The sequence below is a fragment of the Lithobates pipiens genome, unplaced genomic scaffold (assembly GCF_037356315.1).
Source record: "Lithobates pipiens isolate NorthernLeopardFrog02 unplaced genomic scaffold, aLitPip1_a1.2 Scaffold_8, whole genome shotgun sequence".
Classification (NCBI taxonomy): domain Eukaryota; kingdom Metazoa; phylum Chordata; class Amphibia; order Anura; family Ranidae; genus Lithobates; species Lithobates pipiens.
In genome coordinates this window covers 385584768-385656856 of record NW_027507903.1, presented here as the reverse complement: position 1 = coordinate 385656856, position 72089 = coordinate 385584768, and positions in this window count along the sequence as shown.

The window sequence follows — 72089 nt, the reverse complement described above, 5'->3', positions numbered from 1 at the left end:
CAACTTTGTGTAAAAAAAAAAAAAAAATTTTTTTTTTGTCATTATTCAATCGCTTGAGGCAAAAAAATAAAATATTCAATGGGCTCAACATGCCTCTTATCAATTTCCTTAGGGGGTCTACTTTCCAAAATGGGGTCATTTGGGGGGGGTTTTGTACTGCCCTGCCATTTTAGCACCTCAAGAAATGAGATAGGCAGTCGTAAACTAAAAGCTGCGTAAATTCCAGAAAACGTACCTTAGTTTGTAGATGTGACAACTTTTGCGCAAACCAATAAATATACAATTATTGACTTTTTTTTTACCAAAGACATGTGGCTGAATACATTTTGGCCTAAATGTATGACTAAAATTGAGTTTATTGGATTTTTCTAATAACAAAAAGTAGAAAATATCATTTTTTTTCAAAATTTGCGGTCTTTTTACGTTTATATCGCAAAAAATAAAAATCGCAGAGGCAATCAAATACCATCAAAAGAAAGCTCTATTTGTGGGAAGAAAAGGACGCAAATTTTGTTTGGGTACAACATTGCATGACCGCGCAATTACCAGTTAAAGCAGCGCAGTGCCAAAGTGTAAAAAGACCTCTGGTCATTTACCAGCAAAATGGTCCGGTCTGAAAGTGGTTAAGGGGGCAGAGAAGAAGGGGATGCAGGGCACTTGAAAAAGAGGGTGGAGCTCCACTTTAAGACAAACCTAGGATAGAAAAAAATTACAGAAGAAAAAAAGAGACATAAGATGTTACATTACCTAGACAGCCCTTATGTGACCATCTTTCATCTAGACAGTGAGCCGAAGAGAGCGGGGGTAGCTCTCTCGACTGCATTATACCACCCCCTGCCCCCTATTCCCACCAATCCAGGTTCTACCCCCCTGGCACCTTCTCATTGGTCTAGAGTAGCTTACATAAACATTGGCTACCTCTGAAGCCTCCTATATGTTCATTGGTTCATAGTTGCCTCAAGTTCTTCTGGCTGCACCTCAAACCTGTTTGTCTACCATCAGGGCAGTCTTTAATATTGACTGGACCCTGAGCAAACATTTTCTTGGGCCCCTCTTCCATGCAATTTCGCTCTTTGCATGCATTGAGACATAAAATAAATAGCAGCCAGACTCAAAATCAGTTTACTGAATCAGATTAGTCAGCGATTGCAATTGGTTGGCAGAGGTTACAGTGTATCATTACCACTCACTGACTGTCTGCTAGAGATTACAGCACACATTATGGCTCTCCGTTATTTTCTAGAGGTTACAGAACATGACTTCTGCTTGTTGATTGGTTGCTAGAGATTACTGTACATCAATACTGCTCACTGATTGAATTCTAGAGGTTATTGAACATCTATACCACTCACTAATTGGTTGTTAGAGGTTACTGCACATTATTACTGTTCACTAATTGGTTGCAAGAGGTGGATGCATAGCATTACTGCTCACTGGTTGCTAAAGTTTACATCACATCATCTCCTCCCTGCCTGCATATTCACATGCATCAAAATTCAGGGTGCCGTGGCACCATGTTATTTGGAAGAATCCACCTCCAATGTGCTTACTTTTGCAAAACATGATGTTAAGCTTAATTACCACAATTGTAGGCAAGACTTTCAAGCATGCTCCCAGTGGGCAGCATTTAGCAGAAGTGAGCAGTATTGATGTACAGTAATCTCTAGCAACCAATCAACAAGCAGAAGTAGCCAATGTTTATGTAAGCTACTCTAGACCAATGAGAAGGTGCCAGGGGGGTAGAACCTGGATTGGTGGGAATAGGGGGCAGGGGGTGGTATAATGCAGTCGAGAGAGCTACCCCCGCTCTCTTCGGCTCACTGTCTAGATGAAAGATGGTCACATAAGGGCTGTCTAGGTAATGTAACATCTTATGTCTCTTTTTTTCTTCTGTAATTTTTTTCTATCCTAGGTTTGTCTTAAAGTGGAGCTCCACCCTCTTTTTCAAGTGCCCTGCATCCCCTTCTTCTCTGCCCCCTTAAACACATTTGGCATATAATTTTTTTTTTTTTTTAACTCACAGTTTTATCTTCAATAGTTTTCTTGCTTCCTGTTTCCGGCCGCGGCCTGAATGCATCATCCCCTGTCTGCTATGCCTCCTGGGAGATGTTTTTTATCAATCCCAGAAGGCACTAGGGGCCGCTGGGCTGTAGTATCGCGTGATTTCCAAACCGGAAATGACGCAATACAAGGCGGCGCCATTTTAAGTAAGGGCAACGTGGCCTTTGTTGCCAGTGTTCATCCAGCATCCATAGAGAACAAGTGCCTGGAAGATCAAGAAAAAAGCTACTGCTCATCGGTAAGTGTGTGCTGTGTTATGTGCTGGGGACATGTGCTTTGCTGTGAGATTAGATTTTTTTTTGTCTGTGCTGTGCGGTGGGGAGGGGAGGGGACATGTAATGTGAGATGTTTTTTTTTTGTACTGTGAGATCAGATGGCTTTTTGTCCTGTGAGCTGTGCTATGAGGTGAGGTGAGATGAGATGGCTTTTTGTCCTGTGAGCTGTGCTATGAGGTGAGGTGAGATGAGATGGCTTTTTGTCCTGTGAGATGTACTGTACTCTGTACTGCTGTGAGATGGTTTGTTGTTCATGAGTACTCTATATATAAAATGAACATATTTTATTACAGATATATATTAAACATTCACATATGTATGGTACAACAATTATTTACATCAAAAATTGATATTACTGTAACCCATACTGCCTGATCATTACTATTATCCAGTGAAGCTTATAGTATAACATGTAATACAACAATCAGTAATACAAAGCCAATAATTTGATATCCGGTAGCAGGGAAATATTCAAAATCCCAGAGAAATGATGTCAAGCGTGTGGGTCCAGATTTTTAATTGGAGAGATAGCTCGACATGTTCCGCGCTCAATTAGCGCTTCTTCAGGAGCAGTTCATACTAAAGAAATATACATATATAAATCAAAAACCACATAGTAACAATCATTTTAATACATAATAAATCATTTTAAACAAAAACAAAAAGAGACAAGACACGGCCTAGATGTCTGTCACATATAACCCATGTTAGTACCCAGAGAGTACTAAACCACCAGGATCCATACGCGAAAGAAAACAGAAAAGCAGAAGGGACACATCCCCAAAACGACAACCGGGGGGTAAGGAGCAAAGTAAAGAATGGGAGTCTGCAAGTAGGTGCACATGCAGGCTCAGTACAATCAACACTGAAAATAACGTTAAGCATGTGCTGCCTATCAGGCTACCAAGCAATGTATGGAAGGTCAAATATATGAGTAGTGTATCCATATAAAAAGCAATTCATTGTCAATGAATACTTAAGTGTATATAGATAATTATGTAAAAATAGGGATATTAATATCCCCATAGGTAGATTTCCAAAGAAAAAAATTATACAAAATATACACTATATTCACCATATAGTGTATATTTTGTATAATTTTATAATATTATAGTATTATAGTGATGTAAAAAAGGCTTATCCACAATGTATGTTATAACACACAACCTTACCGTAGGATTGAAAGCAGCTGTATAAAAATGTTCTTCAGCTTACTGGTAAGCAAGCAGAAGTGCTGTAGAAAAATTGATAGCAGGAGACCAATTTGCCAATGCCCATCATAGTTGAACTCCTCATAACCAGAAAGTGAGATATCAAGGGTAATCTAAAATTGTCCTTTGATCAGGTGTCTGGACGATAAAATCGCCACATACATTTCGATCTATAACAAAGAGCAGATGGGAATGACCTAAATATGGCAAGTAAACAGCAACATTACAGTGCCTAAGTAATCAGACTAATCTGAAGAAGTATAGCACTCAAGGTCCAAGAATATTTTACCTATTACAGCAAAGCAAGGATGACCAGCGTGGCCAGTTCCTTCTGTATAAGTCACAGCGTTGTACCTACGGCGTGTTGGCAATGACGTCAGACGCTTAAATCGCAGACTCTGGCCGCGCCTCTCTGGGAGGAATCACGTAACCATGGCCCGGCCGAAGGCTGCAGCAGAGGCGGGGACTGACTGAGGAACCAAATCAAGTGACCCCCAAGCCCCGTCAATCACCGCAAATCCGGTCAGAGAAGCAAACGGATGTGCAGCGCTGCACGGCCACATCCCACTACTGAATGCCCCAAAAACACCGGACATCAAAAAGGGACATGTGACCAACATACACCATCAGTAGCAATCGCGGCCAGATCCCAGTAGCGGCAATCAAGGAAAAAAAATCAAGGGAAAAACAAAAAAAGGGGGATAAAAACAGCAAAAAAATGAAATAAAAAGAAAAGAGAAAAAACCTCTCTTCACTTTTATTTAATTAAAAAAACAAAACAAAAACAGCAATATAGTACAGGTTTGCAAAAAAAAAATTGCGAATCATAAAAGCATAAATATAAATAACATAATAAAGATACCATGTCAGGGAGACTTAAAAGATATAACAGTCATTTCATCGATTTGTATAGTATGTAAGAAATAGTGGGACCTAGTTGAGGGGACCTTGGGGAGGATATTGTATGTACATGAAGAGGAAAACAAAAGAGGAATAATAGTTTTCTAAGTAAGTATCAGCTACCCATAGAAACAGAATGTATGATTGGGTTTCATTAAGGCCTGGCAGCTGTGTTGCATTGAGGCATTCTATCCAAAGAGTTTCTCTTTGGAGAATAAATTTGTCCCACTCACCGCTTCTTGGATTTTTGGGGATGACGGCCAGGACAGTAAAGGATACCACAGAAGTGTCAAACCGATGGTATAGCTCTAGATGATGACTCACTGGGGTTAGCATCTTGCCATTTCCCGAATAGTAAATGTGGTCATTGATTCTTTGTCTTAACTGCCTGGTCATCTTCCTCACATAAAACGAGCCACATTGGCACGTCATAAGATAAATGAAGCCTTGTGTAAAACAAGTGGTGGCAAATTTCGGGCAGTAGGTCTCTCCATTAGGAAGTACAATTTTTGAACTGGTTGATACCCAGTGACAAAAAGTGCAGGCCCCACATGGGGATTTTCCAAGCGGTAAATGAGACTTGTCACTCACTCACAAAAGGGGTATACTGACAAGGGCTTTGTTATAGGCCTTACGCAAGTGTGTTTTCCCATAACCTCTTGCCTTTCGCAAGAGTGTTTTCGCATAACCTCTTGCCGGTCGTCGTTTTGGGGATCTGTCCCTTCTGCTTTTCTGCTTTCTTTCGCGTATGGATCCTGGTGGTTTGGCACTCTCTGCGTGCTAACATGGGTTATATGTGACAGACACCTAGGCTGTGTCTTGTCTCTTTTTTGTTTTTGTTTTAAATGATTTATTATGTATTAAAATGATTGTTACTATGTGGTTTTTTGATTTTATATATGTATATTTCTTTAGTATGAACTTCTCCTGAAGAAGTGCTAATTGAGCGCGGAACATGTCGAACTATCTCTCCAATTAAAAATCTGGACCCACACGCCTAACATAATTTCTCTGGGATTTTGAATATTTCCCTGCTAGCGGATATCAAATTATTGGCTTTGTATTACTGATTGTTGTATTACATGTTATACTATAAGCCTAACTGGATAATAGTAATGATCAGGCAGTATGGGTTACAGTAATATCAATTTTTGATGTAAATAATTGTTGTAGCATACATATGTGAATGTTTAATATATATCTGTAATAAAATATTTTAATTGTTTTATAGATAGAGTACTCATGTCCCTTATAAAGTCCATTTAATATTAGTTTCTTCCTCCTATAATCTATATCGGGATGATGGCACATTAATCTAGGTGTGTTCGCAGTGTCACCCTGCGATACATACTTTTTTTTTTTTTTACACATCTCTTTTCTTCTCATTTGTGTTTGGTGACACTTATTCATTTCTATTTTTATAAAAACTACAGTCTGCTAGTGAAACACTCTTGAACCAAGCATTATTTCCCAAAAAATGGCAAGAGGCAAAAGACTACATTACTAAAATCAATAGAGAAATTATAATAAAGAAGCAAAACAAATTGAACAAAGATAGGCATAACCTTCAATGAAGGCGGTTCTATCGATGGCAAATGCCCTTTCAGGGCCATGGTCCACCTAAAAAGTCTCATGACCGGTATCATAGATCCGATAATAGAGCAGGGACCACTGACGACAATACGGAAACAATTTGAATCTGACTCCTCTGTTTCTGTTCTTTCTTTGCAGTTACCATTGGGAAGAGGACTAAGCACATCTCACGGGGACACGTAAGCATCAACATGGTGGTGGGTACTTCACACCCTATTCCAAGAAAAAACCTGAAAACAGGAATAAGAAATTAATTGACAGTGCATGTAAACAGGGTAACAATTTAGGTAATGGTGGTGGGAATAGTTCACAAGGTAAATATATGCGACCTACTGCCCATAAAGCACTGCAGATCTTAAATGCCCACAATCAGACACAAAATACAATACCTGCATCATACCCAATGGAAGGTGCAGGTGTTAGCACACAAGGTGCTCATGGTTACACCGAATCTCACAGCCTAACTTCACAAATCCACCAGGTACATTAAATGTTTTCCCACTGGTCCAATCGCAAGGCGCTAAAAAACAAAGCACACTTGATTCACACATCAATCACTTAAATACGTCAATTCTAAATTTTCAGACACTAGGGATTCCCCCGCCCCAAACATAGCTGTGGATGTTATTAACTTAACCCCCTACTTGTTCTCTGATGAGGAATTACAAGTATTGAAATTAGGCCTCAGTTTTTGCCCCTCCCAATCACTGGACAAATATGAAATAATCAAGGATATTTACATGTTTACGAGAAATCTTACTCACAAATAGATTTTTGATAAGGAGCGATTGCGGGTCAGAGACGAACGTAACCTATCTGAGAGCATTAAGCACTTCAGAATGGAGGACTTTCAAATGCCTCCATGATTTAATGCTATTGCTTGATGAAGGGAATGACATTCCGGCGACTAATGACATATCCATAGCACCTCCGGCACCTATTCCTAAATTTAAACCAAAATCTAAACCTTTTCCGGATCTCTGCACAAGCCCTCAGATTTGGGCATTTCTCCAAAGTGTTATTGTTGATATTAAATGATTAAATATCTGTCAGACAAAAACTAACCTAACTAAACAACAAAGAGTCACTATTTGCAAACTGCAAAACCACCCAGACGTGGTCATTAAGGCCGCGGACAAGGGTGGCAATGTAGTAATTATGACCAGAACTTTTTACAAAAACAATGTGTCTCAATATCTTGTTCAACAGTGAATGGTATAAACCCCTTCCTGCAGCACTCTCGGCCTCCTATAGAGACGACTACCTTACGATTATCAATGGGGCCTTCTCTGAGGGCTTCATTGATAAGGATCGATATGACTGAACATTATGTCTCCCAGGACGGCGACATTTTATGCGCTTCCTAAAGTGCATAAGGATCCTGTGTCACCGCCTGGTAGACCGATAGTCTCAGGCATTGGAAGTCTTACCAAGAATGCTAGCAGGATGGTTGATGCAACGTTAATGCCCCATCTGAAAGCATTACCTTCCTACACACGAGACACATTGGACAGTGGAGGGATTACCCATTCCTCCCAACTCCCTGCTCATGACTTTGGATGTCGAGGCTCTTTACTCGAGCATCCCACACGAGCGGGGAGTTGAGACGATACGTGGATTCCTCCACGAGGAGGATCATCAGTAATGGAATTACAATGATTTCATACAAAGATTGTTGGAATTTGTCCTCACACACACAATTGGTTTTGTTTTATGTGTTCCCACTACCTCCAGATGCAGGGGGTGGCTATGGGCACTTGCTGTGCGTCGTCCTATGCCAACCTGTATCTGGGGGGGGGTGGGAAAGACGTGTTTTTTTGAGTGAGGCCTTTGCGGAATATACTGGAAATGTCCTATTATGGCGTTGTTACATTGACGACATTTTTATTGTATGGACTGGCAGTCAGACACAGCTTGAAAAATTCATAGACACTTTGGGCATCAATGAATTTAATTTAAAATTCACTAGCACTAGTGATAAAAGACAGATCAATTTTTTGGATCTAGTCATTTTCAATGATCACAACAATGTCCTTGCTACTAATCTCTATCGCAAGGACACAGCTGGTAATACTTTATTGCATGCCACTAGTGCGTTCACCGTCTTTGAATCGGAGCATTCCATATGCTCAATATATTAGACTACGCCGGAATTGCTAAACTATTGAGGGCACGACTCTTGGCAAGAGGTTATGGGAAAACACTCTTGCGTAAGGCCTATAACAAAGCCCTTGGGAAACAACGTACCGATTTATTATTTAAAACTCCAAAACCACTAACGTCTCAAACTACCAAGGTAATTACCAAATTTTCTTCGCAACATAAAGATCTTGATGTATCTTGGAGGCACATTGGCCATTACTAAAAGAGGATCCAATCCTCAGTAAATATGTTAAGGATCAGTCAGAGATTGTTTTCAGACGTGCCCATTCCCTTAGGGACAAACTAGTAAAGAGTCACTATACCCCTTTTAAGAGTGACAAGTGTCATTTACCGCTTGGAACATCCCCATGTGGGGCCTGCACTTTTTGTCCCTGGGTATCAACCAGTTCAAAAGTTGAATTTCCTAATGGAGAGACCTACTGCCCGCAATTTGCCATCACTTGTTTTACACAAAGCCTCATTTATTTTATAATGTGCCAATGTGGCTCGTTTTATGTGGGGAAGACGGCCAGGCAGTTAAGACAAAGAATCAATGACCACATTTACTATTTGGGAAATGGCAAGATGCTTACCCCAGTGAGTCATCATCTAGATCTATACCATCGGTTTGACACTTCTGTGGTATCCTTTACTGTCCTGGCCGTCATCCCCAAAAATCCAAGAGGCGGTGAGTGGGACAAATTTATTCTCCAAAGAGAAACTCTTTGGATAGAATGCCTCAATGCAACATGGCTACCAGGCCTTAATGAAACCCAATCATATAGACCAGGGATATGCAATTAGTGGACCTCCAGCTGTTGCAGAACTACAAGTCCCATGAGGCATAGCAAGACTCTGACTACCACAAGCATGACACCCAGAGGTAGAGGTATGATGGGACTTGTAGTTTTGCAACAGTTGGAGGTCCGCTAATTGCATATCCTTGATATAGACCATTTCTATAGGTAGCTGATACTTAGAAAACTATTATTCCTCTTTTGTTTTCCTCTTCATGTACAAATAATATCCTCCCCAAGGTCCCCTCAACTAGGTCCCACTATTTCTTACATACTATACAAATTGATTAAATGACTGTTATATCTTTTAAGTCTCCCTGACATGGTATCTTTTTTTTTTTTATTAAATATTTTTATTTTATAAACATATAAAATGTACATACCGTTAAGAATAAAGTAACTACCAAGAGATAATCTTACACAATTCCAACAGTGTCACGATTAATAGCTCCCTACATACATTATTCTTTCTATAACCCTTTAATCAATTAAGCCCCGGACCAATTGTCAGCCTAAGGACCAGTGGTCTTTTTACAATTTGGCACTGCACTGCACTGCTTTAAACTAGTAATTGCGCGGTCATGCAATGTTGTACCCAAACAAAATTTGCGTCCTTTTCTGCCCACAAATAGAGCTTTCTTTTAATGGTATTTGATTGCCTCTGCGATTTTAATTTTTTACGATATAAATGAAAAAAGACTGAAAATTTAGAAAAAAAAAAAAGATATTTTCTACTTTTTGTTATAAGAAAAATCAAATAAACTCAATTTTAGTCATACATTTAGGCCAAAATGTATTCAACCACATGTCTTTAGTAAAAAAATGTAAATAAGCTTACATTTATTGGTTTGCGCAAAAGTTATAGCGTCTACAATCTAGAGTACATTTTCTGGAATTTACACAGCTTTTAATTTATGACTGCCTTTCTAATTTCTTGAGGTGCTAAAATGGCAGGGCAGTACAAACCTCCTCAAATTAACCCATTTTGGAAAGTAGACACCCCAAGGAAACTGCTGAGAGGCATGTTGAGCCCATTGAATATTTTTTTTTTGTCCCAAGCGATTGAATAGTGACAAAAAAAAAAAAAGTTTACAAAAAGTTGTCACTAAATGATATATTGCTCACACATGCCATAGTTATATGTGGAATTGCACCCCAAAATATATTCTGCTGCTTCTCCTGAGTACGGGGATAGCACAAGTGTGGGACTTTTTGGGAGTCTAGCCACGTACGGCACCCCGAAAACCAATCACCGCCTTCAGGATTTCTAAGGGTGCAAATTTTTGATTTCACTCCTCACTACCTATCAGTTTGAAGGCCATAAAATAACACAAACCCCCCCAAATGACCCCATTTTGGAAAGTAGATACCCCAAGCTATTTACTGAGAGGCATGTTGAGTCCGTGGAATATTTTAGATTTTGCCACAAGTTGCGGGAATATTACAAACTTTTTTTTTTCACAAAGTTGTCACTAAATTATATATTGCTCACACATGCTATGGGCATATGTGAAATTATACCCCAAAATACATTCTGCTGCTTCTCCTGAGTACGGGGATATCACAGGTGGGGGACTTTTTGGGAGCCTAGCCGCGTACGGGACCCCGAAACCCAAGCACCGCCTTTAGGATTTAAATATAAAACGCTACCAAAAAAAACTGTTAGCAATCGCAGGGATCAGGCCTGACTCTACGAACGCTGCAGTTATGTGTTTAGTGTTTTGTAAGTGACAGTGATCGATCGATACTGCACTTGGGTGGGCTGGGCGGAGGGGCAAAATGCTGGGGCTAGCAGGTATCTGAGCTAACAATGCATTTTTTTGGAACCCTAAACTGCTGGGGACGCTAGTATAGATCTGATCAGATCAGATATTGATCTGTTCAGATACTATACCACTACGGGAGTTGTATGCTTTGCGCGTGGGTGTTAGTGGTACTGGCACTAACCTAGTGCTGCCTGGAGTGACGCAGGCCCTATCTGACCCTAAAACCTAATTGATATCACCCGCCGGGTGATCAGGGGGTTAAACCTTTATTGGGTAATAAATGGCGGGTGCCCCGATGCTATAAAAAGCAAACTAACCAGCGTCACCCATAACACTTATACGGTGATCACTGGTGAAAGGGTTAACTAGGGGCAATCAGGGGGTTAAAACCTTTATTAGGTAGTATATGGGGGTCCCTGACGCTATATAAAAACCTGACGGGGAACCTAAATAACTAACTGGCTAACCATCGTCACCAGTGACACTTATACGGTGATCGCTGGTGAAAGGGTTAACTCTAGGGGCAATCAGGGGGTTAAAACCTTTATTAGGTAGTATATGGGGGTACCTAACGCTATAAAAACCTGGTGGTGAACCTACCTCTGCCAACCTAAATAATACCTCCATTTTAAAGGGTGGTGGGATATAAATGTTTACCAGAAAATAGGGCTTATTTTGTATTTGGCAGTGTAGAAACACATAGCGTCCCTCCGTGTCTATTATAACTTTCTGAGGAACAAAGCGCATCCCGGTTCTAACCATTATGCTCACCCCCCTTGCATATGAGGAGTAAACCGAATGGTAGTGGAACCAGAATTGCTTGCTGTAGAGTCCCCCCATAGTGTCTTGTCAAATGTGTCTCCTGTAGACATACTAAATCCGCTTGGTTTTCCTCCATAATTGAGAAGACAGACATTTTCTTAACTGGGTTCCCAAGCCCCCTGATATTCCAGGAGGCTATATTCAAACTACTAAATTGTGTAGACAGAGCTTCTATTATGTTCATGGCCTACCAGACTATAGGCACCAGAACTTGGGAGGCAACCCATTTCCATTAATAACAAATTATGTTCGCTTAAGACCCTTTCTCCAAAAAACTGAACATCTTGCACGCATAAATAACCAACCAATTGAATTATTATACCAATCCCATTTTGTAATGCATAAGAAAAAACTATTTTTACCCTATCCACGTGACAATCCTGTGTACTGATTTTAATGTGGTTAAAGTACCTTCCCTGCTCCCCGCCCCCATTACCCACTCCCCCCATCCCTATCTCCCCCATCCCATTGCCTACCTTGGCTCCCCAAAGGTTTTATGCGTGACCTTTCTCCAAACTAACCCCTCATCCAACTCCTTAGACCCCCCCCCCAGTGTATTACATACCATTCTTAAATTATACTTGTTCTCCCCTTTCCCACCCCCCCCCCCCCCATCCCCACAAATACAACCAAAACAACAACTTGGCTGGCACATTGCCTGCCCCATACATTATAATATCCCCACATATATGTCTCCCCCCTTCCCTTTTATATTAAACCTAAAGTCCAATCATATCATTTCTAGAGTTCTTCATCCTGTAGATTCTTCTTATTCTCCTCAAGCCATCTTGTCGCCTCAGCTACTGTATCAAAAATTTGTGTCCCTCCCAAAGCCCTTATCCTCAGATGGGCTGGGTACAGTAGGACATACATGATTTTCTGCTTCTGCAGAGAGCGTTTGATCCCTGTAAACTCTGCTCTCCATTTTTGTAGCATTGGGGAGTAGTCTGAATAAAATGAGATCCTGACACTTTTGAAAAAAATATTCCACTTCTCCCTGGCTTTTCTCAGAAGAATTTCTTTATCCTTATAATTAAACTGTAAGAGCATTGACCGGGGGTGTCGATCAGTTAACGGAGCTCTAGCTGGAACTCTATGAGCTTTCTCTATAGCGAACAGAGGCGAAAAACTGGTCTCCCCAAACTCCTCTTTAATCCATTTCTCCAGAAACTCCACAGGGTGAGGTCCTTCACTTCCCTCAGGTAGTCTCACCACCCCAACATTGCTCCTACTTGCCCTATTTTCCATTTCATCCAATTTTAAAGTCTGGAGAGAAATTTGTTCTCGTATTAGTCTGTTCCTCTCAAACAGGAAATTAAAGTCATCTTCCATTGAACTCAAGCTTTCCTCTAGGGCCGTAGTCCTTTCCGTGGTTTTCTGCAATTTTTGACCAAGCGAAAGTAATTCCTCCTTAATTCCCCCAATTTGTTCACATAAATCGTTCAATGAGCTCTTACATTCATTAATGGTGGTAAATATATCCTTTAGTGACGGTTCCTTTTATTCTACTACAGGGGTATGAGAGTTAAGTTCAGCCATAGGCTCTGAGCTCCCATCTACTGTCTTATCATTGCCTGTCAATTTTGTCCCCATTAGTGACAAACTTTTCTGGCCCTGCACTTTGCCTTGACTCTCCGTCTTGAGCTGATTGAGCTTTTACTGTTGGTTGCTGCTGAGGCAAATTTAGGGGAATTTTCCGGGGGAAGGGGCAAACCTTTCAAGTTTAGCTGCTGCGGCTGCTGCCGTCTGTCCTCCCCTTTCCTTCTCTTTTACCGGACCTGCTGTTTGTAACCCGGCATATTCCTGATGTGACTGCTCTCCTCTTTCTGGTCATATTGCTTACACTTAGTAAACGGGTGCTGAACCAGCACCATTTCTCCAGTGAGGGGCAGAGCAAAAAACAGATGGGGGGGGGGGGGGTATTATGCAACCGGCTGCACTCTCTGCGACCTTTTTTTTTTTTGCAGTACAAAAATGCGACAGTTACGCAAAAAATAGTTCAATATTATCAGTTAACAGCGTACCTGTATATTTTCCAAACTGTAACCATCCAGGAGGGGGAGAAAGAAAAAAAAAGTTTTTTCCCCTCTGCGATTTACTGCTTATACTAATCCTGCCAGCTGTTCAGGAGCTTCAAATAGCCCAATGAGTATCCACTTGCAGTTATATCTATTTTGTTATAGTCCTGAAGTGGGCAAGGTTTTCCAAACCAGGTGTATTTACACCACCTTCCCCTAATATTTCCTTCAGCTTATGTTAAACAGTAAATCAATGTAGAACAATCTGTGATAATAGTTACAGGCAGATTCTACTTTTTCCCACAGCTCCTGCTCATTACTTTGTCTGCAGCTTGATATTTTTCTTTCTTAAATACAAAAGTCACTCACCAGTCCGATTGAGCCTGGTTTGTACCTCTCACATATCCCTTGTATTCAGCCCATGAGACCACCAGGCACCCTATAGATCTAAAAGTCTGGGTAGTATAGCAACAATTTAAGCAAGAATTCACTTGGGATATCAGCACACAACACACTGTAGATAGTTGTCCCCGCTAGGGATATGCAAGATAAGCGTAAGCAATGCCTTCAGGGTTAGTACGCAGCACTGGGGGAAAGAAAAAAAAAAATGTTTTCCTTTTTTGCCTCTGATCTTCCCCGTACTGTTAGGCCCCTTTCACACGGGCGGATAGAATGGTGCTTTTAGCTGCGGATTTTCTAGTTTTCCACCGCAGCCAAAGGCACACAATGCTTTCCTATGGCCCTGTTCACACACAGCGTTTAACTGCGATTTCGTTACATGCGGTTCGGTGCGAATAGAAAAAATTGAATTGTATGCGTCCAGGTGCGATGTAGCGCAGCTATATGCACATAACCGCAGGTAATCCCAGTCTTTTGTGTCAACTGCGGCTAGCAGCGTGAAAGAAAAAAAAAAACACCCGGAAGCACATCCTAATCAGAAGGTGTACCTGGGAAATGACACAGGAAGTTGAGAGGGATAGAGGAAAGGGGAGAAGACAGCATGGCGGCAAGAGACATCTCACATGAGGCCATTATAGCACTGGTGCATGCCCGACCAGAATGCCCAGGATATGCAGACCGAGTGCTGAAGAGAGCAAAGTGGGAGGAAGTCTACAAATATGTCACAACGAACTGGGACGAGATGTCTGCAACTGAACAGGATAACCGAGGTGAGTGCAAGGTTTGTTGTGTCTATGCAGCAGGGTACGCATGCATCATAGTGAAGATTATAACCCCTAACTCCCTAATGACCAGGCCATTTTATAGCAATACAGCACTGCGTCACTGACAATGCTGCAAACAAGCTAAATTTAATGGGAAATCAATGGTTGGGGTCTTCCCTATAGTGTTGTCCGGGTGGGAGGGGGCAGATCTGTCTCGACTTTTGTCCCTAACATGTGTTATGTTTTTTATATATTGCAGGAAAGGAGGTTTATACACGTTGGAGGTCCCTGCGCGACCGGTACAAAAAAGAAGTCAACGAAGGCTGCGGAGAGAAGCAGAGCACCCTCAACTCGTTACAGGCCTAACCCCCATGCAGAGGCTTTGTCATTTTTGAGGCACACCACTGAGATGCGCGTGTAAGTATATCCATTTATTTTACTTTTGTGACCAGTATAGGCGTATTCATGTTTTTTTAAACGTGTAATGTTGTTATTGTTACCTAGAACTGTGTCAAGTGTCCCTGTGAGAGCAAGCGCAAGGCGTGAAAGTTCGTCACCATCACCATCAGGAGACGCTGACACCAGTCAACAAACCACAGACACAGTGTCATCCCAAGAATATCATCCATCCACTCAAGAACCTGTGGTATGTATTTTAAAAATGTCACAATCTCTGTCCACAAAAAACGTATTACTTACATTTTGAAAGGGCAGCTGGTGTTGGTACAAATGTTGGAGAAACAACAACGGCTTATTTTTGGGCAAAGTGTCACTTGTACTTCTGGCTTTGAAGGTCTTCAGTGAGATCAGGTTTTTGCGGCAAAACAAGTACCTGTGTCTGATCTATTCTAAACAGGTGCTGCAAGCTCTGACACGGCTTCAATATTTGTACAAGCATCATCATCATATGCTGTTCACTAAAGTGTGACCTCAGTATCAGAAGCATAATCTATATATTCTAACTATTGCAGACAAATCCAGATAGGAGAGTCCGGTCTACTTCCACCACCCGTCGAACACGCCTTACTCAACAAGAGACACCTTTTGAGGAATATTTCAACCGTATCATTGAAGAAATGAGAAACCAATCACAAAACCAGGCGAAAGATGATGAATTCCTCAACATCTCAGACCCAGATGTTATGTTCTTGAGAATGTTGTTTTGTTTAATCAGAGAGATTCCTGCAGATAAGCGCACTGAGGTCAGGGGTGATATACATGCCTATTTAAAGTATATCGTGTCCGCTTGCAAAGAGCAATGCCCATATCCTAAATTTCAGCCATGGGCTATGGGTTTTAATTCACCTAGTGGCTTTTTCAGTAGACCAATGCCCAGTCAGCAGTGCCATGACAACATCTGCCATTAACCCTTATGCAGGACCCCCACCACTGTATACACCTTACCCATCTAATCCTGGTTACCAAAGGATGCATGTGCAGCCACACCCAGTGTCTTCACCCTCATCTTCTCAATCAGGATCACCCGTAGATGTTGGCAGTGAACCAAGCCACTCTTCCCTGCGTAACCCTAATTATCCAATGTATGAAAACGTATAGTTTTGTCCTTCTAATTTGTTATTCATATGGCAGTCATATGACAGTTTTATTTTTATTGTTGTGTTAATTTAATGTTACTTAATGCTATTGTTCCCTACACGAACGAATGTTTACAACCAACCCCAGATTCCTCCATCTACACTGAACTGTACGCACAGAAGAATCTCCCACTGTCCCAAGCTTATACATGTTGCTACTTGGCCCCACTTGCTCTCACAATACCTGAACATTCTGATTGGGTGCTAACATTGGTTGAGAGCCTTGGGCCAGTGGGAGATTACCCCATCTACACAGTGCAGTGTACATGGAGACATCTTTTGCACTTTCTCCATCTAGCCAAATATTTCTGAGCTGTTTACCGCACTCAGTGTCCATCTTTAAAGTCTAAAAAAAATGTATAAGGCCCCTTACACACATGCGGACAGTATGTCCGTATTTCATCCATCAGTTTGCGGATGAAATAAGGACATACATGCATCCCTATGGGATAGCAGATGTCTGCGGATGAACATCCGTAGACACCTGCTATTGTCCGCCACCACAATTGTCCGATTCTGTAGACGGAGGAAAATCCAATTTTTCTAGCCGTCTGCAGAGCGGATTGGATGAAAACGGACAGACGGTCCGTGCTCTTCCGATCCCCATAGAGGAGAACGGAGAGCTGACAGGCACTTGAAACTAAAAGGAAATATATATATATATATATATATTCCAAAGGAATTAAAAACAGTTTCCTATACTTGCAAGCATTCAATGTTTTCTAAGGTTTGTCTATTTTTTCTACACCCTGTGCGTAGCAAAAGATAGAAATAAAAACAATTTAAATTGTAGAAAATTGTCGACTACTTTAAGGCAAACGTGAAAACTGACACAAAAACTTGAAAACTGTGATAAAAAAAAACTTTGACATGTAAGGTTCATGCAACACCGGTAACAAATTTACACATAGTCATATTGCAATGGCAGCTGTCCATCTTCAGTCAGAAAGTAATCTGTGAAATGTTCACGGACTTGTAGGGCCTGATTACTTGGATGAGTGCCAGTAACATGACCCATGGGTTCCTCAGAAACAGGGGTTTCGGTGGCCACGATCTCCTTCCCCCTCAAAAAATTGTGGAGAACACAACATGCCAGAACCACACTGACAGCATGATCAACTTCTAGATGCATGGCTGTCATCAAAACACGCCATTTGGCAGTGCAAATGCCAAATGCGCACTCAACCATTCTTCTAGCTCTGCTGAGTCGATAGTTAAAAATTTGCCTCCTGGCAGTGAGACCATGCCTGGTATAGGGCCTGAGCAGGGGAGTAGATAAGGCAAATGCCTCATCTCCGAGCACTACAAATGGAAGATCCGGTCCAGTAGTACCAGGGAGAGGCCTTGACTGTGGCACCTGAAATTCACCATATTGAAACCGCTGGCCCATTATGGAATTTCTGAAAATTCTAGAATCTCCAGAACTCCCATACGCTCCAACATCCACAGCGATGAACTTCATATTTGCATCGCTGAGTCCCAGAAGCACAATGGAAAAGTATTTTTTATAGTTGAAAAAGCGGGATCGGATTTTGGAGGCTTGATGAGCCGGATGTGTTTCCCCATCTAATGCCCCAATGCAGTTTGGGAAGTTGGTCTTCTCCCAAAATTCCTCCGCTATTTCCTCCAACAGACTGGATGTTGGTTCCGGCATGACTGATGTTTTCAGTTCTTCCCATATAATATGACAGGTATCGTGCACTATGGTGGATAGGGTGGAAATTCCCATCAGAAATTGATGATGGAGGAAGGTGAAACTGGCACCAGTGGCAAGGTATCTGCAATACAAAATTGATAACAATTCAGAAAATATAAAAAATAATAAAACAAATAAAAATAAAAAATCAATATACATATGGAGTTCTACATGGTAACAAATAAACATCAGCACCTATATAAGCTGCTGACTTTTAACACATCGCAGCCCAAAGATGAGACATCCCTCGGCTCTGGTAGTAGGTGCTGGCATCCAAACAGGAAGCCTTGTGGTGGGTGGGTCTAATAAAAAAAATTATTTGGTAGTACCTTGCTTGTTAATGCAAAATTCTGCCTTTGTGTTCAGAGCTCACCTACATAATTATAAACTACTGAAATATTAGGACGTTTCCTATTTGCAAAAAAAAAAAAACTGACTCTGCAAGGCACGATAGATAGTTTTCAAGGATAAAAAAATAATGGTAATGGTAGTAATGTGCGAAAAATCGCTGTTGTGATATAGATTAGGTCATAGATTCAAAATATATATATATATATATATATATATATATATATATATATATATACATATATATACATATATATATATATATATATATATATATATATATATATATACACACACACACACACACACACTATTGCCAATATTGGCTAAACCTGCATGTACATGAATTTAAGCATTTGTTCAACATATGGAAAACCTACCTTAAAGTAAGTAACAGCCATTCTTTTGGACTAATGCTTCTTCGCATATTGGTCGTGGTTCTGGTCAGGCGTCCTCTAACAAGTCCCAACAGTTCATCGAAGCATGCCACCGACATCCTTGTGTAATTCTGGAACTTGTCCCCATGAGTCCTCAGCTCACCGAACATGAGGGCAAAGTATCCGATCGATAGGCGCTGGGACATTAAGGGATGGACCCAGTAACGACGAGGATATCGCCTACTCTGGATCGCTCTTCTCGTCTTCATCCTCATCATCAGCAATAGGAGCATTGCAAGCAAACTACCCATATTTGCATTCATTTTTTCAAAAAAACTCTGGCACAAAACTGAACACTCCTCTCCCTGCAAAACTCCAACACACACTCAGCCAGAGAACAAGGAAACAGGTTTGAAATACAGAGGACCGAAATGCATCATGGGTACATTCCAGGGACCAAAAACATAAATAAATAAAAGGGTTGCTATGGGAATAAAACTGCAGTTAAACGCAACCGCACGTAAAACGCAGGTAATCACACTGTACAAACGCAGCTGATTGCTGTGCCTGGAGCCTTGAATTTCACAGAAAAAGGTACCAGTTACTTACCGGTAACTGTCTTTCTGGGAAATCTTCCAGGACGGCACACCTGAGAGATGAGAGGCTCCTCCCTACAGGAAACACAATCAATCGACAGCTGTTTTAAGTCCCCACCCTTCCCCTTGATCCTCAGTTTGTAGAGAAGTAACTCCTGAACCCGGTTCACAAGGGAAATCATTCCTCATAGGTACTCACCTTCTAGTGTTCTAGAATTTTCCCTCCTCCAACGGGCTGGAAGTAGGCCTGCCATCCTGGAAGATTTCCCAGAAAGACAGTTACCGGTAAGTAACTGGTACCTTTCTCAAGTCATCTTCCAGGACGGCACACCTGAGAGGATAATATCTCAGGCCTACCTTAGGGTGGGGCCACTGCAAGACCCTCTTGGAGAAACCTTGGTTCTGCAGTGAGCTTTACCTCCACTCCATATGCTCATATGCTTGATGAAGGTATCTTAGCTGGATCATACGGCTGATCTGCAGGTCTGCTCCACAGATATCCCTGCCTTTTCTGCTTCGGATGCAGTATCTAGGTGAAATGGGCTCTTAAAGATAGAATCAGAAAACATGTTAAACTTGTAGGTTAGCAATGTTGCCTATCTCACACATCTAACAACCATGGCGTATTGTGCCTGTAGGTGCTACTTAGAACCACTAAAAAGATAAGAGACCTGTGTAAGACAAGGACACTACATTAATCAATAAGAGGGCCTGTCTTAACACTACCCTGTTCGGGGAAATAAAACTGCAAAAAAAAAAAAAAAGAGGGGGCCCGACAGACAATTTTTTTTTTGTTCCTTTTTATCTTTATGTCAGCAAAAGACTAAAGGGAAGCCTACTTAAGGGAAATAGATTAACAGAAGCTTGAACTCTGGGTTTAAGGCATGCCCAATCTATGCCTTTACTTACGCCTGAGAGCCTACTTCAGGAGATTAAAGTCCCTAGCAGGAGTAGACTACCCATATTGCTACGTCTAGTTTTGCTAAAAGGGCGAAATGAAGGCCACGCACCGAGCTGAAACCTATTCGATCGATCGGGTATACATCTTTATACTTCATCCTCAGGCCCTAATACTTCTCTGAACAGAACTCTCCAAGTTCTTACTAAACAGGGCGATTCATTATCCCCTTCCTCCAGTGTCCCATAACCCTACAGGGCTTCAACCCTAGGAAATGGTTCTGGCATCCCTGAATGTAAGTGGTCAAGGTTTTCTGACATGTGGCATCTGCAGCCCAAACTCCTGGCCCCTCCATGGAAAAGAAGGCTGAAATACAAAAGGTGATACATGTATTATTAATATCACAAATAAAATGATCATAGATTGTGGGCACGGCACAATAGATTTAGACAGAAAGGACACAAGCATAGACAACAATGTTGTGTACCCGAGTGTGACTAGCTAAACCCATATATCAAATATGGAAAGAGACCCAAATCTGAACCTCAATGTAGACAAACAGTCCTCACAGTCTGGTTTTCTGATGTGCTGCCAAACATTAAGACACAAGCAAACCCTAAATGCTGCGTATTTCTTTAGTGCAGCTAGCTAGGTCATAACTGATATATAAATACAGAAAGGACAGGAACCCCCTTTATTGTTGTGTTTTACCTATGTACAGCAAAACAAGGCTATAAATATAAAGACAGAAAGACCCAAACTTCTATGCAGTTATAAGATCAATATGAACACCAACTCCCGTGTTGTGCATTTCTGCTATGCCACAGGGTAAAATATGGAACACAAGACAATCCTTTCTGTCATGCACTTCTGTAGTGTAGTTCAGATAGAACCAACACTGAGAAAGCACACAAGCAACCTGCAGCATTGTGTTTTTCTGAAACAGAAAGCACCAACAAGCTTCAATCTTGAGTATTTCTGCTGTGCAACAACATAAAAGCAGACACTGAGGAAAAAGACAGACTGCCTTTACAGCTGCAATCTTTCTGGTCTGCTGCAAAATAAAACAATAACGCCATGATGAGTATTCCTGCTGTGTAGCAAAACCTCAATCAGAAGGGACAGATAAGTTTAGGGTTCCCACACCCGTGCGACCCATCTGTGACTTGGAACTGCAAGACGCATGAGAAGTCATACACTATGGCTTCCAATGGGTACCATTTGTGTCTGTGCGACTCCAGCAGTCCCTGATTCCTGGATCCACAGACCTCAAGATTACACAGGGAAAAAAATAGCAATTTTCAGGTTGAACAAGTAAGGGGTCCCCAATGCTGTGACTCCCTGAAGGATTGCAGCCAACAAACCCCTGCTGTGTATCCCTAAGATGCAGAAAGGTAGATCAATGAGAAACACTGCTCACTGCTCAGGCCTAATACTCCTCTGAACAGAACTCTCCAAGTTCTTACTAAACAGGGCGATTCATTATCCCCTTTCTCCAGTGTCCCATAACCCTACAGGGCTTCAACCCTAGGAAATGGTTCTGGCATCCCTGAATGTAAGTGGTCAAGGTTTTCTGACATGTGGCATCTGCAGCCCGAACTCCTGGCCCCTCCATGGAAAAGAAGGCTGAAATACAAAAAGGTGATAGATGTATTAATATCACAAATAAAATGATCATAGATTGTGGGCACGGCACAATAGATTTAGACAGAAAGGACACAAGCATAGACAACAATGTTGTGTGCCTGAGTGTGACTAGCTAAACCAATATATCAAATATGGAAAGAGACCCAAATCTGAACCTCAATGTAGACAAACAGTCCTCACAGTCTGGTTTTCTGATGTGCTGCCAAGACGTAAAAACATTAAGACTCAAGCAAACCCTAAATGCTGCGCAGTTCTTTAGTGCAGCTAGCTAGGTCATAACTGATATATAAATACAGAAAGGACAGGAACCCCCTTTACTGTTGTGTTTTACCTATGTACAGAAAAACAAGGCTATAAATATAAAGACAGAAAGACCCAAACTTCTATGTTGTGTATTTCTGACAAACCACCAAATACAGTTATAAGATTAATATGAACACCAACTCCCATGTTGTGCATTTCTGCTATGCCACAGGGAAAAATATGGAACACAAGACAATCCTTTCTGTCATGCACTTCTATAGTGTAGTTCAGATAGAACCAACACTGAGAAAGGACACAAGCAACCTGCAGCATTGTGTTTTTCTGAAACAGAAAGCACCAACAAGCTTCAATCTTGAGTATTTCTGCTGTGCAACAACATAAAAGCAGACACTGAGGAAAAAGACAGACAGCCTTTACAGCTGCAATCTTTCTGGTCTGCTGCAAAATAAAACAATAACGCCATGATGAGTATTCCTGCTGTGTAGCAAAACCTCAATCAGAAGGGAAGGATAAGTTTAGGGTTCCCACACCCGTGCGACCCAACCTGCGACTTGGGACTGCAAGACGCATGAGAAGTCATATACTATGGCTTCCAATGGGTACCATTTGTGTCTGTGCGACACCAGCAGTCCCTGATTCCTGGATCCACAGGTCGCAGGGAAAAAAATTGCAATTTTCAGGTCGAACAAGTAAGGGGTCCCCAATGCTGTGACTCCCTGGAGGATTGCAGCCAACAAACCCCTGCTGTGTATCCCTAAGATGCAGAAAGGTAGATCCATGAGAAACACTGCTCACTGCTGTGCCTGATATACAAACGATAAGGCAGTAAATATAGGACATACAGGACAAAAACATTCAATCTTTGTGTATGTCTGATGTGTAGCAATATACCAATACTGAGCAGAGATGCCACCATCCTCAATGTGTCTCAGCTGAGCAGCAAAAACAAAATCAGAAAAAGACAAGCAATCTTCACTGCTGTGTCCTTTCTGATATGCAGCCAATAAGGCAGTATATGCAAAACATAAAGGACAGACAACCTTCAATCTTGTATATATCTGATGTGCAACAATATAACAATTCTGACTAGAGATAGCACATCCATATTGAAGCGATTTGGCCTTGCGACTCAACATGTCAAATCGCATGGCTAAAATCAGCACAACACCACTTCGTGGTGCTACACGGATTACCAAAGGCAGTATATGTACTACACTTGGCAGGGGTTCAATTTGTATTTCTGCTATGTAGCCCAACAAATTCGTACCATCAATTTTCACTGCTGCCTTTCTGATAAGGCAGTAATACAGGACACAAAACCTCACAGACCCTAATGCTGTATATGTCTGATGTGCAACAATAAAACACTCTGAATAGAGATAGCACATCCATATTGAAATGATTTGTCATGCGACCCAACATGTCAAATTGCATGTTTAAACTCGGCAGCCATTGCCGTTAATAGCACTGTCTGAATCAGCACAACGCCACTCAAATCAGGACCATCAGACTTCACTGCTGCCTTTCTGATAAGTAACCAACAAGGCAGTAAAACAGGACACAAAGCCCCACAGACAGACCTCAATCTTGTTTATGTCTGATGTGCAGCAATATAACCATTATGAGCAGAGATGTCACCAGACTCAATGATGTGCATTTCTGCTGTGCAGCACAAAACCAGAAAGTACAGACCACCTTCACTGATGTATTTTTCTGATCTGCAGCCAAACAAAGCAGTACCTTTAGGATATAAAGGACAGCAAACAAGCTTCAGTGCAGTACATTTCTAATGTACAGCAATATAGTCCTTATGAGCAGAGATGTCACAAATCTCGATGTGTATTTCTGCTGTGCCACAAAAACATCCCGGCAAGGACAAACCTTCACTACTGAGGTCTACTGGTGTGCAGCCAATGAGGAGTCATGGTCTATCCCTTTATGAAATAACCAACAGGCAATTTATTTCATAGGCATAGCCTGGGCTGTAGATACTAAACCTTCACCACCAGTGAAGGAACAAATCCTAAAATGGTTGGACACCCTACTATTAGTAGTTGTTGTCCTACCTTACCTCCATAGACTGAGCAAACGCTAGCCAGCTCATACCCAGGGGGTGCTGATTAGCAACTAAAGTCTCAATGAGCCCAGCCCTAGAGACCAATTTAAGACAGCCTCTAGAAGAGGTGGTTACCAATTTAGCCTGGGGGGTAAATAGCTACTTGCAGGCTTCAAACAAGCAATTATGTAGCTCTTGCATAGGTTTGCACAGAAAATCCTCAATTAAAAGGATGTAGGAAGCGATCTATGGTGAATCGCCCTTAGATCTGCCACTGAGTGGATTGTAGCCAAAACAAAAAAAGTTTCTTCTTACCTCCTACACTATAATATAACCACAGTGTAAAGGTGGAGTGGGAGGTTGGAGCTTATGAAAGCTACCTATAGCAAGCAACCCCCAAAAAGAGGATCTGTCACAAGGGAACCCCTACTGTGCCACACAGAAGCTTGGTCCCTACCCATCCTTGAATGTTAGGTCAGCTTTTAAGCATCATGAAGCAACTTCAGATTCCTAGCAGCTGGGCTAATAGGGCCGGTAACCTAGTGCACCTGCTGACCAGGGGAGCTTCTGAATCCACCAACCACTGCCCAATTAATAACTTGTTCAGTGGTATACCTGGCCTGTAAGTAACTTTGTATCTACCAGGTCCCCTCTGTACGCTATATTCATCCCTACTAATGTACCACAACTGGGCATGTAGGGAGAGGCTGGCAACCTACTTCTGTGATAACCACAGTGTCTCTGCTGTAAGAGGGAGCTGTGGCTGGTGGTTTTAGCAATGGTGTCTGGGCTATTTGTTTTCCGACCCCAGGTTCTGCACTGCACCAGTCAGTATATACACAGGGAAAAGGAGCAATGGCCTACCTACCTCTTTCCCATCTGAGGTGGTTTAGGCACACTCGGTCCTCTGCACCACCTGTCCACCATACAGCTTCTCTGATGTAAGAGGGAGCTGCAGCTGGTGTTTTTAGCAGAAGCTTAAGGGCTATTTGAATCCAGACCCCAGGGGAGATCTCAAATGCCCAGAAACCCTCTGGCTGGAATTGGGGATTTTGCAGCTAAATTCCCACGGCAAAAGGAAAGTACTCACTGTTGTCTTTCCCTTTTTGCCACAGCCAGCGGGCTTGCTTTTCCATCCTTATGGTCCACACGCAAGGAGGATAGCCGCCAAAGTGATCCCCCCCAACTGCTGTCCCCATAGGGAGGTGCCAGGTTAGGCTGTGTCCTGCACTGTACCAGTCAGTCTATATACATGGGGGGGGGCAATGCCTTCCGTTCCTCATTCCCATCTGAGGTGGTTAAGGCAGACATCCACCGTAGTAAACTGGTGCCTCCTCGCTCTAGCGAAAGGAGGATGTGGGCGCCTGCTCCTACTGACTCTCAGCCTTCCCTCCTGGGTAAGAACGCCGCCGCCATTTTCCCGAAGTTTGAAAATGACGCGGGTGCTTGTTGCCACGCCCTCTCCGGCAGCCCACGCGAGCTACCGGGGACCCAGGAGTCGGGGACAAGATCCCCCTGGAAATAACCGATGGCCAACACCCCCGTCTGAACAGCCACCTGTACAGGTAAGGAGGGGAGACAGGATAATGGCCCCTGAAGTTTTGGGTACACCACTGTACCCAGGGTCCTTCAGCTCTCAGGGGGGGCTCTTCCAATTTCTTCTGCCCCCCCTGAGGAAAAGATAGGGGAACCCCCCAGGAAGGACAAGAATATCCTACCAGACCCAGAGGCTTCCCAAGCTTGTGGTCCGGCTCCCAGGGGGAGACCACCAGCCCCAGGCTTCGGGTCATTTGGAAAAAAACAAACAGTTTCGCTGTGTAGGGAGAAACACAATCAAAAACTGAGGATCAAGCGGAAGGGTGGGGACTTAAAACAGCTGTCGATTGATTGTGTTTCCTGTAGGGAGGAGCCTCTCATCTCTCAGGTGTGCCATCCTGGAAGATGACTTGAGAAAAATAAACATGATAAACTGCGGCAGAACAGCCGCCCGTGTGAAAGGGGCCTAATGGCTTATAAGGTGTCTATATCATGCCCTGGGCACAGCCAGACACAGGGTCTCAAAGTATCCTACTTCAATCTAAGATAAATTCTTCAAGTGGAAGCAGTTCAGGCATCTGGGGGTCTCCGGGTGCGAGTGGTGTACACACACACACATGTATTTAAATGTAAAAAAGTCCCTCAGAGGGTTTCCTTAGAGTATACCGCTATGCACTTATGTAATTCATTAGGATGGTACCAAAACACAGATAAACATACTTAGGTTAATCCTTGCTGTTCTGGTGTGAAACTGTCCCATACCCCAGCTCTCTTTCAGTCTCCCACACCTATTATAGAGCTGGTTCTGTATTTTAGGAATAAAGTTTTTTATAACTACCAGTTGGTGATACACCAGAAATAACAGGCAACTAGGGAGAGAAAGATTATCCAGGTATCAGCCAGTATTGCAGCGGTTAATCCTCCGAGTCTTGGCTCACTGTGATGTTTATATTATAATCTGATTGTCTCAGTAAACAACCCCTGAGCAGTCTCTCACATAGTTTTATGGGGATAGTTCAGTGCCTGATAGTTGATACAAAAAGTGTTTCACCTTCAGCATTAAGATCCCTTTCACACCAGGGCGTTTTGCAGGCGCTATACCGTTGGAAATAGCGCCTGCAATCCGCCCTAAGACCCCTTTCACACCACACTGCCCATTGCGTCGGCGGTAAAACGCCGCTATTTTTAGCGGTGTTTTACCGCCGGATTTGTGGTGCATTTCTGCCGCTAGCGGGGTGTTTTTACCCCCCGCTAGTGGCCGCGAAAGGGTTAAAACCACCGGTAATACGCCGCAATGGCCGCGTTTTGCCGGCGGTATTACAGCACTGCCCCATTGATTTCAGTGGGGAGCAGCGGTGGAGGAGCGGTAAACACACCGCTCCTTCACCGCTCCAAAGAAGCTGCTGGCAGGACTTTTTTCTGACGTCCTGCCAGCGTACCGATATAGTGTGAAAGCCCTCTGGGCTTTCACACTACACACAATGGTGCAGCTTCTTTAGGGCGTATTGCAGGCGCTATTTCTAACGCTATAGCGCCTGCAAAATGCCCTGGTGTGAAAGGGATGTAAAAAAAGCTGCACCATTGTCTGTAGTGTGAAAGCCCGAGGGCTTTCACACTACAGTGGTGCGCTGTCAGGAGTCCTGCCAGCAGCTTCTTTGGAGCGATGAAGGAGCGGTATGTTTACCGCTCCTCCACCGCTGCTCCCTCTCACTGAAATCAATGGGGCAGCGCTGTAATACCGCCGGCAACCCTTAACCCTTTCTTAGCCGCTAGCGGGGGTAAAAGTGCCCCGCTAGCAGCCGAAATGCGCCGCAAATCCGCCGAAATCCGACGGTAAAACGCCACTAAAAATAGCGGTGTTTTACCGCCCACGCTATGGGCGGTGTGGTGTGAAAGGGGTCTTCGTTTCCAGCATCACCAATGTAATGAGCTCAGTTTAGACCAGCCCAGCTGAGACAACAATGAAACGAAAAGTAGAGGGAGGGGGAGGCAATCCACTTCACTGGAAAAAAAAAATACTCCTCTCAGTCCAGCTTTCTGGCTTCACGCCAGAGTATAAAGAAAGGTGTGGGGGGAGGCAGGAGGAAAGAAAAAAAAAGAAAAATCCTTGTGCTATCTCTACACAGCCTCCATTCCCCCTCTCCAACAGATAAATAGCTGGAAGTTTCTCACCCAGCCACAGCACTGATATCCTAAGGCCGCGTACACACGGGCGGACTGTTCGCCCAACTTTTTTCGTCAGACAATCCGACAAACAGTCCGTTCAAAATTTGCATGAACGGACTTGACCACACACGATGAGCAGACAGTCCGCTGGAAGCGTGCGCGATGACGTGAACGGCACGTACGACGGGACGAGAAATTCGACGTCCAATACACTGCAATGCAACCTTCGCCGTGTAAATCCTGAGCATGCGCTAAACTTAGTCTGTCGAACTAGCCTACACACGAGCGGACTGTCCGCTGAAACCAAGTTTGGACGGACTGTCTTACGGAAATTCCGTAAGACTTTGTTCGTCAGACTGTCCGCTGAAACAGTCCGCTGAAGCCCACACACGAGCGGATTGTCCGCTGAAACACTGTTCAGCGGACTAAGTTGGGCGAACAGTCCGCCCATGTGTATGCGGCCAAAGAGTTTCAAAGCAGGGGGTGGTGAGCTGTCCTTCATCCTTCTCCTCCAGCCTATGGAGCTGCCATAGAAGTTCAAAGAGGATTTCTCATACTAATACTGGCAGCCTTTAGTTGAGATGCCTTTCCGTCATGAGAGAGGAATAGGGGGGAGAGCGGGGGTTCTCTCACCGTATTCCTCCTGTTGCAGCAGCGTGCCTCTGCCTCTGTCAGGTAACGGGGAACAGTTCTCTGTACCTGGTATCCTGAATGTTTGAGGAGAGATCTCCACTCTCATCAGCATGCCATTACTAATGAAGTCTGTGATCCGAGGTTCGCTGGAGGGGAATTGCTCTAGGTGAGAGCAGAGGGGAAGGGAGGAGGAGATGGGGGGAGAGCACTCTCGCACCAACATCCACATCCACTTCTGGTCATGCCCCCCATTTGACATGGTATCTTTATTATTATTATGTTATTCATATTTATGCTTTTATGATTCGCAATTTTTTTATTTTTTTTTGCGAACCTGTACTATATTGCTGTTTTTTTTTTTTTTTATTAAATAAAAGTGAAGAGAGGTTTTTTCTCTTTTCTTTTTATTTAATTTTCTTGCTGTTTTTATCCCCCTTTTATTGTTTGTCCCTTGATTGCCGCTACTGGGATCTGGCCGCGATCGCGACTGATGGTGTATGTTGGTCACATGTCCTTTTTGATGTCCGGTGGTTTTGGGGCATTCAGTAGTGGGACGTGGCCGAGCAGCACCGCGCATCCGTTCGTTTCTCTGACCAGATGTGCGACAATTGACGGGGCTTGGGGGTCACTTGGTTTGGTCCCTCAGTCAGTCCCTGCCTCTGCTGCTGACGTGGTGCCGGCCTGGGTGGCGTCATCAACGCTGGCATATGCGCAGCAGCCTTCGGCTGGGCCGTGCTTACGTGATCCCTCCCAGAGAGGCACGCCCACGGCTGGAGCCTGTGATTTAAGCGTCTGACATTGCCAACACGCCTTAGGTACAACGCTGTGACTGATACAGAAAGAACTGGCCAGGACGGTCATCCTTGCTTTGTTGTAAGAGGTAAAATATTCTTGGACCTTGAGCAGTGGCGTCACTAGGGTTGGTGTCACCCGTTGGTGTCACCCCCCCTCCACCAACTATAGTCCCCTCTCAGTACAGTCCCCCCTCCACAAACTACAGACCCCCGCCATTAAGCACAGACCCCCTCTCTCAGTATAGATCCCCCCACTAAGCACAGATCCCCCTCCCACAGTATAGATCCCCCTCCCTCAGTACAGACCCACCTTACCAAGTAGAGACCCCCTCAGTGCAGACCACCCCCCTCAGTGTAGACCACCCTCCCTGTATCAGTGTAGATCCCCCTCAGTGAAGACCATCCCCTTCATCAGTGCAAACCCCCCTCAGTGCAGACCCCCCTACATTAGTGCAAACCCCCCTCAGTGCAGACCCCCCTTCATTAGTGCAAACCCCCCTTCATTAGTGCAAACCCCCCTCAGTGCAGACCCTCCTTAATTAGTGCAACCCCCCTCAGTGTAGACCCCCCCCCTTCATGAGTGCAGACCCCCCATTCATTAGTGCAAACCTCCCTCAGTGCAGACCCCCCTTCATTAGTACAAACCCCCTTCAGTGCAGACCCCCCTTTATTAGTGCAAACCCCTTTCAGTGCAGACCCCCCTTCATTAGTGCAAACCCCCCTCAGTGCAGACCCCCCTTAGTGCAGACCCCCCCTTCATGAGTGCAGACCCATCTCTCCCCTCCCATAGTGCCCCCCCCAGCACATGTCCATTTGCAATTATATTAAACTGTACAGACCTCAGAACAGCGCGGGATACTGCGTTGTGTCCCTTGGACTCCCTCTCACACAGTGGAGTGGACTGAAGCTGCCCCTCCTCCTGTAAATGTAAACAGAGAGGAGGGGGAGGCGACTTCGGTCCGCTCCACTGTGTGAGACAGCCCGCGAGACACCAGTTTCAGGGTGAGGACCATGCAGCATTAGTGGTGCGCTGCCCACAGGTGTCACCCCTCTGGCGGGTGTCACCCGATGGGCCCGCACCGCACCAGTGACGCCACTGACCTTGAGTGCTATACTTCTTCAGATTATTCTGATTACTTAAGCACTGTAATGTTGCTGTTTACTTGCCATATTTAGATCATTCCCATCTGTTCTTTGTCATAGATCGCAATGTATGTGGCGATTTTATCATCGAGACACCTGATCAAAGGATAATTTTGATATCTCACTTTCTGGTTTTGAGGAGTTCAACTATGATGGGCATTGGCAAATTGTCTCCTGCTATCAATATTTCTACAGCACTTCTGCTTGCTTACCAGTAAGCTGAAGAATATTTTTATACAGCTGCTTTCAATCCTATGGTAAGGTTGTGTGTTATAACATACATTGTGGATCAGCCTTTTTACATCGCTATAATACTCACCATATAGTGTATATTTTGTATAATTTTTTCTTTGGAAATCTACCTATGGGGATATTAATATCCTTATTTTTACTTAATTATCTATATACACTTAAGTATTCATTGACAATGAATTGTTTTTTTATATGGATACACTACTCTTATATATTTGACCTTCCATACATTGCTTGGTAGCCTGATAGGCATTACATGCTTAACGTTATTTTCAGTGTTGATTGCAATGAGCCTGCATGTTCACCTATTTGCTTTGCTTCTTACCCCCGGTCATCATTTTGGGGATATGTCCCTTCTGCTTTTCTGTTTTCTTTCGCGTATGGATCCTGGTGGTTTGGCACTCTCTGGGTACTGTCATAGAAATTTGGCTGCTATGCTATGCACACAGCCCCATCTACTGCTGTGCTTCCAATAAGCACCCATTCCCATCTTAATGATATAATACTTTAAGCTTACCTTTTCCAACCCATTCATCCCAATGACCAGACATCCCCAATGCAAGCTACATCCTCATTTCAGCCTGGCTGCTCCTCAGCCAGGCCCCTCTGGTTCCCCAGTAAAGAGCCATCACCAGCAGTCTTTCATTCTCCAAACGGTCAGCAAGTCCTCCTCACCTTGACCAAAACTTTATTTATTTACCTTTCCCACTGGAAGCCACGCTCTGGAGGGTTTGCCTCCAACAGTTGAACACCTCCCACAAAGGGTGTGACCTCACAGCAGTAACGCAAGATGTGAATGCCCATATAAGGACAATAAAATACAATACAGAAGAAGGTACCAATCACAGACATGTATACATTCAAGTAGTCAGTGACGCAAACTGACTAAATGCTTTCAATGATGGAAACCATACAAAACCAATGAACGATGACTATAATTCCGTTAATATAAATCTTTAATATACATTGTTCTCTGGAACAATGTATAGCTGGATTATTCTACATCTCTTGTGAATGGAAGGCTATCTACAGATGTGCACTGCCCATCTCCATGTGGTGATCAGACACAACAGAGACAATGAGCACACATCTGCACACAACCAATCCCCGCAGAGTAAGCATATGCCCCCAGACGATCGTCTGTACAATGCACAGGGGCCCTTTTGCTGGCGGACATACCCCCACTCCGCAAACACCTTTTTCCAATCCCAAGATATTATCCACTATCTAACGGATCTCAACCAGCGTCAGTCTGCCCCAGTCAGCTCTTTTAGACCGGGCTGGGGGGAGAATGAACACAGGAAGACTCTTATGACAATACATATAATAAATACTTCTAAAATTTTCCACAACAGTACTAACATGGGTTATATGTGACAGACACCTAGGCTGTGTCTTGTCTCTTTTGTTTTTGTTTTAAATGATTTATTATGTATTAAAATGATTGTTACTATGTGTTTTTTTGATTTATATATGTATATTTCTTTAGTATGAACTTCTCCTGAAGAAGTGCCAATTGAGCATGGAACATGTCGAGCTATCTTTCCAATTAAAATTCTGGACCCACACGCCTGACATCATTTCTCTGGGATTTTGAATATTTCCCTGCTACCGGATATCAAATTATTGGCTTTGTATTACTGATTATTGTATTACATGTTATACTATAAGCCTCACTGGATAATAGTAATGATCTGGCAGTATAGGTTACAGTAATATCAATTTTTGATGTTAATAATTGTTGTACCATACATACGTGAATGTTTAATATATATCTGTCATAAAATATTTTCATTGTTTTATAGATAGAGTACTCATGTGCTTTATAAAGTCCATTTAATAATAGTTTCTTCCTCCTATAATCTACTGGGTAGCGAGTCCTGATCACGGGTGCTGCAAGAAACTTCAACCTCATTGTGCAAATAAAGTACAGATAATTTCATATAACTATTCATCAAATACAATAATTCTAATATAGCCCTACAGGGTAGTGAATCCAAATCACCAGTGCTGCAAGAACACACAATTGTGGAAATATATAAATAAACAAACTAATTCCATATAACAAGTAATAAAAACCATCCAAAAAACATGGCTATGAATGAACTTTATGGCTATGGATGAAACTTGTATTGATTATTATATAAAATTAGTTTATTTATATATTTGCACAAGTGTGAGGTATTTACATCACTAAGAGAGAGGCAGAGAAAGACATTGGGATCAGAGAGACGGTGGAGCTGAGGGAAGGGGGTCTGAGAGAGGGAGGCAGATGAGAGAGACTGCTAGCCATACCTTCCATGCCAATCTGTCTCCCTGATCCAGGGGTGCTTTGATCCCTCCAGCGACTCCCTGGCAGTGTGCGCCTCCTTGCTCATCCTCTGAGTCCCCAGTCAGCCTGTTCTCTGGGCCTCATGTTACTGTGGAGAGAAAGTTGGAGCAATCCATGCTCTGGAGGCATGGGAGATGCTGTGCCCACAGCTCCTCATCTCTTGGGGGAGGTGGGGTCAGGGGGGCTAGGTCAAGGAGGAGGCAGTTGCGTTGGAACTATTATCCCAAGTCCTGGGCTCTCAGGTGGCCAGCCTATCTGTCCTTAGCTTGGCCCCTCACTGATCACCACCGTGAGATGGATCCCCAGAGGCCTGCCCGTACCCCAAGAACGGACGCTGTTGCTGAACAACGTAGGCTCTCCGGCATCATAAGGGAGTTTATCCCTGTGCTAGACTGTCCACACTCATGACATTGCCCCTCTAAATTTTGCGCCCAGGGTGGTGGCCCCCCTAGCACCCCCCACGCTACGCCACTGCCTTCACTACAACTTCTTGTAGTTCTTCAGCTCACTGAGATTCTGGTCTCTCACTAGACCCTCTGATTCATTACCACTGAATCCCTAGAGCTCCTCCAATCTTCACAGTGGTATCTTCCTCAAGCATCACCTCTGCATCTCTGCTGGGTCCCTAGCTTGGCATTCCAGATCCTACTCAAGCTTCACCCCACTGACCTGCTCAGTCCCTGGCTTGACACATAAGGCTGCTTTACAAGTGTCACCTCCACTGGCTTGATCCCTCACTTGATCACAGCCAGAAGTTTCCAGATTCTCCACCATTCCCCGTTCAGTGAGAATACTGCTCTGGTACTTGCTTCAGTTACTCATTGTGGTCCCTGGTAATAAGGTGGATGGTCCCTTAGTGGCAACAGCTTCCCCTCTACCTCCGACCACTGACAGGTTCTTTGGCCGGCACTGCAATCACTTTTGGTTGGACTGCAAGCCGCAATCCCAAGCCTGCACTGTTCTCTTACTTCTGGATAGGCCCTCAGACAGCCTAGCAGCCAGATGTGCCTGGGATAGGACCGCTCTATGGCCTAGAAGCCCGGGGCAACACAACACATGTCCACCCAGACAGCTGTCCAGGTGGCACAGAACATAGATCACCTGACTCCACCAGAATATATAGGTGCTCCCAGCAGGTCAAGGGATTCAAGAAAACCTCTGCCGATTGGATGAGATACCCCATATACCCATAACTTGACCTTGGGTTGCCCTCCTTGTATCTAGTACCATCAAGTGCCCGCCCACCTACTGGTAGAAAAGAAAGTGGAACAAGGCCAGACTTAGGGAGGAATCAATAGATCTCTAACAATCAACCAGGATAACTGCTCCTGGCAAGTAAATTTCTGAGGAGCATCCCGGTCTAAACTCCAGGATGCAACAGAAATATTATATATATATATATATATATATATATATATATATATATATATATATATATATATAGCCGAAGCCCTATGTCCGATACGTATCTGAGCAATACAAGTCTATCATAAGATACCCTATATGAAATGGACCTGAAAGTGTGCCCTGGTCTAATGGACGGTATACCAATATAAGGGGGCAAAAACACTTAGGTAGGGGTAAGAGAGTTTTATTGTTTTCAGCTTTATCTTTACTGAGCCAGTTGGGTGAATGCCCGAGACATTTCTACCTGTGGGTTAGGGATGTATCGAGCGAAGCAGGCCGATTTCCACCTGCCCAATCTTTTGATGACGTGGTTCGGGACCCCGTGCCGGGATGCAGATGAAGCTGCTCCGATGAGGAAGGAATGACCGGAGTACTCACCGGGATTGAGGAGCAAATTGCAGAGGAGAACCCTTACATGCTTGATGAACTGGTGGTTCGTTAATGGTTTGACTGGGAAGGGCAACAGAGGACAAGAGTCCAGGAGCTTGGGTAGTAGAGAGGGCAACTGTGAAAGTACAACGACCGGGCACCAGGCGTTGTTGGTTTTGTAGAGGTGGATATCTACGCCGGTGGCTGCTTGCTGAGTCTTGGTAACCGAGAGGTGGAGAATGAAGTGGTCCTGGTGACGGATCAGATGACGTCTGCGAAGGACTGGACTGTGTGTGTTGTTATGGGTGAACTCGCTGGGCCGTAGAAAGCCGTAGTAGGCTAGATAAATGGCCGCCTGTATGACCACACTGGGGAGAACACCGAAGGGGTAGCTGATAAGCATGGTGGACATGTCCCTGAAGATGGAACTGGTGATGGGGAGCCGCTTGACCTTGTGTGGTGGTTGCTGTTTCTGAATGCCGCGCAGGACGGCTCGGATAGCGTGAGATGAGAAGATGGACGGTTTGGTAGGATCCTGTAATGAGAGGTAGTGCTGTATGCCAGCTAAGTATAACCGGATGGTGTTGAAGGACAAGGCCAGTTGATTATGGCAGTACGAGGTGAAGGCTAGTATATGCCTGGCATCAGTTGGGGTGCCTACTGAGGAGGCAACCAGAAATGTATTGAACGCTTTCCAGGCTACCTGGTAGGCTTTCAGAGTGTTGTCTGCGAGTGATTGGTTGATGAGCCGAGTGGCTCCATGTAGATGCGGCTCTAGTCCAGGGTCAACTGAGACCAGTGTGGGATAGGAGCTGACACCGTATCTGCTCCGGGAACCTGCCGGAAGAAGGACAGGAAATTAAAACGGGACAGTGCGTCAGCGGCAAGGTTGTGCTTTCCAGGGATAAACGTGCAGTATACATTAAACTGATGTCGCAGAGACAGCTGCACCAGCCTGCGAAGGAAGGACATCACGGAGAGAGACTTAGACCTGCCTTTGTTGATAATTTCGGCCGTGGCCTGGTTATCGGTGGTAAAACCTACGGTTTGTCCTGTCCAGGTATGACCCCAGAGCTGGGCAGCTGCTACAATGGGGTAGAGCTCGAAAAGGGATGAAGACTGACTAAACCCAGGGATCAAGAGTATTTGAGAAGGCCAGGGTCCGGCGAACCAATGGTAGCTAAAAATAGCCGCAAATCCTGTGGAGGCTGCGGCATCTGTTACTACCTGTGGTGAGAGAGGTGAGATGGACGGGATGAATAGGGAGATACCGTTCCAGGAGGACAGGAACTCGTCCCACATTGATAAGTCTGCTATAGCTGCGACATCCAGGCTAAGGACTTGATCCGGGACTTGTGCCTGAGAAAGGCAGACCAACAGGCGCGAGATAAAGGAGCGACCTTGTGGAATAATTCGCATGGCAAAGTTCAGCATGCCTAGTAGCGCCTGTAGCTGCCTCTTTGTACATCCCCTGGTGCAGGTGAATTCGTGGAGGACTCCCCTGATGCGGGTCAGTTTGTCGAAGGGCAGGCTGGCCTGCATGGCGCTGGTGTCGAGATTGACTCCGAGGAAGGTGATAAATTGTGCGGGCCCGTCAACCTTATGTTCGGCGATGGGGACGTTGAGATTCCCAAAGACGGTCCTTAACTTACCAAGGTCCCTTGGAGGTATGCCCGGCTGTTCAATCAATAGAAAGTCATCCAGGTAATGGATAACTTGCTGACAACAGGCCTTGTGCCGAAAGATCCAAGCAAGAGACTGTGCGAACGTGTCGAACAGCCAGGGGCTGCTCTTGGAGCCAAATGTTAATTTAGTGGCGAAATAATATTGATCTCTCCATTTAATGCCGTGCCAGCACCAGAGGGATGGGTGAATAGGCAACAGCTTGAAGGCATCGGATATGTCGGCTTTGGACAGCCACGCACCTGTGCCTACTTCAAGGATGGCCTGGATCGCCATGTCCACGGAGGTGTATTTTAATGAAAATTCTTCTGAAGGAATCAGGGAATTTAGGCTGGGAATGTGGGAAGAACGAGGCGCAGACAGGTCGTACACCAAACGATTTTTATTTGAAAACTTGCCCTTGACAAGCCCAATAGGGCTAACTCTCCACATATTAAAGGGGGGCTGTGTGAAGGGGCCTATGACGAAGCCTCGTTCCACCTCGGTTTGCAGCAACTGATCAATGGCCTGCTCGTCAGAAGCTGCTGAGCGGAGGTTTCCGCACTCGTACTTTGTGTGGGGCAGGGAGATGAGGCCGGTATGGAAGCCTGTAGTGAAGCCACCGATGAGGAAAGTGGCTAGTGAAGGAGTGGGGTGCATGGTGAGGTAGAAGCCCAGGCATAGGACGTCTATGCGGCTCAGTCATGAGCCCTTGCGAGCTTTAACCTCACACAGATTTCTGGGGTGCGCTCTGTGACATATGACACAGACGTGCAATAGGCGGCACTGGCTAAAATTACATGAGCCATAGTTGTAATTATTGCAAATGGCCGCACCCCCCATGGTTCGGACCGAACGCCCAAACTTGTCCACTTGAGTTTTCGGTGTAGGGCCTGATGGGCCTTGGCCTGTGCCAGAGGTGGAGGGGAACTCTACCGGGCGGCTAGCCGTGACGTTGGTGCACCAGGGGGCGGTATGGGTGGAGGACTGGCAGATGGCACACAGAGGTGAACGAAGGCCGGCAAAATGCCGGCAGAACAATTCGGTGTCCATCAGGCTCCAGTCCGTGGGTGATTGGAACTGTGCCAGTTTAGCGGCTACTTTGGCGGAAAAGGAACGATGGTAATCGTAGAAGGCGAAGCCTCCGTATTTGTAACCTAGGTCCACCACTGTTTGGAGGTACAAGTCCAGCTCTTCCCTTCTGGCGGGGGATGCTGAACAAATGACGTCTCTAAGCATCCCAAAGGCTAGGGCAAACTCTGGGATGGAAAGTTTGCGGTTCAGCCTGGGATCCTTGGCTTTGAGGACTACGGAGACGTCTCCCCATGTGTAGGCCTTGTTCTCAGCAAGGTCGTGGACTGAGATAAGCAGGGAGGCAAGGTTGATATCCTTGCCGTCCAAGATGTCCTTCCTTATGCCGGCTGGCACCAGATGTGCTGGGTGGACAACAGGACATGTCCCTGCGTTACCTGTCGACAGTGGTAGCGGGACTGTAACTGGAACAGGGGCGGCTGTGGCTGGGTGAGCCTCTAGAAGCGTCACTCTGGTCTGGACGTCCGTGACCGTGTTGTTTAAGGATGACACCATTGAGTGCAGTTGAGAAATAGCCACTGAGATTGACTGGAGAGAAGCCTGAGGTGGGGTACTTGGCCCGGCTGTAGCTGGCGGGGTAGAGAGGAGCCTGAAAAGCTCTGCCTTCCTAGCGGTAGCGGGGAAGGGAATGCCCTTGCGTCTCAGCTCTGCTGTCAGCCTGGGGATAGTCCAACCCCTGTAGGACTGTATGCTGTCGCTCACTGAAGGCGGGCGAGGAGACAAGGGGGCGGTAAGGTCTTCGCTGCCGACTTGGGACATGGCTCCAGGTGAATCGAGCCCTAGGAGTGATGTCCTATCTCTCTGGGGACGAAGGATGGACGACCGGAACCTATAGTGGGTGACATAAGTCAAGACTGTTTCTCTATTTAACCAAACGAATCCACCTGTTGCTGAATGCCAAGGCGGGAGTGAACGTGTGTATGTATATATATATATATATATATATATATATATATATATATATATATATATATATATATATATATATATATATATAAATATATAAAATAAAATAAAGTATAAATAAAATATATAATATATATATATAAAATAAAATACGTTAGCGTAAGACTGGCGGAAGACGCCAGATCACCATCTTCCTCTCTCTGTATTTTTTAATGTTTGAAATGTGAGAGTCTTGGTTATTGTTTAATAAATTTATCTGCTTATTTTGAACTACTACACGATTGGAGTCCCCTCTCTCTCTCTCTCCCCTTCGCCCTCTCCTTTGTGTTTTTTTTCGAGCCATACACTACGGAATAGAAGCTTTTATCTGCAGTGCAATACCTAAGAGCTGGGATTGGCCCTCTAGTGGCGGAAGTGTTTATTACATTCTTTACCTGCAATTCCTTAGTGGCTTTATACAGAGAAGCAAAGGAGAAGTTTCTGGGGTTATATTTTGATTTGCTTATACATTTCATCCTAAGGTGAGAGTTCTGAGAGCCTGGATTTGTGAACTTTGGAATATTTGGTCCCGTCCTTTCCTTTTTTTCACTTTTTATCTTCACTCATTGATGTGTGATTTTTGGGATTTATATTTTTTAGTCCTATTTATATATTGACTGTTTCACATTTTTTTACATTTATATATTTATACACATTTTTACACATTTTTGTATTTTTAAAGTGGCACGATTTGCGCAGGACTCTTTATTTTATTTATTCCATGTAATAGTTTGTGTTCACCATCTTGTCCCGCTGCATTTTTTTGCATTACTAAGTAGCACTAGCACTTTTGTATCACTTTACTGTTTACTGTATATTTTACGTTTTTTGGTATATTTTCCATTTTTTGGCTATACACCTATTTAGATATATTTTCACTTTTAGCACTTAGTGGCGCGAGGGCCCATTTTATATATATATATATATATATATATATATATATTGTCACGTGCCTTCACATATATATATATATATATATATACACGTATTCCAGCATGGTTGCTGTCGCATTTTTCTACGCCTTCCCCTCACCTTTTTTTTTTACCTGGGAAGATAACGTCCAAGCTGGTGCAGGGTGGACCTACTGAACTTGACTGACCTGGAGAGAGAAATGACAGATGACAACTAGTGAGGAGCCTAACAAGTAAACTGAAGAGTGACGTAAACGGTTGGCTAATACGAGCGAGGTGCACCGGTGAGTAGACAGTTTCGTCATAAATTCCTTTCATAACCACCACCATTTATTCATCATCATTTTTATTTATTTTTTTGCTGTCCCAATCCGACGTATCATTGCGTGAAGGATAAAGTGTGGGATGACCTGTGTCCAATGCGGGAGCGCAAATAAGTGCTGCAATTTGCGAGCATACAGAAAGGCAACCTGTGGAGAAAGTGAGATGTGGCCGTTCCATCTGTGGCACGCCGAACCGAATCAATGCATCTCGGATGCTACTGGATTCGAGTCGGAGCGCTGTAAGTGACAGTGAAATGAAGTATGATTACCATGACAGAGGCACGAAATGGTCGTGTCGCAAGTGCAACTGACAACAAAGCGGACTCTGGAGCATGTACTGAAATGTGGAAAAATAACCTGGGGCGAACCGGGACGAATCAGTGCATGTGGAGATGCGACTGGATTTGAACCGGAACGCGGAGCGTGACAGTGAAATGAAATGAACAACTTCTGTCATGACAGAGGCCTGGATCGGCCGGCCGTGAACTGAGACTGGAACCGAACCGGTCTCTGGAGCATGCACTGAAATGAGGCTGAAAAAAATACCTGGGGCCGTCCGGACAAATCGATGCACAGGGATGCAACCAGATTCGAACTGAACGCACTATGTGACAAATGAAATGTTTCCCATGATAGAGCTACGAATAGGAGAGGACGCAGCCTGCGACCGTCAACGAGTGGGTTCTAGAGCATGTACTGAAATGAGGCCAACGCAACTGGGACACGTTGATCGAACCTGTGCGTTTAAAAATGCGACTGGTTTCGAATCGGAACAGAGTAGGTGACAGTGAAATGATTCCCATGACAGAGACCCGGATCGATTTAGCAGCGAGTGGGCTCTGGAGCATGTATCGAAATGAGGCCGAGCAACTAGGGGCACACCGGAACGAATCAGCGCATTTAGCGGATGCGACTGAATTCGAATCGGAGCGCAGTGTGTGACAGAAATGAGTGAAATGATGAAATGACCTACGTGAGCCAGCTGTGGCAGAGGTACGAATCGTTTGTGCCGAGTGATGCGACTGGCAACGATTCCTCTGTGGAACACGGTGACGAGGCAGACAACACAACAAGTTTACGAAAATAGTGCAGTTTTGTTCAAGTAACTTCTACTGAAATGAGGCCCGTGAAATGAAGGGCGCTACGAAAAAGGTGGGTTTTTGAGTGATAACAACCCGGATTCGTAACAAATGATTCGAAACTTCAGGGTTTTAACGACACTTCAAAAACAGAAATATTTCTAGTAAAGGAAGGTCAATCGAGACCCTTACCTGCGGTAGTCGAGCCAGAGATGTTGTACAAAACACGAACGGTAACGAAAACCACGAGACTTCTAGTAGAGCGAAGTTATCCGAATGGTGACGAAACTCGAGCAGTCGGCCTAGTGACGTAGTATTGCGCACAGGAAACCGACAAAGACCACAGGCGAGTGGGCTGGTTAAATACCCCCCGGGCTCCTCCCATAAATTCAGGCCACCATACTGGCCTTCTTACACATATATACCGTATATACTCGAGTATAAGCCGAGATTTTCAGCCTCTTTTTTGAGGCTGAAAGTGCCCCCCTCGGCTTATACTCGAGTCATCGCTGTCTGCCCGCTCGATCAGCGTGTCGAGCAGACAGACAGCGGCCATTCTATGATTCAAAAGCCGCGCCTCCGGCTCCGCCTTCGCCTGTGATAGGCGGAACACTGAATTTCCCAGCAGCCTGTGTTCCGCCTATCACGGGTCTCGTCTCATCCTCGTACTACGGACGAGGATGATACGACGTCCGTGATAGGCGGAACACAGGCTGCTGGGAAATTCAGTGTTCCGCCTATCACAGGCGAAGGAGGAGGCGCGGCTTTTGAATTTTACAATGGCCGCCGACGAAGAGGGCACGGGACGGAGGCAAGGCAAGGCACGGCACGGGACGGGACGGGACGGGACGAAGGCAAGGCACGACACGACACGGGACGGAGGCTCGGGACAAAGGCTCGGGACACAGGTAGGCTGGACACACACACACACACACACACACACACACACACACACGGATGGAGACACACACACACGGATGGATGGATGGATGGAGACACACACACACACAGGGATGGATGGATACACACACACACAGGGATGGGTGGATGGATGGAGACACACACACACAGGGATGGATGGATGGATGGATGGAGACACACACACACAGGGATGGATGGATGGATGGAGACACACACACACAGGGATGGATGGATGGATGGATGGAGACACACACACACAGGGATGGATGGATGGATGGATGGAGACACACACACACAGGGATGGATGGATGGATGGATGGACACACACACACACAGGGATGGATGGACGGACACACAGGGATGGACGGACACACAGGGATGGACGGACACACAGGGATGGACGGACACACACACAGGGATGGACAGGCATGTCTCACCCTCGGCTTATACACGAGTCAATAAGTTTGCCAGTTTTTTTGGGGGTAAATTGGGGGCCTCGGCTTATATTCGGGTCGGCCTATACTCGAGTATATACGGTATATATAATTTTTTTCTAAATAAAATATATATATATTAGGGCTGTTACTGATTAAAATTTTCGTGTTCGATTAATCGTTTTTTTTCTAAATTGATTAATCAATTAATTTTAATTATAACGCACATACAGAATCAACTACTTTTAGCTGATCTCTTTGCATTGCAACTCTGCATTAGTCAGTGGTAAATGTGGTATACACTATATGCAATCACCCACCACTATTTAGTTTCCACAATCCATGACTTAAATTCACAGTTCACACAAATACGTTTTAAATTCAAACTGTAGCACTGACGTAAGTCATTTTTTTTCCACAGTACCGTGACAATCCCTCCACCTCCGGTCTAACTAATCACTCTCACCTTATGGCATGGACCCTTGTGCAAACAGGTGGTCATGCAAGCAGGTATCAAAAGGGTTAACACAGACCATAAACTTCTCTCACGTCTCCTTAGAACTCAGCAAGGATGCCAGGTCATGGGTAGAAAGAAAAGTGCTCACCGCTTAAGTATAAGATTACATTTTTGTGTTCAAACACAAACTTCTCACATAACGATGATAAAAACACAGCATGTAAAGCCGACAATCGTGTTAGTTCCGTAGGGCAACAGCGGGTAACGTCATGAGTAGCTCCTCCCCCTTCCGTGTTACGCTCAATCAGAACTTCAATGTCACCGGGATCCTCCCCCTTCCCTTCGTTAGCAGTCACAGAGCAGAGGCACTTGGGGAAGGGGGGAGGAGTCCAGTGACGTTGATGTCCGTGACATCACTAGATCTCCGACGGAACTCCCTGAAGACCCGGAAGCTGGCGGAGAGGTGAGTACCGATCAAAAAAATGTATTGATTAATGGAGGAATTAATCTTTTTTTGAAGTTGTAATTTTTTCCCACAATTCTTTGCAAAATCAAGGGGCTTTTTTAGTTTTTTTTCCCCACAAAATTGTCATGTTAGCAGGTTATTTCTCATACACAGCATATGCATGCCACAAATTACACCCCAAAATACATTCTGCTACTCCTCCTGAGTATGGCAATACCACATGTGTGAGACTTTTACACAGCCTGGCCACATAGAGAGGCCTAACATGTAGGGAGCACCATCAGGCATTCATAGTTTCATAGTAAGGTTGAATAAAGACACCAGTCCATCCAGTTCATCCTGAGGGAGTGTCTACCCCTATCCCTGTACATTGCACACTCACATTGGTCCCTACCCTCAAGGACCCACAATCTAAGGTCCCCATTCATATACTAAGGCCAATTTTGGACAGAAGCCAATTAACCTACCTACATGTTTTTGGATTGTGGGAGGAAACCGGAGTACCTGGAGGAAACCCACGCAGGCACAGGGAGAACATGCAAACTCCAGGCAGGCAGTGTCGTGGTTGGGATTTGAACCAGCGACCCTTTTTACTGCTAGGTGAGAGTGCTAACCACTGTGCCGCCAATTCTAGGAGCATAAATTACACATATCATTTCTAGACTACCTCTTGCACTTTTGAAGGCCCTGGAGCACTAGGACAATGGAATCATCCCAAAAAGTACCCCATTTTTGAAAGGGAATACCCCAACATATAATCTATGAGGCATAATGAGTCTTTTGAACATGTTATTTTTTTTCTACAAATTTTTGGAAAATGTGGAAAGAAAATGAAACCACATTTTTTTATTTTTTTTTTACACAAAGTTGTCCATTCATATAATATTTCTAACACATAGCATATATATATAGCAAAAATGACACCACAAAATAGATTCTCCTACTCCTCCTGAGTACGGCGATACCACATGTGGGAGACTTTTCCACAGCCTGGCCACATAGAGAGGCCCAACATGCAGGGAGCACTGTCAGGTGTTCTAGGGGCTTACATTTCAAATCTAATTTAAGTACCTATTACACTTTTGTGAGGCACTGTAGTGGCATGGATGAGAACTGATGTGGGATGGATGAGCCGTGGATGGGGATGACTGAGCATGGATGGGATGACTTAGCATGAATAGGTATGGCTGGTTAAGGCTGAGTATGGATGGGATGCCTTAGTATGGCTGAGTATGGCTGGTTATGGCTCAGTATGGATGGGGTGGATGGGATGGCTGAGCTTGGATGGATGGATGAGTGCTGCAATGCGCACAGAGCAGCACTGTGGGAGCTAAAGATCCATCCCGCAGAGCTGCTGCACCCAATCTCTACCCTCTCCACTCACACTGTGCCGCTCAGTACAGAGAGGGGAGAGAGGAACTGGACATGGCGCCAGTTTGTTTACAAGTGATTGCTCTGTCATTTGTCGGAGCGATCACTTGGTAAACGGCTGCTGTCAGTCATCTCAATTCTGGAAGGACGTCATAGTAGGCCCTCCCTGAGTTATCGAGCCATGCTGTAGCAATCATTTGGCAATAGCACGGTTGTTAATTGGTTAAATAAAGGTGGGACTCTTATGCAGTGTAGTCAGTATACTTCTTTTAAGATTGCATCCAATGTGGACCTCTTCAACTTTGCAACAAATGCACATCAAAAAAATTGAAGAGACATTACCAATTTTTGCAATATTCTCTTTAATTCAAATATTCATATACATTACAGGTAATCTGATAAGCGACTGCACAGTTTCGAACATATTATGTTCTTCATTAAGCTGCATGTGTGCTTGATGAAGAACATTGGGGCTGATTTACTAAGATGAATGCGCTGCGCCAGACGAATTATTAAGTGAGCGTATGAATCGGCGCACGCATAAGCGCAACAGATTATAATATGCCGGCGCACGCGATAATAATATGCCATTGATAATAGCGCACGCCGTATCATTAACAGTCCATTCACACAGGGGAAACACGACTTCCAGCACGACTTTGGAAGGCAACTTGGGCACGACTTGAGTGTGAATCACAGCGCGACTTGGGGCAACTTACAACATGACTTGGGGCGACTTACAACACGACTTTAAGTCGCCCCCAGGCCAGGGGACTTTAATTAAAAAAAAAACGTCATGGGTTCCCCTCCAAGAGCATACCAGGCCCATCAGGTCTAGCATGGATTTTAAGGAGAACCAGTGGCAAAAAAAAAAAAAATGGCGTGGGAGTCCCCCTCAAAATCCATACCAGACCCTTATCTGAGCACGTAACCTGGCAGGCCGCAGGAAAAGGGGGGGGACGAGATAGCGGGGACCCCCAGATCCCGACATCCCCCCTGTGTGAAATGGTAAGGGTACCATTTCACCGAAAAAGTGACAGAAGTGTTAAAAATGACAAGAGACAGTTTTTGACAGTTCCTTTTTTAAAGTCTTCTTCTTTCCATCTTCTTTCTTCTGGTCTTCTTCCTTCTTCTTTCCTTCATCCTTTCAGTTTCTTCCTCCGATTCTCTTCTTCTTGCTCCGGTGTTCTCATCTGGCATCTTCCTCCACAGCGTCTCTTCTTCGTTCTCGGGCTGCTCCGTGCAATGGAAGGCTCCCGCTGTGTGACGCTTCTCTTCTTCTGACAGTTCTTATATAACAAAACCGTGCATCCGAGGGGACGGGGTCACCGGGTGGCCCCGCCCTCCATTATATAAGAAACTGTCAGAAGAAGACGGTTCAGGAGGGGGGCTGTTACATACCTGCTGGATGAGCCTGACGTGCAGTGGGAAGGCTGTCTCGTACAACCCCGGCCCAAGGGCCACCGATGTTACAACAGTGGCCGCAAGAGCCTGGCGGTGTATGGGTGCCTGGTTAGTCTTTGGTCTTGTCAGTTCAGCTGGTGCAGCAGGAAACAGGAAGCAGGTTGGTAAGCTGGGAAGACACTGAATACGTAGTCAGACAAGCCGGGTTTGGTAACAGATGATCAGATGTAAATATAGACGACAGGCAGAGAATGGTCAGGATACAGGCAAAGTTCGGCAACAGGATATCAAGCAGTGTAGAGTAGAGCGTGGTTACAAGGCAGACCAGGGTCAGGATAGCAGAGATCAATCGTAGTCAAACAAGCCGGGTCAAACACAGGAACCAGATCGGATCACAGGAACAGGTATGAGCTGCAGACCAGACAGCAAAGACACAGTGCTGCTGAGGTGTTTAAATAAGGCAGCCTGTTACCAATCACTGAAATTAGTCTGCACTATTTTAACCCCTAGGTGGCAGATCCATGACAGGGGCGCTCTCTTGTCCCCCCTCTTTTCCTGCGGCCTGCCAGGTTGCGTGTTCAGATAAGGGTCTGGTATGGATTTTGAGGGGACTCCCATGCCATTTTTTTGGGGCGCGGGGTTCCCCTTAATATTCATACCAGACCTGAAGGGCCTGGTATGGAATTTCGGGGGACTCCCATGCATTTTTTTTTCTTAATGCTAACATGACTTGTGTGCAAATAGCCTTAAAAGAAAACAGAAGCGAACCAGCGCAAAAAAAAAGTCAAGTTGAGAGGTGCGCCTGTTCAACTTATGCAAATGCCTCTACGTGGCTTGACATTTACTAAGATTTTGCCGGTGCAGTGAACCAGAGCATTTGAACGTGCGCAAATACCGTTTGCGCATGCGCAGTGCATAAATTGACCTAGCACAGTTCCAAGTGTATTTACAGGCGCAGCAAGCTTGCTCAGAGAAAGTTGCTTTTCTGTTCTATTTTGGGCATATTTGTTACTTGGACAGTTATATCTATACTGGACAGTTATATCTATACTTTCTCACATCACCCACATCACCCCCATAATATTGGCACTTCCAGCTTCTTTTCATTCTGAGTTGAAGAATGCGTGAGCCAGGTCTATAGCAGCGCACAGATCGCGGCCGCCCGTGCGCCGGCATGCTAATAGTAAATGGGGAATTGCCTTGTGTTACAGGCGCAAATGCTTTGTGAATACGAAAATAGCCGTTGCGCATCGGCGTGCGCCGCAACTCATGGCGCAAACCCTTTGCAAATCAGCCCCATTGTTATGTTCAAAACTGTGCAGTCGCTTATCTCGGATTACCTGTAATGTATATTAATATTTGAAGTAAAGAGAATATTGCACATTGGGATTGAATCTTCAATTTTTATACATAAAAAAACTCTTAAATAAAGGCAAAGCCTTTAAATGATGCTGTTGTCTCAGAAGGAATACATGTCCCCTTTTAACTAGCTATATCTTTCAAGTTCGCCTGCAAAAAAGTTAATATACATTATACTCTATGGGAATTTCCTCCTTTCATTCCTTAGAAAACAATTATAATCCAATTACTCTTGATATGAAATATTGCCACTGAACTTGGAGAGTATGTCTGCTAAAGATTTATTTGGTATGGTGAAAGGTTTTGACTCTGGGTCACATATTGCTTCCCATTATACTCCATGGACATATTAATATTAAACATTGCCATTCATCATGGAGAGAATGTCTTCTAAAGATGGATGTGATATGTCTTAGCCCTTGTATACAGGGTCGGACATTCCGACAACAAAATCCGTCTGATTTTTTCAGACGGATTTTGTCTGAAACTGGTGTTGCATACACACAGTCGGACAAAGTTGTCGGAAAATCCGATCGTTCGGAACGTGATGACGTTCGTTCGTTGCGGCGGGACTACGTTGCAGCTAGTAGCCAATAGCTTTGGTCTCGTAATTTGATCTGAGCATGCGTGGCACTTTGTCTGATCGGGATTCTCTACAAACGATTGGAAAAAGTCATATCGGATTTTGTTGTCGGAAAACTTGAGGTCCTGTTCTCAAATTTTTTCCGTCGGAAATTCCAATGGAAAAAGTCCGATAGAGCCCACACACGATCAGATTTTCCCAAAATATAATCCGATCGGATCTTTTCCGTCTGAATTTCTGACCGTGTGTAGGGCTAATGGTTCTGAACCCAGGAGACATTTTGCGTCACATTATTCTCTATGGGCATTCCTTTCTGTCATTCACCTTTGTCATGCCATAGAAAACAATAATAATCCTGCCTTATGGCAATATTAAACATTGCCACTGATATTTAAAAGTAGGTTTGCTAAATATTCATTTGATATGTCTAAGGATTCTGTCATTAATTGAAATATTTTGTTTCCATTATTCTTTAAGGCCATTACATTTTATTTTTATATGGATACACAAAACTCAATCCGCCTACTTAGTGTATCATCACTGCGCTATCATCAAACACCCTAAATCTTAGCTGCTACTTAAATATATAGTTATAAATAAATTGTAGGTGCATACGAATCTGTTACTCGTAATCGACAAATAAATAATACCCCGTAGCGCTAATACTGTGTGAAAATTAATTCATCCAATCTATCTAAGAAATATTTCTTTGTGCTAGTTGCATAAATCAGTATACTAAATATAAATAGCACTCACCAGCTGATGAGCCTTGCACTCTCATGCTAGGCTAATAAGGCATTAAATCTCTCACGAGACGATATCAGATATTCAATCACCAATCTCTGGGCATTCTCCTTTTAAAGACTTTTATAGGTATATCTCAAAAGAAACCTCAAAAGAAAAGAGACCTCCAATAGTGCAATACTGTCAACACACTTTAATTTAAAATAATCCACTCTTTATGCACTCACATGAACAATTTGAAAGAAAGCACTCCAAAAACACATCAAATCACTTCATTTAGCAAAAAATAAAAAACCCAGCAGCAATTAAATACCACCAAAAGAAAGCTCTATCTGTGTGAAAAAAAATGCAAAAATTTTTATTTGGGTACAGTTTTGCATGACCACGCAATTGTTATTCAGAGTGACAGTGCTGAAAGCTGAAAATTGGTCTGGGGAGGAAGGGGGTTTATGTGCCCCTTTCTATCATTTATCTGTCATTCCATAGAAAACAGCTGTAATCCCAAATAATCTCAATCTTACAATCTGCTACTCTACTTGAGGAACAGTTGTGGGAGAGAATAAATCGCTATGTCTCCAAGATCTGCATGCAAACAAGTTTATATTTTGCTTCCCATTATACTCTATGGACATTCCCTTCTGTCATTCACCTTTGTTATGCCATAGAAAACAATAATAATCCCACCTAATCTCAATATTAAACATGGCCACTGATAGTAGGTTTTCAAAAAATCTATTTGATATGTCTAAGGACTCACACTAATTGAGTTTTTAATTTTCCATTATTGTCTATGGGCATTCCATTTAGTTCCATTATCGTCTATGGGCATTACATCTCCCTGTTAAGGTCTATGGACATTCCCTTTAGTATGTCCCTATTCCTGCTGCCAGAAAATGATATTAAATACTTATTGTAATTTTCCTTTCTTGGTGTCAATCTATCTATGACATACTAAAGGGAATGTTACTTAGTTGTATGCTGCCATGGATTGGTGCCAGGAAAGTAAGTTTACTTCAGGATAATTCACAATAACAGAAGTAGGCTAGAAATAAATGCAAGGTGGAAAAGAAATGGGACATACTAAACTGCATATTGGGACCTCTCACTAGATGTCAGTATACACCTATATATAGTAATGACTCTGTTGTTTCTCAAAATATTTTATTCTTTCCTGCAGTGCTTGATACAATGTTGCAAGAAGTAGTTGCTAATGTTTAAGGTCCCTTTCACACTTGTGGAACGTATGTCCGTATTTCATCCATCCGATGGCAGATGAAATAGGACATACATGCATTCCTATGGGATAGCGGGTGTCTGCGGATGACCATCCGCAGACACCCGATATCATCCGTCTCTGCAATGGTCCGATTCTGCAAACGGAGGAAAATCCTATTTTTATATCAGTCTGCAGAGGGGATCGAATGAACATGGACAGACCGCTGTGTTCATCCGATCCCCCATAGAGGAGAGCGGAGAGCTGACAGGGCGGTCCCTGCACAGTGAGCAGGGACCGCCCTGTCATCCGCCGGCTCAGCGGGGATAAACGGAGCAATCCCTGCTGAGCAAGTGGATCATCACGGGGCGGATCATTATGGATCCGTCCCCTGTGAAAGGGGCCTAACTGTTCACTTGCTGATATATATGCAGCTGTACAACAGGATCATAAAACATTATACAGAAGTAATATAAAAATTACATTTGACCTGTTTTTGATGGGAATATGGGTACAAAAATTATTTCTCATGGTGTTTATGGGAGGAATATTACTGACAATAATATGCATATAATTATTTTTCTACATGGGGATTATGGGTGGAATATTATTTATACATATACATAAGAACCTATTTAACCAATTTCTGATAAGACTATGCATATAATTATTTTTCTACATGGGGATTATGGGTGGAATATTGTTATAAATATACATAGCAACATATTAAACCTATTTATGATAAGAATATGCATATAATTATTTTTCTACATGGGGATTATGGGTGGAATACTGTTTACAAATACAGTGGTGTGAAAAAGTGTTTGCCCCCTTCCTCATTTCCTGTTCCTTTGCATGTTTGTCACACTTAAGTGTTTCGGAACATCAAACCAATTTAAACAATAGTCAAGGACAACACAAGTAAACACAAAATGCAATTTGTAAATGAAGGTGTTTATTATTAAAGGTGAAAAAAAATCCAAACCATCATGGCCCTGTGTGAAAAAGTGATTGCCCCCCTTGTTAAAACATACTATAACTGTGGTTGTCCACACCTGAGTTCAATTTCTCTAGCCACACCCAGGCCTGATTATTGCCACACCTGTTCACAATCAAGGCATCACTTAAATAGGAGCTGCTTGACACAGTAAGGTCCACCAGAAGATCCTTAAAAGCTACACATCATGCCGAGACCCAAAGAAATTCAGGAACAATTGAGAAAGAAAGTAATTGAGATCTATCAGTCTGGAAAGGGTTATAAAGCCATTTCCAAAGCTTTGGGAATCCAGCGAACCACAGTGAGAGACATTATCCACAAATGGCGAAGACATGGAACAGTGGTGAACCTTCCCAGGAGTGGCCGGCCGCCCAAAATGACCCCAAGAGCGCAGCGACGACTCATCCAAGAGGTCACAAAAGACCCCACAACAACGTCCAAGAAACTGCAGGCCTCACTTGCCTCAGTTAAGGTCAGCGTTCATGCCTCCACCATCAGGAAAAGACTGGGAAAAAATGGCCTGCATGGCAGAGTTCCAAGGAGAAAACCACTGCTGAGCAAAAAGAACATCAAAGCTCGTCTCAATTTCTCCACAACACATCTTGATGATCCCCAAGACTTTTGGGACAACATTCTGTGGACCGATGAGACAAAAGTGGAACTCTTTGGAAGGTGTGTGTCCAAGTATATCTGGCGTAGAAGGAACACTGCATTTCATAAAAAGAACATTATACCAACAGTAAAATATGGTGGTGGTAGTGTGATGGTCTGGGGCTGTTTTGCTGCTTCAGGACCTGGAAGACTTGCCGTGATAAAAGGAACTATGAATTCTGCTGTCTACCAAGAGATCCTGAAGGAGAATGTCCGACCATCTGTTCGTGTACTCAAGCTGAAACGAACTTGGGTTCTGCAGCAGGACAATGATCCTAAACACACCAGCAAGTCCACCACCGAATGGCTGAAGAAAAACAAAATGAAGACTTTGGAGTGGCCTAGCCAAAGTCCTGACCTGAATCCTATTGAGATGTTGTGGTATGACCTTAAAAAGGCCGTTCATGCTCGAAAACCCTCTAATGTAACTGAATTAGGACAATTCTGCAAAGATGAGTGGGCCAAAATTCCTCCAGGACGCTGTAAAAGCCTCATTGCACGTTATCGCAAACGCTTCGTTGCAGTTGTTGCTGCTAAGGGTGGCCCAACCAGTTATTAGGTTTAGGGGGCAATCACTTTTTCACACAGGGCCATGATGGTTTGGATTTTTTTTCACCTTTAATAATAAACACCTTCATTTAGAAATTGCATTTTGTGTTTACTTGTGTTGTCCTTGACTATTGTTTAAATTGGTTTGATTTTCCGAAACACTTAAGTGTGACAAACATGCAAAGGAACAGGAAATGAGGAAGGGGGCAAACACTTTTTCACACCACTGTATACATAGGAACCTATTTAACCCATTTCTGATAAGAATATGCATATAATTATTTTTCTACATGGGGATTCTGGGTGGAATATTGTTTACAAATATACATAGAAACCTATTAAACCCATTTCTCATAAGAATATGCATATAATTATTTTTCTACATGGGGATCCTGGGTGGTATATTGTTTTTAAACATACACAGGAACCTATTTAATCAATTTCTGATCAGAATAGGCATTTAATTATTTCTCAACATGGGGTAAATGGGTGGAATATTGTAGTTAAACATACATAGAAACATGCTATAAAACAAAAAGGGTATAAGATAGGCCCACAGTACCCCACTCAGCGCCTATTTCAGCAGACCAAACATTCAGAAAAATAGTAAACAGATATAATAATGACCTATCGAATTAGTCTCGAGGGTCTATAGGGCAGCAGCCGTTAAAGTAAAAAAGTCATAAAACAAATAGTACACAGATAAAAATCAGTTCATGTCCTGAAAATATCAGTACTAACACAGCGCTAAACAGTAAAAAATGAAAGTCCCAAATAACAGCATAAAGATTCAAAAGGAGATTGTGCAGAAAGGGTGACAATGATGGTATAATCAACGCTGTAAGGTCCTCACCCAGGGTGAGGAGGAGAAGGAGATGAACACCTGTCTGAGGAGCTGTCTGGCTGTGTTGTTGTATTTGCTGTTTTGCTGCTTTGGAGGCTGCAAAAAAGATCTCTGCAAGGACTCTAAAGAAACTTTTTGGTGAAGACCTGACTACAGAACTGCCTGACGTCGTGGCGGAAGTTTATACGCTGCCTGGCTCCGCTCACAGAAAATTATCTTAATCACTGACACATGTGATTAATTACAACGTAAAAAAAAAAAAAAAAATGAATTACGCTATGTGCGAATCTTTTTATATTCTATGATGTTGTGGAAGCGTGTTTGGCAGACGAACCCTGGTGGAGGACATTTGAATTGCGGTATATAAAAATGGGATTATTCCCTTAAAGGCGCTTGTTATTCTTGTATCTGGTGAGTTTAACCCCCTGAGGGGATACGAACTTCCCGCGGTGAAATAATGGTGCAATCCTGGTGGATGGAGTAGTTACAGCACTTTTTGATGAACATTATTATCACCTTACAGCGTTGATTATACCATCATTGTCACCCTTTCTGCACAATCTCCTTTTGGATTTTTATGCTGTTATTTGGGACTTTAATTTTTTACTGTTTAGCGCTGTGTTAGTACTGATATTTTCAGGGCATGAACTGATTTTTATCTGTTTACTATTTGTTTTATACATAGAAACATATTAAACCCATTTCTGATAAGACTATGCATATAATTATTTTTCTACCTGGGGATTATGGGTGGAATATTGTTTACAATATAAATAGGAACCTATTTAACCTATTTCTGATAAGAATATACATATAATTATTTTTCTACATGGGGATTATGGGTGGAATAATGTTTATAAATATACATAGCAACATATTAAATCTATTACTGAGTAAGAATAGGCATATAATTATTGTGCTACATGGGAATTAGGGGTGGAATATTGTTTATAAATATACATGGGAACCTATTTAACTGATAAGTCTGTGCATATAATTATTTTTCTACATTATGGGTGGAATATTGTTTACAAATATACATAGAAACTTATTTAACCTATTTCTGATAAGAATATGCATATAATTACATGACATAATTTTCTACATGGGAATTATGGGTAGAATATTGTTTATAAATATACATAACCACAATAACCTTAAACCACTCTACGGAGGAAACACTCAACTCCCTGAACAGGGCATTGCTGCAGTCAGCAGACTCGGTAGCACCAAAACGCAGGGCTCTCATCAGGAAGAAAAACTCTGGATGGTTTAATAGCTCCCTCGCCGTACTAAAGCAAGAACGCAGAAGAGCGGAAAGAACATGGAGAAGAAATACCACAGAGGAAAACCACTTTAACTACAAAGGTCTCACAGAGAACTATCGGAAAGCAATCTTCAAAGCCAAAAAGGACCACTTCTCATATACAAACTCAACAGCCGCAAACCAACCACGGGAACTGTTTAAACTGGTTAATCAATCAATGAATCCGGTGTGCCTAGAACCCCCAGAAAGTGAATCCCAGGATTACTGTGACAAACTGTCGGATTTTTTCATCGATAAAGTCAAAACCATCAGGGAAACAATTTGTCAGAAGAAAACATCCAACCTCGGCCAGCAAATACATAAAGAGGATGTCTGCACCAACATACCGCAACCGCCGAAATTTTCACTATCCCCAATTACCGTAGACACCGCAAAAAACATCATTAATAAACTGCGTGACAGTACCTCACCTATAGACATCATCCCCACAAAACTACTGAAAGAATGCGCCGACATCGTGGCTCCAACCATAACCCACCTCATAAACCGATCATTCCACGAAGGGATTGTTCCCAGCATCCTCAAACAAGGCATCGTCAAGCCTCTACTCAAGAAACCAAACCTGGACCCTCAGGATCCAAACAACTGTAAGCCAATTACAAGCCTTAACGCCATTTCTAAGATCATGGAGAAAGCTGTAGTACATCAGCTACAACTCCACCTGGATACTCACAAACTCCTGGACCCGCTGCAATCAGGCTTCCTCCCGGGTCATGGAACAGAAACAGCTCTCCTCAAGATTTGGGACGACGCCCTCGAAGCAGCAGATGACAGAGAGCCGTGTCTCCTCGTACTGCTAGACCTAAGTGCGGCGTTTGATACAGTAAATCACAATACTCTACTTGTCCACCTCACAGAAGTAGCCGGAGTCCAAGACATAGATCTCCAATGGTTTGCGTCCTTCCTAGGAAATCGGTCACAGACAGTGAAACTAGGAAAATTCCTCTCCGAAACTCGGGCAGTCACCTGCGGAGTCCCTCAAGGCTCTCTTTTGTCACCCGTTCTCTTCAACATTTACATTCGCCCACTCCTTCAAATCATCAGATGCTCAGATCTCTGCTTCCACTCTTACGCTGACGACAGGCAACTTTATTTCCGGATCAATGGAAAAAAAGATCACCAACAACAACTTGAAAACTGCCTCAAATCAATAGAGGACTGGATGACCACTAACTCACTCCAACTCAACCAATCAAAGACAGAGCTTCTTATCTTACACCCAAATCATAAGCCCGCAACCAAAACTTCCTGGTCTCCACCAACCGTCTTTGGGCAGACTATCTCCCCAAAGACCAAAGCGAAGAGTCTCGGGGTTATTTTAGATGCACAAATGTCAATGGATGCGCAAATAGGAGCAGTAGTCAGTGGATCTCACCATCTGCTGCGCATTCTTCGCAGACTCATCCATTTTATCCCAAAGAATGAAAAAGCAGTGGTAGTTGGAACAATCATTAATTCACGACTGGACTATGCAAATTCGCTTTACATAGGATTATCACAATATCAACTTGCGCGATTACAACTGATCCAAAACACGGCGGCAAGGCTGATAACAGGAATCCATGTCTCCTTCACTGAGGAGCTTACATTGGCTAACCGTAAAAAATCGGATCACGTTCAAGACCCTTTGCCTCACCCACAAATGCGTGCATAGAGAAGCTCCGCAATATCTAATGGAGAAAATAAATCATTACACACCAAACCGCAGTCTTCGATCAGCCAACAAAAACCTCCTCCTCGTGCCCAAAGCCCGATATAAATCCAAGGGTGATCGGAGATTCGCTGTCCAAGGGCCTCGGCTATGGAATGCTCTACCAATCAACATCCGCCTGGAAGAAAATAACCTGGCTTTTAGGAATAAACTCAAGCCCTTCCTCTTTTAGCAGATGATCAAAGCTTGCCACAGCGCCTAGAGGCGATTCAGTTCGCATTGTGCGCTATACAAGTATTTCATTCATTCATTAGAACCTATTTAACCCATTTCTGATAAGAATATGCATTAAGGAAAATTGTTGCCCATACTTACCGTAATTTTCCTTTCCTGCATCCTCCCCATGTCAGCCTACTATGGGTCAGCTCCGCCCCCTCTGACCCCTCCAGAACCACCTTTTTTCTAGCCCATAAAGGGCAGCTGTCTGCCCACACCAGTGTTAAAAAAATACCCGCCTAGCGATGGATAAACTGGGTGGGAATCCTCCGGGTGACATGGGGAAGATCCAGGAAAGGAAAATTACGGTAAGTATGGGCAACAATTTTCCTTATTTCTGGACCTCCCCATGTCAGCCTACTATGGGATGTAGCAAGCTTTCTAAATAGGGAGGGAAGACAAAAAATAAGCCAAACCCTTAATGCTACTCAAATTTTTAATGGGCAACAGCCGCCATAATAACCAAAGAGCCAAAAGTCTCCTCAGGCGGGCAAGCCAATTAAGCCTGTAATGCCTAACAAAAGGTGTTGGGCATGCTCCAGATTGCTGCTCTGCAAACTTCCTCAGGGGCGACCTTTGCGTATGCTGCCCAGAATGCTGCCATACCCTTCATCGAATGTGCTTTGATCTCTGAAGGAGGAGGAAGGCACAGAGTTTTGTATGCAACATGCATGGTCTTTGACAAATCTGGAAGGAAAAAACTCTGGATGTTGCCTGCATACCCTTTTAGGCCCCATTGGGAAAAAAAAAAACTACAACTGATCTGCTTTTAGACCATTTCAGGTAGGCTGAAACCGCAGAGCCCAGATCTAACCTACTCCACTTATCAGCTGTATCCGCCGGAAAGGCTGGGAGAATGACCTCCCAATTCATATGAAATCATATGGCAACCTTAGGTAGTAAGCTTGGAATCGGCCTAAGGACTATCGTGTCTGGGAGCACCAAACAATATGGTTCTTTAGATGAGAAGGAGCACAACTCGGAGACCCTTCTGGCCAAGGCAACAGCTAGTAAAAAACAAAAAACTGTTAAAATAAATAATGAACGCTTGATCAAATGGAGGAACCAGCGATGTTCCCAAGACTAGTGTTAAGTCCTCTTTTTGAAAAAACAATTTCAATGGAGGTCTGATTTCTATGGCTGCCCCTAAAAATCAGATCACCAACTGATGTAGAGAATATCTTGCACACGACATAGCCAACAAAGTGGGGATTTGACCCTTCAGGGAATTATTAGCTAGCCCTTAGAGATCACTCTGCAGAAACTCCAAAATGTTAGACACTGAAGAAGATCCAAGATCCCAACCCCTTTCTGTAGTATTCCAGATCTGGTGATAGGTTACATTTGTGGACCTCTTACAAGCCTGTAAGAATGACTCCACTACACTACCTGAGAGACCCAAGCCATTTAAAGCCTCCCTCTCACTTTCAAGTTATTAACTTCACCCTCCTGCAGTTTGGGTGTCAGGCCCCACTCCGCAGAAGGAGGTTTTGACAAGGAAGCAGTGGGATTGGCAAGCCCAACTTTATCCTCAAAGCCAGAGGAAATCACGGCTCCCTGAGCCAGTAACGTAAGACTACTATTGCTGTGATCCTTCTCGCTGAATCTTCAGCAGGATTTTGAGAGCCAATGGAAGCAGCAGGAACACATAAACCAAAGGGGAGTTCCAAGACCTGGACAGAGCACCCTGACCCAACGCCTGCTGATGCCAGGTCCGGGAGAAGAAGCAAAGCAGTTGACAATTCTCCCCCAATGCCATAAGATCTATCAATTAAGGCCCCATTCGTTGTGATCCTCAAAGCCTCAATTCAAGTGATCTGTTAAAACCATTCCCAGGCCCTGGGAGATAAGATGCTGTAAGTGGACTACTGGAACTGTGGCTGATAGAACCCCCAGATACTGCATGCATTCCTTCACCATCATCGAAGACCTTGCTATCACTGCTTTTGACTAAGACTGGATCTCCTGGACCTTCCTCTGAGGAAGAGAAACAGCACCCTGATCCATGTTGAATTGTACTCCTAAATACTCCAACATTTGGGTCGGATGCATCTGGCTCTTCCAACCAAGCAAAATGAGCAAGTGTTTGCAGGTGAAATTCACATGAAGTAGAAGGAGCTAATTTGACAGACCCAGAAGTAGCATGTCGACTAGATAATGGAATATTTGCACTCCCTTGACCCTGAAATTAACGACGACAGCAGACAGTAGCTTTGAGAACATTCTCAGAGCCATGCAGAGACTGAATGGGAGACATTAAAAGTGAAAATGAGAGCCTTCCACGGAAAACCTGAGAAAGCGATGCTGAAATGCGTCTATGGAAACAAGAAGATACGCATCCGCCAAATTGATGAAAACCATCCAGTCTCCTAAATCCACAATGTAAATTATCATTTCCCCTGACTCCATTTTGAATGGTGGAACCTTCATGAAAGAATCAAGGACTTTGAGGCCAAAAAACTGGTCCGAAGCCCCCTGAAGCCTTTGGGACCAAAAACAGAGGCGAACATACTCTGACCGAATTCGTGCCTTGGAACCGGAAGGATGGCTCTTGCTGCCAACAGCTCCCCTATATATTCTTTCAAACATCTGTAGGAAGCCCAGTTTCTACGAACAAGGTCTGATGGGGCCTTGTTCTGAACTCGAGACAATAATTCAATACAGGCATCCTGTAATTTGACTACCCAAACCCCCCCGAATTAGGCTAGTCTTGCTCCTACTTGAGAGGGTTAAGTAGAGACACCTTCAGAAGGACTTATTTGAAGCCTTAGAAGCTTCATTGGCCCTGGGCTTGGAAGGTTTCTGGAAGGTTGAACCGGCTCCCTTCCATGAAAAACTGTCTGTAAGTACTGGCCTCGCTGGACCCTACTTTGGATCTCTTGTTAAACCGAAAGGGCTGCTGTTGCCTTTTCTTTTCTGCAGGATTAGGTTAGATCTGCCTCCAGAAAGCCGCTGAATTGCTGATTCTAAGTCTTCCTGCAGAGTATCTTCCTGTTGAATGGAATCGAACATAGACTGTGCTTGGAAGCCTTGTCGGCCGACCAATGCTTTAACCATAAGGCTCTGCTGCTGTGATGGAATGAGCCATTATCTTTGCTGTGAATGAATGAATGAATAATTTGTATAGTGCACAATGCGAACTGAATTGCCTCATCAATCGCTGTCATCTGTTGAACCGGCTCCCTGACCTGGTCAACAGCCACTTCAGCCACAAACTCTACAGCAGTCCTGAAAACTGAAAAAGAGAAGAACTGCCACTTCCCAGACTTTCATCTGAACATCCATCCACCAGCTCCGCTACCCACAGCCTAAGGCTGGATTCAGACTCATGCACTCTCCCTGCATTCCGCAGATCCGCACCACCAAACATGCCCCATAAGAGACCATGGTAAATAAACGGTAGCGCAAAACCGCAAAAAGCACCAAAAACGCACAGGTGCGAAGCCAACCCAAGTGCTGCTGCCACAGAAGTGAGCACTACCGCCAGCCTGCAGGCTGCTTCGGCCAAACTATACAACCTATTTAGGGCTGCGTTTATTCTGCGAGCCATAGGATCCCTAAAGGAAACCGAATTCTCCAGTGGAAGCGGAATGTGGCAGGCGAATCTAGGTAATGAAGCATCCACCTTAGGCATAGTGTCCCAAGGGTTACAGTTCGATGCTCTATTATGCACATTGAGCTTCTCAGGCCCCGCCCAGGCACTTTAATTTCAGAAATGAATGGGAAGGAAGGTAAAGATTTCTTTAAATACGGGTAGTATCTCTGCTGTTTCTTTGATTTTATTTATTTAATTGGGGAATCAGTGCAAAAATCTAAGTATGCGATTCCGAGACCATCTCAGCCTCAGATGGATCTGAATCGCTATCGACGTCAAAGTTAAAACGCACTGAAAACACATGATCTGAATCTGCAGATGCTGAAGATACAGCAGGATGAGCAGGATTCCTTGAAACACTGTTCAACCCTTCCTTGACTGCGTGCTTAATGTAGGATTTAACCCTGGCGTGCATTCACAGCATTGTCCTGAGCCGCCTCCTTGAAGCAAGATACACACCCGCTTTCCTCTGACCTCAACTGAGCAAGCCCAACAGGATCCTTCTTCTGCCTGGGCCGGCGATGAAGACCTATCTGAAGAAGAGGATCTTCTGCGCCCAGATTTCCTCTTTCTAGAGGCTTTCTGATGTCTTGACCTCTCCTGGCTCAGGTCCAAGCGACTAAAGTGAGGTAAGGGCGAGGGAGATCTGGAATGCTGTGACAACAGGCGTCTATCCAGCTGCATGCGACTCTGCGACTTGTCATGTCTAGCCTTTTTACTCCTTTGAGGCTGGAATGCTGACTAGGAACCTCTTTGCAGGCGTTAAGCTCACACTGGGCCCTTCTCTCTGTAAAACAGAGGATGTGCTCTCTTTTAAATAAACAAGAAAATAAATAAAATAAACTTCTCCATCTGAATATTCAGTGTTAAGGCAGCTAGGCAGGCAGGCAAAACTCCCCAGATCTATAAAGGCACAGGATAATAAAAACACTCTGACAGACAAGTAGCACAGCAGTAAGAAATGAGAGTCCTGGAAACCAGGCTTACCAGAGCAGAGTAGCAGATTGTTCAGCTGGAGACTGAGATTAGCCCTAGAGGACAGAGCCTGCTGCAATCAGCAGTGAGCATTCTGGTGTTTGCAAGGCAATCCAAGAGGAAGCTTCCTCTGACCTCACCTGCTCAACTAAGCTTCCTGAAAAGAATACATTTGGAGGTGGTGAACTACAAGTCCCAGCAAGCGAAATCACTGCCTGAACACACCAAACATGGAAGGAGAGAGTGCCAGCACCTGCTTAACGAAGGTATATACAGTCATTTATACTGCCAGTGACCTTTGCCAGTAATACACAGTCATTTATACTGCACCTTTTTATCCCAGCACCAAGGGAACCCATACTCCTCAGGAGATTTACTGCCTCTATGGGGGGTCTTCTGATACGGGAGAGGCTGAACCCAAATAGGATGGATGGTGGATGGAGAAAAAAAATAATAAAATAAATAATAATAAATAAATAAAAATAAATAAACTTTAAAAGGCGTCCGGAGCGAAGATGAAAAAAGAACACTGGTGTGGGCAGACAGCTGCCCTTTATGGGCTAGAAAAAAGGTGGGCCTGGAGGGGTAAGAGGGGGTGGAGCTGACCCATAGTAGGCTGACATGGGGAGGTCCAGGAAATATATATTTGTCTACATGGGGATTATGAGTGGAATATTGTAGTTAAACAAACATAGAAACATATTAAACCCATTACTCATAAGGATAGGCATATAATTATTTTTCTACATGGGATTATGGGTGGAATATTGTAGTTAAACAAACATAGAAACATATTAAACCCATATCTCATAAGGATAGGCATATAATTATTTTTCTACATGGGATTATGGGTGGAATATTGTAGTTAAACATACATAGAAACATATTAAACCCATTTCTCATAAGAATATGCATATAATTATTTTTAATTATGGGGATTCTGGGTGGAATATTGTTTACAAATATACACAGGAACCTATTTAACCAATTTCTCATAAGAATATGCATATAATTATTTTTCTACAAGGGGATTATGGGTGGAATATTGTAGTTAAACATACATAGAATCATATTAAACCCATTTCTCATAAGAATATGTATATAATAATTTTTCTACATTGGGATTCTGGGTGGAATATTGTTTATAAACAACATACATAGAAACCTATTTAATCCATTTCTTATAAGAATAGGCATATAATTATTTTTCGACATGGGGATAATATACATAGGAACCGATTTTACCTATTTCTGATAAGGATATACATACAATTATTTTTCTACATGGGGATTATGGGTGGAATATTGTTTATAAACATACATAGGAACCTATTTAATCAATTTCTTATAAGAATAGGCATATAATTATTTTTTGACGTGGGGTAAATGGGTGGAATATATGGCCGGGTGGGAGCCTTCTACTTCTGACTGGACGTTCCTGAACCCATGCAGCGGTGCGATCCCGGACACGGTGCATCTCAGATCGGCAGGAGGGCTCTGTGATTGGCCCTGCTGATCACATGACAGCCGTGTCCAATTACAGCCATCATATGATGTAAACAAACAGCTGGTTGCTAAGCAATCGGCTCTCCTCTCCTCACACGGAAGTTGTCGCTGAGGAGAGGAGAGCAGACCGCTGCAGCTGGCTGGTGATCAGTGAGTACAGATTTTTACTCACTGATCACCAGTCTAGTCTAAAACAGTGTAAACACACATGTCCCCAAAACACACATGTCCCCAAATAAAAAACACACATGTTCCCAATAATAAAAAGATATGTCCCCCACATGGCAATGGCGATTGCAGGGCGGCATTTAAAACTGGATGTACCTGTACGCCAGTATGCCTGCCCGTGCCATTCTGCCGACGTACATCGGCGTGCACCAGTCGGGAAGTGGTTAAACATACATAGAAACATATTAAACCCATTTCTGATGAGAATAGGCATATAATTATTTTTCTACATGGGGATTATGGGTGGAATATTGTTTATAAATATACATAGCAACATATTAAATCTATTTCTGATAAGAGTAGGCATATAATTTTGCTACATGGGGATTATAGGTGGAATATTGTTTATAAACATACAAAGGAACCTATTTAATCCAATTCTGATAAGAATAGGCATATCATTATTTTTCAACATGGGGTAAATGAGTGGAATATTGTAGTTAAACATATATAGAAACATATTAAACCCATATCTGATAAGAATAGGTATATACTTAATTTTCTACATGGGGATTATGGGTGAAATATTGTTTATAAATATACATAGGAACCTATTTAACCCATTTCTGATAAGAATGTGCATATAATTATTTTTCTACATGGGGATAATGGGTGGAATATTGTTTACAAATATACGTAGGAACCTATTTAACCAATTTCTGATAAGAATATGCATATAATAATTTTTCTACATGGGGATAATGGGTGGAATATTGTTTACAAATATACATAGTGTCAGGGCTGGCTTAGCCCTTCCTCCTCTGGGCTGGCCGCTCAGCTGTCGACTAATTGCCAGCTCTCTTCTCTTTCCACAGTTACCAGCTGTTCCCGATGATGCTCGTCTGACCTGCCTATTTAAAGCCTTCCAGCTCAATTTTTCCTTTGCCTTCGCGTTGGTCACATCACAAGGAACCATCTCCTGTTGTTTGCTTTACACTGGCTTGCTGACATCCCTCCTGGCTTCTTATCCTGCTTGCAGTTGCTCTCCTTGGATCCCTGACTTTTGGCTTGGCTGATTACCCAATCTGGTTAATGAACTTTCAACTGGCTGACTACCCGATTCTGGCTACTGGACTCTGGCTATGCTTGACTACGCTGGGGATTGATTTTTCTTTCCCCCACTGTTGAGCGCAGATGCGTGCATCCGTCGTTCTGCGCGTGCGCTACAGGCTGGGGACATCTTCTGGCCGGCGCGCCTACAAACAGATGCGCGGCCATGTTTTTGGTGTCCGGCCGTGTGGGGCGCATGCGCGTGACGGCTGTAGGTGCACGCACTGTTCAGACCACTGACCCCGCCGACGTCACGCGTCAGCGACACGGCGCGGAGGTCATGGCGGGGTTGAGGGGCATAAAATGGCGTTGGATATGCCATTGCCGTGTGTCAATTCGGACCCGGAGGGAACACAGGGCTTTTGTTGTGTCGGTGAGTTGTGGAACCTATATGACTCTCTACCTAGTCATGCACATATATATATATACACATGGCTTCATATGCTTTTTATCTTTATTCTGACAGTGTGGCATTGGCGGCGAACATAGACTGTATATACCATTTAACCAAGTCTAATGGGAATGAACTTGTATCCGCTACTCGCCGACACTCCCTGTGCTTATTATCATTGGTCCAGTTAGACCATTTATATACCTCCGGGACCCATGTCCCCTTAAATAAATAAATAAGGGGTAACTATGACTGGACATTTATCGTGATTTTTTCTGATCCCCACGCTGGTATCTATATGGCAACTGGTCTATTCTTTCACTCTCATGTTGTTATTAATATCTTCAATACACGGGTGTTATCTGTTATATTCAGCAATGGGTTCTATAATCTCAAACTAAAACCTCAGATCCTTTTCACTACTCACATAATAGGTGACTAATGTGAATTTTACTACTTTGATCAACTGATTTTAATCCTTTTCAACATTCACATCTATTCACTTCTATCACTAATTCCTATTTACCTCTCACTTTTTTTAGTCACAGTTTTTAAATTAATTTTATGTTTTATATTCTATTTTTTTGTGTTCAGTCAATAGTATTTGTATTGGGATCCGAGTTGGCGTTCGGGAATATTCCCCTCCCAGTCGCCGGAAAAGACTCTCTCCTCTCTTTTTGCACTGTTGGATCTGACCTGGTGCAGGAACAGGGCTGGAGAGGTAGGAACGCGCTCTCACATTGAATTGATCTAATTGTGTCTCCATACTGAAATTACTATATATTCTATACTGTAATTATAACATATAATGATCTGTTATACTAAACCAATGTATTTTCAGATGTAGGTAATGTCCTGATAAAGCTGTGAAGCGAAACTAGTCGAGCAATTACCTTATTCATCTCTACAAAATTGTGACTCATATTTTGAGATAATATATTCTCTTGTATTTTTGTATTTTGAATAAATTGTTTTTATTTCAATTAAATGCCTTGATCTTAACTATCTCTAAAGATTATATGTGCCCCGTGATAGTCTCCTTGCTCACATTTCCATTGTTGACACCTCTGATAGGAGACCAGAGATATCAACACTTTTCTTTAAAATGACCTTACTGGGATGAGGGTGCACACTACTAAGCTATAGTTTATTATATCTTAAAGCCATACATTTGTCTGGCTACTGGACTCTGGCTATGCTTGACTACGCTTTTTTCTATTTACCTTTTTATTTTTATTAATAAACAAGTGTGATTTGATTGTACTTCTGTCTCAGTCTGTTTCATGGTTTCTGACAGTACACCAAGGCCATGAATTCAGAAGATACAGTCAATCCACTTGTTGGTAATATTTTTTCCAGATTGGATGAGCAAGATCACTGCATGGATCAGTTTGCCTTGGCATTACAAATGCTCCTGAATCGCACGGCTCACCTGGAATCCCCCACGATGGCTGCTCCGGTACAACCTGCTGCGCCAGTCTCTGTGCAGGCACCCGCCTAGAGTATTACCTCTATAAGAGATATGTCTGGTTCTGCTCCGCTTCCCCAGCGATTTGGGGGCGATCTAGTTCAATGCAGAGGGTTTCTCGAACAGGTTGAGATATGCTACGAAATGCTGCCCCAGGCGTTTCCCACGGACAGAAGCAAAGTAGGTTTTGTGATATCTTTGCTTTCTGAGAGAGCCTTGGCCTGGGCTAACCCTCTATGGGAGACGCAAAAACCCATTGTCTTGAGTTACCCTCAGTTTGTGGCCTCCTTTAAAATGGTTTTTGACGTTCTGCTGCCAAGTGCCTCATGTCCATCAAACAGAGTACGAGAACTGTTGCCGACTACGCCATTGAATTCCGTACTCTGGCAGCAGAGGTTGCTTGGAACAATGAAGCCCTCGTGGCTGCTTTTTCTCATGGTCTCTCGGATTCCATCAAGGATGAGATAGCAGCCCGAGATATACCCACTGAGCTGGAGAGCTTGATCTCGTTTGCCATCCTCATTGACTCCAGACTCAAAGAAAGACTTTCTCTTAAGGAGCGCTTGCAGAAGCCTCCTGTACGTTTGCCTCCGAGCTTTATAGTCCCACCCATGCCTCACTCACCTCCCATGCCTCCTGGTACCGAGTTGGTCAGTGAAGATGAACCCATGCACCTGGGCTTCACGCGTCTCTCTGCTGATGAGAGAGCCTTTAGGAGGAGGGAGAGATTGTGCCTTTATTGTGGCCAGGCAGGTCACTTTTTTAAGTCTTGTCCTACCCATCCAGGGAATGCCTGAACCTTGAGGTCCTGTCATGGACAGACCTTAGGTGGCGTTACTTCGTCCCCAGTTATCCAGAAGGATAAGCCCCTGGTTTCAGTCACACTTTCTTAGGCTGAGTCGTCCATCGAGATACAGGCTCTAATCGACTCTGGGGCTGCAGGCCTGTTTATTGATGCTGCATTTCTTTCGCAGCACTCGATTCCGCTGCAGCTGCGTGACACTCTACTTGCCATTGAGGCTCTTGACGGGAGACCCTTACAGCCTGCCCATGTGACTCATAAGACGGTTCTGTTGTCCAGGGCTGTAGGGGCTCTTCACCATGAGATAATCCAATTCCAAGTCATTTCCTTGCCATTGAGGCTCTTGACGGGAGACCCTTACAGCCTGCCCATGTGACTCATAAGACGGTTCTGTTGTCCATGGCTGTAGGGGCTCTTCACCATGAGATAATCCAATTCCAAGTCATTTCCTCACCCAGATTTCCGCTGGTTATTGGTTATCCTTGGTTAAAGAGGCACAACCCCTCTTTTGATTGGCTCCGTGCTGAGGTTCTCTCCTGGTCACACACAGTGAGACATGCTTCCTGAAGGTATCCAAGGTCCTGTGCACCGCTTCACTCCCCTCCCTGCCGGAGGAGTACCGTGATTTTGGCGATGTCTTTGATAAAGGTCAAGCCAGTAGTTTGCCTCCACACCGGTCTCATGATTGTGCAATTGACCTTCAACCTGGTGCCATACCTCCTCGTGGCCGGGTTTACCCTTTGTCGGTCTTGTAGGATAAGGCCATGGAAGAGTATGTTGCTGGCGCACTTTCTTGAGGTTTCATCCGCAAGTCCTCGTCTCCTGCTGGTGCTGGTTTCTTCTTTGTGAAAAAGAAGAGCAGTGAACTGAGACCTTGTATAGATTATAGGGGTCTCAATCGTGTCACAATTAAGAATGCCTACCTGATTCCATTGATTACAGAGTTATTTGACTGCCTCAAGGAAGCAACGGTTTTCACAAAGCTTGACCTGAGAGGGGCATACAATCTCGTGCGCATTAAAGAGGTCGACAAGTGGAAAACTGCGTTTAATACCAGAACAGGCCATTATGAATACCTGGTAATGCCTTTTGGCCTTTGTAACGCCGTGGCAGTTTTCCAGGAATTTATTAATGATGTCCTCCGAGATTTGTTGCAATTGTGTGTGGTGGTTTATCTCGATGATATCCTCATATTTTCCAAGTCCCTGGAGAGCCACCACACAGATGTCTGTCATGTACTTCAGAAACTAAGAGAGAGCAATCTCTATTGTAAACTGGAGAAGTGCGAGTTCGATCGTGAACAGGTTACATTCCTGGGCTATGTCATTCCCACTGCTGGGTTTTCGATGGACCCGTCCTACAGTGGCCTCGACCTGTGGGTTTACGTCCTCTGCAGCGTTTCCTGGGCTTTGCCAACTACTATTGCAAGTTTATTTGTAACTTCTCGTCTCTGGTCAAGCCTCTGACTGATATGACCAGAAAGGACGGTAACCCACAGAGTTGGTCTCCGGAGTCCATTAAGGCCTCTGAGACTCTCAAGGCTGCCTTTGTTTCTGCTCCTGTGTTGGCACATCCTGATCCTACGTTGCCTTTTGTCCTAGAAGTTGATGCTTTTGAGACTGGAGTTATCGCCCTTCTGTCTCAACATCCTAATTCTGAGAGCGCTATGCATCCATGTGGCTACTTTTCCAGAGTGCAATTATGAGATTTGTGACAGAGAGCTGTTGGCGATCATTTTAGCCCTGAAAGAATGGAGACATCTCCTTGAAGGTACCACTGTGCCCGTTCTTATTCTTACTGACCATAAGAATCTTACATTCTTGTCTGAGGCTAAGAGACTCTCTCCCAGAAGGGCACAATAGGCTCTTTTCTTGTGGAGCTTTAATTACATTGTCTCATTCTTACCCGGTACTAAAAATATAAAGGCTGATGCCTTGTCATGACAATTTTCCTCCACTTCCAAGTCGGAGTCGGTTCCGGTTCCTATGATTCCTCCTGATCGTATCTTGGCTACGGTTCGCACCAGTCTAACTTCTCCTTTGGATGACAAAATTCTTGCTCCTCAGGTCCATGCTCCTCCTGATAAACCTTATGACCGCTGCTTTGTCCCAGAGAGTCTCCGTACTGCAGTGCTCCAGACTTCCCATCCTGGGAAGAATCAACTCATTTGGGCCATCTCCCAACAATTCTGGTGGCCTAGTCTACGGGCTGATGTTACTGCCTTCGTAGCTGCCTGTCCCGTGTGTGCTCAGAGTAAGACTCCACGACACACCTTCCAGTGGGCCTCCTACAACCCATACCCAATGGAGAGAGGCCCTGGACTCACCTGTCTATGGATTTCATTGTGGAATTTTCCCACTCCCAAGGCAACACTTTTATCCTTATGGTGGTTGACCGGTTCTCAAAGATGTGTCATTGTATTCCACCTAAGAAGTTGCCCACCTTTTACTTAGATCTTTTACTTACATGGGCTACCCAAGGTGATTGTCTCGGATAGGGGCAGTAAGTTTGTCTCCCGGTTCTGGCGAGCCTTTTGTGCACAGTTGGGAATCCAGCTTGCGTTCTCTTCTGCGTATCACCCGCAGTCTAATGGGGCCGCAGAACGAGTCAATCAGTCCTTGGAGCAATTCCTACGTTGCTATATTTCTGACCATCATAACAACTGGTCTGACCTATTACCTTGGGCAGAGTTTGCTCACAACAGTGCCTTGAATTCTGCCTCCCGATTGTCTCCATTTATGGCGAATTATGGTTTCCAACCTTCCATGTTGCCTGACTCGTTTGTTCCGCAGAGTATTCCTGCGTCAGAGGAGCATCTCCGTGGTCTTCGTTCCACTTGGGTACAAGTCCAGGAGGCTTTGCGTCATGCTAATCATAGGTACAGACTCCATGCTGCGCCTTCCTACCAGGTTGGGGACAGGGTCTGTCTGTCATCTCGCAACCTCCGGCTTCGTGTTCCCTCTGAAGTTTGCACCTCGGTTTATTGGGCCTTTCCGTATCCTTCGCAGGATTAACCCAGTAACTTACGCGTTGGACCTTCCTCCTAGTATGCGCATCTCAGATGTGTTTCATGTCTCCTTATTGAAACCGTTGGTCTGTAACCGATTTACCACCTTGGTGCCACGTCCTCACCCTATTCAGGTTGAGAACCATGAGGAGTATGAGGTACAATCCATTGTTGACTCCCGTAGGTTCCGTTGGCGCATACAGTACCTGGTGCATTAGAAGGGGTATGGTCCGTATTGCCCCTGTCCTCCTCCACGAGTTCCATAGACGGTTTCCCCTCAAGCCCAGTGGTACTCCGAGGGAGAGGGGTCATTGAGAGGGGGGGGGGGTACTGTCAGGGCTGGCTTAGCCCTTCCTCCTCTGGGCTGGCTTCTCAGCTGTCGGCTAATTGCCAGCTCTCTTCTCTTTCCAGAGTTACCAGCTGTTCCCGATGATGCTCGTCTGACCTGCCTATTTAAAACCTTCCAGCTCACTTTTTCCTTTGCCTTCGCATTGGTCACATCACAAGGAACCATCTCCTGCTGTTTGCTTCAAGATTGGCTTGCTGACATCCCTCCTGGCTTCTTGTCCTGCTTGCAGTTGCTCTCCTTGGATCCCTGACTTCTGGCTTGGCTGATTACCCGATCTGGTTAATGAACTTTGGACTGGCTGACTACCCGATTCTGGCTACTGGACTCTGGCTATTCTTGACTACGCTTTTTTCTATTTACCTTTTTATTTTTATTAATAAACAAGTGTGATTTGATTGTACTTCTTTCTAAGTCTGTTTAATGGTTTCTAACACATAGGAACCCATTTAACCAATTTCTGATAAGAATATGCATATAATTATTTTTCTACATGGGGATTATGGGTGGAATATTGTTTATAAACCTACATAGGAACCTATTTAATCAATTTCTTATAAGGATAGGCATATAATTATTTTTCTACATGGGGTAAATGGGTGGAATATTGTAGTTAAACATACATAGAAACATATTAAACCCATTTCTGATAAGAATATGCATATAATTATTTTTCTACATGGGGATTATGGGTGGAATATTGTTTACAAATATACATAGGAACCTATTTAACTAATTTCTGATAAGAATATGCATATAATAATTTTCTACATGGGAATTATGGGTGGAATAATGTTTATAACGTTTATGGGGGCGGCACGGTGGTGTAGTGGTTAGCACTCTCACCTAGCAGTAAGAAGGGCTGGTGGTTCAAATCCCAATCACAACTCTACCTGCCTGGAGTTTGCATGTTCTTCCTGTGCCTGTGTGGGTTTCCTCCGGGTACTCCAGTTTCCTCCCACAATCCAAAGACATGCAGGTAGGTTAATTGGCTTCTGTCCAAAATTGGCCCTAGTATATGAATGGGTACCTTGGATTGTGGGCTCCTTGAGGGTAAGAACCAATGTGAGTGTGCAATGTACAGGGATAGGGACAATTGTAGACACTCACTCAGGTTGGACTGGTGTCTTTATTCAACCTTACTAACTATGAAACTATTTAACACATTTCTGATAAGAATATGCATATGATTATTCTTCTACATGGGGATTATGCTGGGAATATTGTTTATAAATATACATAAGAACCCATTTAACCCATTTCTGTTAAGAATATGCATATAAATATTTTTCAGCATGGGTTAAATGGGTGGAATATTGTAGTTAAACATACATAGAAACATATTAAACCCATTTCTGATAAGAATATGCATATAATTATTTTTTCTACATGGGGATTATGGGTGGAATATTGTTTATAAATATACATAGGGGGAAGAGGAGGAGCTCTGACATGTAGCAGACACGCCGTGCCAGAGCCCTGCCTCCGTCTGATCATCCACCCAAGGTGCAGCTGAAAACCCCAGGTGTGAGGGGGTGTGAGTGGCTGGAAGCAGAGGAAGCTGTTGACGCTGTTTGCATCCCTTCACAGTGTCCGGCTGTTTGGCGGACTCGCTAAACTGACACAGCGCTCCCTCCCCCTACCTTTATTGCAGTCTGTTTCTGTGGCTGGCTGTTGTGCCATACATGGAGGGGAGTGAAGGAGCGGCAAGGGGCTGTAGATGCCGAACTTTGTGGAGGACACTGCACTATGAAAAGCACTATGAAAAGCGCCAGAGCAGTATTTTTTGCAGTACTTCATGCTTTAAAGTGAAAACCAGAGGATATGGCCTGGAAAGGGATATAGAAGTTGGACTGCTGCTTTTCTCCATTTTTCTATCTGTGGAGCTCGGCTGCGGTGCGGTAATGTAAAACTGACATCTTAAACATATCAACAAACAGATAATACAGTGTGTATTTAAAACTACATGCTGATATACAACTATTTGCTTACCGCTTACTGCTGATCCAGCTGCTTGGGTTTCTTTTTTTTTTTTATCCTTCCTTCTGGCAAGCTACTGCTCTCCTTTTTTTTCTGCTGCTGCCTACTGTGTCTGTGCTTTTTAATTAAATCTTATTTTATTGAGATATAAAAGCAAGGTAAGAAGGAAAAGAAAGGTACAGAATAATCCAACATATTTGTTTTACATTGGTACATAAACAGAAAAAAAAAATCAAAAAGAAATCCAACTCTACTACAGTGGTGTCGAACTATCACAAGGTTAAAATGGTTTTTGAGCTTTGATTTGTGTAGTATGGTAGAAGAGCCTGTAGTCCTACAATGTTTAGTCTAAGGTAAAGTGGGTGTGCGCACCACTATCCTCTCAACGAGTGATGCCCACTCATTACAGGTAGACTAGGGCTTGTTCCTATTCTGGCAATGTTCTCTCTGGGGGGGAAGCTCTGTATGTGCCACCATTCCGGTCTAATGAGACTGGAGGTCATAAATTAAATAATTGGGTATTACTGCAACATGTATAAGGGAGGGAAGAAAGGGAGGAGAGTAAGGAAAGAGGGGTCAGGACAGTAAAGAGTTTAGGGATCAAGAAGTAGGCATTCCACCCTGA